At 42.8% G+C, this 72,089-nt stretch overlaps 1 protein-coding gene across 1 annotated transcript; it reads left to right on the top strand.

Annotated features, from left to right (window-relative positions):
- The first annotated feature begins 32,802 nt into the window (after positions 1–32,802).
- LOC115097985 (keratin, type I cytoskeletal 18-like) lies at positions 32,803–63,427 on the top strand. Its single transcript, XM_029614214.1, has 9 exons — positions 32,803–32,867; positions 34,471–34,832; positions 37,139–37,221; positions 40,826–40,982; positions 41,902–42,066; positions 47,048–47,173; positions 49,343–49,560; positions 52,768–52,796; positions 61,136–63,427. Exons 2-9 carry the CDS (start codon positions 34,479–34,481, stop codon positions 61,243–61,245), a joined length of 1,242 nt encoding a protein of 413 aa, XP_029470074.1. The 5' UTR covers positions 32,803–32,867; positions 34,471–34,478; the 3' UTR covers positions 61,246–63,427.
- The last annotated feature ends 8,662 nt before the right edge of the window (positions 63,428–72,089 follow it).

The following is a 72,089-nucleotide window of genomic DNA, read 5'->3' as shown; positions in this document are numbered from 1 at the left end:
CCAAACCGGCGCGTCGCCGAAGCCGCGCACGCCCGAATTCGACTGAAGTTGACAGCTAAAGTCAGCAATTTCCCAGGATAAAGAAATTTGCATCATAGAGAAAATATTTTTGATTTTCCTATTCTAGCATGCCTGCGAAGAGGAAAGGGAAGATACGAGTGTTCCCTCCGGACCCTACATTTCCTACCTCAATGCAGCAGGAAATTCAAAAATTTTTGATTCAGTTGGGTAATAAGGGAACCGAGGATTCCGTTGGAGTTTCCTTGATGGGGGATACAAGAAACTCCCTGGAAGAGGCGTCCCTCAGCCCGGATAATAGACCTCCTCCGGTCCAACGCGCCATCGAGGAACAGCTAACCCAGCCTCTTGTCTTGGGTATAGATAAAGAGGAAGGGTTGGAGGGAGCTTCATCCTCGAATTTTGAAGAACTGGAGCGAATAACAACAAGGCCTGAAAAGGTAACTCTCGAGGCAATCTGGGATGCAGTGAAAGGGTTGAGCACTGCAGTTATAAGGTTGGAAAAAAAGGTGGACTTAATGTCTTCTGATTTTCAGAGGAATGTACAATCTAATTTGGTTAAATATGATGAGATTTCTTTGAAAGTAAAGGAAAATGAGAAGAATATTCAATCTATGCAAAAAATTAACCTTATGGTCGTTAAAGACCAATTATCTGCATCTCATCGTATAGAGTTACTGGAAAATAGAGCACGTCATTTAAATATTAGAGTTATAAATTTTCCACAATTAATAGGTGAGTCCCCAATTACATCCTTTAAAAGATATCTTAAAGAAGTATTGGCTTTTACAGAGGAAGAAATTCCATCTATAAATATGTGTCACTTTTTTTTTTAAAAATCTCCAATACCAGATAATCTTACAAATCTTTTGGAATACTCATCTCAAGAAGTGATTTACAGGAATACTCTGATTGTTTCCTTTATTATATCTAAGGATATAAGTAATATCATGAAGAAATATTTTCAGAAATTTCCCACCTCATTTCATGGTCAATTAGTTAAAATATACCCAGATTTGGCTCCCACTACAAGGATAAAGCGCAGAGAGTTTCTTTTGATTAAACCAAAGATAATGGCATTAGGTTATACTTTTTTTCTGTGCTATCCTTGCAGATGCGAGATCAAAAAAGGTGAATATGAATATGTTTTTTACCAAATCGAACAGTTACAACAATTTATAGATGCTCAACAACCCACAGCATCAACACCAGTGCCTAACATAATACCATCTGAAGAGATTTTACAGAGTATTGAGCATATATCGTAAGCTGATTGCAATAAATAAACCCAGCTTAGTCTATGTATTGCTAACTATAATATGTTTTCTTAATATATATCTCCCTTGGATATTTAATAATTTCTTTAAGGCCTCTAATGTTTTCCTAAGTTGATTATTGCAAATTTCAAATAATAAGAATTGTTTTAGGTATAAAGTAATTTGTTTTTGGAAAATTTCCTGTAAGAATTGATCTAAGATTGAATTTATATTATGGAAGGATTTCTGTATTGTTTCCGTATAATTTGTAAGATGAAAAATGAGAAGCTAATGCCTGTTTATCTCACGGATGAGTCTGAAAAAGCTCAGCAAAAGAAGTGTTATAAATACCAGTTCAAAGACTTTTTTGCTACTGATGTTTATGGCTGTGGCCTAACTGACTTACATGTCACCCAAGTGCTATACATCTCTGCTCTACAGGAGTGTCATAATTTGAAATTATCATGCAGAAAAATAAATAAATATGCATCTTCTTTACAGGACGCAACAACTGCCCATGAATATGGTGCAAACCTGAGGCAACATCTACATAGTATCTTTGCCCAAGGCTGGACTAGGAGGCCGCCTAGGGCACCGGAAGTGGGTGGGATGGCAAAGTTGGAGATCTGGGCAGCAGTTTTGAAAAGGAGCGAAGGAGGGAGAAGAGGTGGCGGAGGTACAGAGATGGGAATGTTTGTAGTGTACGTTTGGTGGCGCATGGACTGCTGCAGGAGGAGACAGAGGAGATTGAGAGAGAGCGAGAGAATATGATGAGGTCATGTGATGACTGCCCGGGGCGGCTGCACAACCTTGCGCCGGCATTGTCTTTGCCATTGCTCAAAAGAACCTGGAACAGACTTTCAGAGGTAGGAAAACCTACTAGCATCTCATGACTACCTCTAAAGATTATGAAATTGGTGATAAAGTCTTTTATTACAATTTTGGCAAGGATAAGCTAAAGGAAAGTACATTTTTAACTAGTTGGAAAGGTCCATCCACAATTGTTGACAAAGTTTCACCTGTTGCATAATCTTATCCAAATTAAGAAAGGCACTGAAGATGAAAATCTCTTTAAATGTGTCCGCATTAATCTGCTTCAACCTTGCCATCCTAATAGGTTTCCTAGCCAAGAATGTTAGCTAGCAACTTCACCTCAAAGTTTAATAATGAGAAAGCTCCATAGGAGCTATAAACCACTAGATCCTTGCCAGGTTTAGGAATCACTGTGAGATATGTCATATTCAGTGAGCAAGGGAAGTGTCCCTTCTGTATACGTTCTGTATACATTGCTCCCAGAAGCAACAGGTCCAGAGGGGACATTAGCTTGAAGAATTCAGCCGAAAAACTATCCAGCCCAGAGGCTTTATGTAGCTTGGCTTGTTTGAATTTCCTGAGCCGGAATTGGCACGTCAAGTTTGTCTATTTGGGCCTCAGTCTACCCTGGCAAATTCATTACAGAAAGAAGAGGCTGTGTACAATGATTGGTAATATTCTCAAAAGATATTACAAATGTCCTTTTTTGAGTTACATAACTTCCCCTGACTAGTTCTCAGTGTGGGAATAAATTAACGCTAGCAGCCGTGACTGTAGCGTCGTCCCGTCTGCCTCCCTACCCTCGCCCCACCCCCTTAACGTCTCACACCTCAGGTAGACTGGTATATATACGTGGGTACATTCTTCATTATAATAACAATAACATACACCAACACTATTAGATAAGAAAGGCCACAGCTTTATTAACCATAACACAAACTGGTATACGAGCCGTTAGGGTTGTTCCCAAAGTCCAATACTGCACCATCCTTCTGCTGCCCGCTGTAACCACCGAGCAAGGCAGCCTTGACCCCGGGCCCCCCATCTTGTCCCCAAGCAAGGGAGCCACCATCCTTCAGTGTACCGCTCACCCCTGCCTTGCGCCGCCCAAGGCGCCAGCCGACCGCTGTCCCGACCTTGATACTCACCAGCACCACATCCAACTACCCGTACCAGCCTGGGTCACCGGCCCCCCTTTGCCATGACATTAACATTATTATTGCACATTTTGCCATCATATACTACCTAAAATGTTCCTCTATCTATCCATTTGCATATTACAACATTAAACAAGTTCGCTATCTAAACATTAGGTCTATCTCCTATGCGGGCCGTAGAACACATATTAATCAAATGGTCCTATAGTAACAGAACTACCTGAGCTAAGCTCGCTAACATTAATTGACCTGACTTCCTGTCTAACCACTTTAGCGGGGTGGGTGGGTGGGTTGCCGGTGAGAAGAAAAGAGGCCGCGTGTGCCTCGGTTGTGGCCCTTTAAAGGGTCCACGACGTCATAGGCCTGCTGTGGATACCTGCTTGTGAAACAAATCCCACTTAGCGCAAGACAAGGAATCGGCAATACCGTTATACACCCCTGGAACGTGCCTTGCCCTCACTGACGTGTTAATGCGCAAAGCTGCTAGTACCACCTCCCGTAGTAGATCTATCACTTTGGGACATTTGGCCGATTGCTTGCTCACGAGCTGTACCACTGTCTGTGGCACCAAAAAATATATGCTTTGTCCTTCAATCTGTCACTCCATAATATGAGGACCACCCAAATGAGGAAGAGTTCCAGAAATGTAATGTTCTTCATCAATCCAGTGTCGGCCCACTCCAGAGGCTAAGGCCCGGAACACCGTGCCCCTTGGCAAAATAGCTCAAAACCCCAACCCCCTGAAGCACCCGAGTATATGTTCAAATCTCTGCTGGAGAGCAGGAGTCCCTGCATACAGCCACACAATTTAATTCATTCAAAAATTATCTCCATATGGCGATATCTGCACACATTGCCTTCGATACTCTCAAGAAGTGGTGCAGATTACTGATACCTGCTATGTTGGCAGCCAGCCTCCTTAGAAAAACTCGCCCCATTGGAATTACTCGACATGCAAAGTTCAGAGTTCCCAATATGGCTTGGACCGATCGCAGCGTGAGCTTCTTTGCTTTCGATGCCTGTAGCAACATTGTGCGCAGTTTCTTCACTTTATCATCTGGGAGCCTAGACACCTTGTTGATCAAATCCAGCTCAATGCCCAGAAAATAAATAACAGTTGCAGGACCTTCGGTTTTGTTGTGGGCCAGGGGAACTCCGAAGTCCTCGGCAACAGATTGGAATTCTTGCAATATTTATTTATTTTATTTAGATTCTTTTATATACCGAAGTATAGCGGGGAGCCTTCACTCCGGTTTACATCTGAACAACTTCATACATAAAAACATTTTGTTTTTTGTAACATATTAAACATTAGTATCATAAATAACATCTCGGATAAAGCAGAGTAAAATATAATAATAAACATAATTAAAATTGCGTGTGCAAGCATCCGATTCCTTAGGCCCAACGAATAAAAACTCCTGACTGCTGCGAAGTCACCCAATGAAGGAAGGAGCTGAATAGCTCGAAGTAGGTGCTTGACACTGAGCATCCCATTGGCATACATTTATCAAAGTTTCTGAAGAAGAAGCCCAACTATGGGAAGCTCTTTGGATGAACTGGCAGCAGTCTGAATGCTAACTCTTTATCAGACTTTGCCATTAATGCGCCCATGCCACACCTTCTGAATAACTCAATTGCTGGGTCAAAGGAAGTATTTTGGACTGAGCACTCTTCTGGGGGTAGTTGATCATGGACAGACAAGCCTGGGTGGTAGGAGAGATTCTGCATAAGGCGGAACTTTCCTTTCTCCTTCTTGGGAATCACTGCCAGAGGAGATAGGTACTTTTTCTCAAAAGGCCATTGTGAAAATGGACCTGCCATTCATCCAAGTGCTAACTCCGTGTCTAATTTCTCTTGTATGATGGAAGCATGTCGCGCAGCTGATGGAGTATTGGGGGTAGTTGTTCCTCTGAGCTGACCCTGGAATGGAATAGGGAATCTGTAGTGGAAACCTTGTAAAATCCATTGAGCCTCTCTATGCTTGGGGTATCGATTAAGCCACGGGATCATAGCCAATAAGATGATGGGCGATGGAGCTTTGCCAAATTGCTGGAACTTATCTCCCTTTTCCATTACTCCCTTCAGCTGGTTTCTTGGGGCATTTTGATACTGGGGGAGGAGCGGTGCAGGATGAACAAACATGCTTGAACTTGCAATCCTGAAAAGTGCATGTTGTCTTGTTGTAACGCCAGCACATGTTGTCTTGAGCCTATGTTGCCCCTGGACGATATGCATGTCTTCGCCAGCTCCCAGCATCTGGCTTGTTTCCTCCTCCCAGTTTCCGGCTTGCTTCCTCCAACACCGGCAGGCCAACAGCCGTGGAGGTCTGCCTCTCTCTTCTTCTTGCTCCAACGTGAAGACGATTCACGGCGGATTGTGGGCCCAATGCCAGAGGACCATGGTAGGCCATTGGTTTCGGGTGCGGGGGGGGGGGAGTTCAGTTACATGGAAGAGAGGCAGCAGAGGTGCAACCAATGAGAACCATCATATCTCTGTATAAACCTTTGTGATACACAATACCCTTCACCACCCCTTCCCCATACATTCCCCCCCACATATTGTATCAACTATTCTTTAAACCTACCCTCCCGAAATACACTTCCCCCTTCCCAAAACCTTTTGAGATTACACTACCCGTCCCCTCCAATGCATGCTCCAAAAAACAAGAGTCCATGTATCACATGTGTGGTCCCCACCTCCCAGGCTTCACAGGTGTTACATGCATTGCAAACAAAATAAATACAACTTGCATAGGCGACAGTTTAAAATCATGGATGGTCCACATTGCACTACTCCAAAGAGTAGCAACCTTAATCCCATTATTTCAATCACACAAGTGCAAGCTAACTTTGAGTTAATGCAGGAATGTTTGCATAACTTTTATAACAAGAGTGCTTTGCTCTATTAAATCAAAAGCTTAGAATAAAACTATATCTACCATAAACCCTTTATATACTATTGCTTCTTCAATAAAAACATATATGCCTCAATAATGTGTAAACTTCTGATTCCTTAAACAAATGAATTTTGATTGCAGGTTATCTGTTAATATCAGATAATCTATCACTGTAGCCATTCCACTACACTTCCAGTCCTCTCCTGTTGAAAAGAATGCAGGGGATGTGGAAGCTAAAGTCCAGATAGCTCGCAATGTTTTCTGGAATCCTCCCTTGGGGCTGCTGGGAGATGTATGTGAATGAAGTGAGAAATTCAAAAAATAAATAAATTCCTCATTGAACATTCCTGCAAATGAGTCTGAAATACACTCCATTCAAGTTTCAAGGACATTTTGTGTTTGGAATGCAATAAATGCAGAAAATGCATTATTTACATTTTCGGCAATAAATGCAGAAAATGTAAATAAAGATTATACTGTAACATCAGTTGCAGAAAGAATTTATTCTAAGCTTTAGATTCTATTTTCCCTGTGCGGTGACTGAACAGCAGTATGGACATGAGCACATGGAATAGACGTACACAGGTAGCCTGAAGGTTTTATGTTGAAAAAAATGACTTTTGTCACCAGAGATTGCTTTATAAGAGATCTTGTGATTACAGCTATTAAACTTTTATAAAAGAGGTTTTGTGAATTCCATTAATGAGTTTATTTGAAATCTGTAAGATTGTTGAATTAGCTTGTGACCTTTTTTTTTAACAAGGAGAGTAATTTTATAACTGCACACACAGAGCTAAAATCTGTAGGCCTGATTTTAAAAAGCATTTACTCGAGTAAAAACCAGGTTTACTGGAGTAAATTCACTTTACTTGAGTAAGTGGGTTTTTGAAAATTGCTACAATATATGCCATTGACTTGTCTATAGGATTTACTCACATAAGTGCACTTTACTTGAGTAAATGGCTTTTCAAAATTGCTACAATAGTAGCTACATTTACGCATGTAACTCCTTTGAAAATTTACCCCCTGTGGGGTAGATTTTAAAAAGCATTTACTCGAGCAAAACTGGTTTTTGCTCGAGTAAATACACTTTACTCAAGTAAGTGGGCTTTTCAAAATTGCTACAATATATGCCATTGAATTGTCCATAGGATTTACTCAAGTAAGTGCACTTTACTCGAGTAAATAGCTTTTGAAAATTGCTACGATAGTATGTCACATTTACATGCGTAACTCCTTTGAAAATGACCCCCTTTGTGTAGAAGTACTTGCAGACATTAAGGGGGTCATTTTCAGACTTCCATGCTTATATTTAGAGGAGCATATGTAAACGCGCATACTTCTGAAAATTGAAAGTACATGTATAAATTATTTTTCCACTCCAACCCTGCCTCCCCGACACCTTTTTTTTTTTTTTGCATGTGTAAATATGGGCCAGATTTTCAAAGGGGTACGCGCATAAGATACGGGCGTACCCCCCAAAAACCTGGCCCAAACTCCCCCTGCGTGCGCCGAGCCTATGTTGAGTAGGCTCGGCGGCGCGCGCAAGCCCCAGGACGCGCGTAAGTCCCGGGGCTTTCCTGGGGGGGCGTGTCGGGGCCGACGCGTCATCAGGGGCGTTCTGGGGGCGTGGCCGCGGCCTCCGGACCAGCCCCCAGACTGGACCATGACGCGCCGGCAGCTGGCCCAACGCGCGCAAGTTACGCCTGCTTCGAGCAGGCGTAACTTGTACAACAAAGGTGGGGGGGTTAGATAGGGCCGGGGGGGGTGGGTTAGGTAGGGGAAGGGAGGGGAAGGTGCAGAGGGGTGGAAGGAAAGTTCCCTCCGAGGCCATTCCGATTTCGGAGCGGCCTCGGAGGGAACGGAGGCAGGCTACGCGGCTCGGCACGCGCATGCTGCCGATTTTGGGCAGCCTTGCACGCGCCGACCCCGGATTTTAATGGATACGTGCGGCTACGCGCGTATCTATTGAAATCCCACGTACTCTTGTTTGTGCCTGGTGCGCGAACAAAAGTACGTGTGTGTGCAAATTTATAAAATCTACCCCTATGTGCGCAAGTGAGTTCCATAACTAATTTTATGTGCACAGTCCCTTCAGGCAATTTTAAAAGCTCATTCACATGGGTAAAACCTTTCGAAAATCAGGCCCATGGAGTCAGTTTCTGACAAAAGCTGCTGTAGGTTCACACAGCATTCTTCATGGATTGCTTGATTTGCACAGATCGACTATGGATCTTTGCAAGTTTGCCAAGGCACACAGCAAAAACTCCCCATCTGAATAAGTAAATGAGAGATTTTTTTTTTGTGTGCAGATCTTAGTGCATTGGCGGTTTTTTGCAGAATCATACTTGACTGAAATCTGACTGATTGGATTCTGCTTTAAACAAATTCATATGCCCTTGCTTGTGATAAAATTACATTTCATTATTAACTCCACTGGAGGTGGAGCATGTATTAAACATGCATCTCTAATACTGAGCTCCTATTTTCCTTACTTCCATTAAACAAGACACCAAAAAAAGACTTTATTAAGTAATTACGTGGACAGCTAACAAACAAAATTATTTTCATTACTATTTTTTCTGATTTTTAGTTCATTCCTAAAGAGAGGTTTAGAGTTCGAAATTTCTGTAAGGTCATCCTTCTCTATCCTCTCTCATTACAATAATGCAAATAACAGCAAGATGAGGCTGTACTGTTCATCATCCAAATCATATGTGATACCACCCTGATACATATAAAATATGAATGGGGCACACAGAAGTGAAGATGAACCTGGGGGGACTGGATTATTAAAACAAGAAACGGTGACCATAGTAAAACAGGCACAACATTTATTTATTTTTTATATATTAATATAAGACATAGAGGGCCTAATTCATAGGAAAAGACCTTAATGAATCAGGACAAGATGCTTTTTTGGTCAAAACTGAATTAAGACAGTGGAATGAGACCATATGAGAGAAGATGAAACACAAAAATATGCAGGTTGGTAGTGAGAGGAAAGGAAAGCAAGATAGCAACATTACTTTGTATGTATCAAGCCATAAACAGAAAATCTGCTTCTGCTCTAATGAAAGGAACCAGAATATAATTCAATTAAATATCTTGAAGGGTGAATAATTGATGTGCTTGTGACTGCATTTGTTCACTTTCACTGGTACTTAGCTAAATGCAAGCAGTTCCAGTGTATTTTCCCATCCTCAAGGCCTTGAGATTCGTTCTTATATTTGTTTAATCAGATTACTTTTGGAATTGTCCATGGACTGAAAATCCAAGGGGCTATGAGGATATGTGTCACAAAATTCTTTTTCCTGGCAAACATAACTTCGCCCACTATTTTTAAATAATAAAGGAAGACAAATGATAGTCTACTGTCCATAAGATCAATGTAATAAAGTGTGCTTGGCAGTGCACACAGATTCACCTGCAGTTATGTACTCAGTTTTGGTGCGCACATTTTACTACCAACGCAGCAAGGAGTTTTGTGCACAAAAAATGTGCACATAGAACTGTACATATTTCTTAGTGCCCTCACATGGAAATCCCACACTATTTAGGAATTTGCAGCCCCAAAAATTTTGGTTCAATTTGTTTTTCATTTCAAAGGGTTTTATTTTTTTCATTTTTATTCAGTTCATTTAATGTTTGGTATTTTTTTTCCAGTTCAGTTCATTTTCCAAACTGAAAAAAACCAAAACAAAAAAAAAAGAATAAAAACTAAAATCAGGTGTCCAGTGGACTTAGCTGAGATGTCTGGGGTCAAAAAACTGCCCTGGTCAAGTGCTGAAACATGAGGCTAGTACCAAGGTCTAGAACCAATCTGGGCCTAGGCTTGGGTCGGGCTAGTGCCAAGATCTAGGCCTAGCACCAAGGCTAGTTCCCAAAGCCTCCCATTACTCCTCCTGGTCTCAACATTTGAAAAATGACACATCTGTCTGGAGGATGGCACCAAATTGACCTCACTTGAGAGCCTTCCATCAGGGCAACTAGCGCCATTTTGATGTATAGTCATACATTTCTATGGCCATATAGCAAAATGCACCATCTGCACTGATGGAAGGTACAAAAGTGAGGTAATTTCAACACTGTCCTCCAGGCGGATGGCATCACTTTTCAAGTGCTAGTGCAGGAGGAGCAACAAGAGGTCCTAATGCAGGCCTGGTCCCCAGCCTGGGGCTAGGCCTCACTGTAGAAAGGCCCAGCTAGAGCCACTAGAGGCCTTTTTTTTAATGCTATGAATATGAAAATACCCAAATATTTTGGGGTATTCTTGTAGGAGGCTATTTTTAGTTCATTCCATTTAGAACAAACTGCAAATGGCCTCATTTGTTGCATTTTATGGCATTTGTTAAGAACAATTGCACATCCCTTGAAGGCATTAGCTATTATCCCCCAATGCAGAGAGGTGCGCTTTCTTTCCTTGTGTTTTCTTAGTACTGAAAGTTCCAATGCTGGGCCCTATAGTTGGGATTTTATGAAAAAATAACCAGGTGACCCCCAGTTACCTAATTAGCATTTAATACTTGATGAGAACACTTTCTCAATTATTAATCATGAATGTATATATAGATTTGTATATTATCATAAAAAAACATAGGAGATGTATTTATTAAACATTTATTCCAAAAAATATATATTATGCAAATTCTCAAAATCAGAAATGTATACAAAACAGACTGATACATCCAATATCATGTGCCTCAAAACATATATCAAAAAGCATTAAACATTAAAAAAAATCCCTCTCAATCACGCACACATCGTATACTTACATACTATCCACACGTTTCACATACATTCATAACAATTTATAAAATCAGAAAATATGACTGAAGAAAAATTGCCCCTTTTAATAATATTTTTAACAATTTCAAATTTTACTAATGGTCATGCAACATGATTACATTCAATTATACAAATCAGATTTCTTCCAGAGTCTTCCAGTTTACTGACAAAGATTCCTTTCAATATGTCTTTCCAACGTGAAAAATATAGGGGGAATGTATGGGGATACATAAGGCACATGATATTGGATGTATCAGTCTGTTTTGTATACATTTCTGATTTTCAGAATTTGCATAATATATATTTTTTGGAATAAATGTTTGATAAAAACATCTCCTATGGTTATTTATGATAATGTACAAATCTATATATAAATTCATGATTAATAATTGAGAAAGTACTCGGGATTTTATGCACAAACATGCTTGTGCAAAAAAAAAAACATTTTTGTGCACAGAAATTAAGTGAATTTTAAAAGCCCAGGGGTAGATTTTAAAAGCCCCGCACGCATAAATCCTGACAGATTTACGCACGCAGGGCACTCGCGAGCCGGCCCGCCTATTTTGCATAGGCCGCCGGCACGCGCAAAGCCCCGAGACGCGCATAAGTCCCGGGGCGGGTCCGTGGGCGTGGCGACAGTTCGGGGGCGGGCCAGGAGGGCAGTCCCCAGTCCCCCGGCACTGTGGCCTGTGCCAGGGGATGCCGAGGTGGCGTGTGCAAGTTACGCCTGCCTCAAGCAGGCGTAACTTGCACAACAAAGGTAGGGGGGGGATTTAGGTAGGGCTGGGAGGTGGGTTAGATAGGGGAAGGGAGGGGAAGGTGGAAGGTGGAAGGACGCGGAAGGAAAGTTCCCTCCGAGGCCGCTCAGAGCAGCCTCAGAGGGAACAGAGGCAGGCTGCGTGGCTCGGTGTGTGCAGGCTGCCGATTTTGCGCAGCCTTGCACGCACCGACCGCGGATTTTATAAGATACACACGGCTACGCGCGTATCTTATAAAATCCGGCGTACTTTTGTTTGCACCGGTTGCACGAACAAAAGTACGCGCGCACATACTATTTTAAGATCTACCTCTCATTGCGCAACAAAATTGGGAGATATGAGCACAAGTTGGGCCAGTGTGCACTGAGCAGTTTTTATAAACCGCCCGTGTATGTGCGTATCTCCCGCTGTGCGGACAAAAAAAAAGTTTAGAAAAAGGGATAGGGCACGGAAGTGGTCTGGGTGAGTCAAGGGCATTTCAGGATTCACATTTGAAATTTGCACGTACATACGTACTACACTGGTACATGTCCCATAACTTTACTTCTGCTATGGATGATGTGTAAGTGTTAAAACAAAAAAATCTAAGCAAGTCAGCAGGGTTTAAAGGTTGGGACTAAAAGGGGGAAGGAAAGCTATTAAACTAGAGGGTTTGGAAGTCCTATCCCTTAACCGGATGAACTGGGAAAAGCAGCAATGGTATCAGTGCAGGTCCCATGTAAAATGTCCCCTCTTACACAGCACTCATGCGCACTTCCATTTAAAATTGAGCGCACATATATGCGCTTCCAGGCTATTTTATAATATGCATGTATGTTATAAAATGACCGCGTCCCTGGGCGTGGGCCAATGAACGTGAGCACATGTACACCCGCGTGCCTGTTTAAAGTCACCGTCTATATTTTCTGTGCAGAAAACGTGCTTTGAGGATAACTTTCAAACAACTGCAGTGGCATCATATATGCCTGCATATGGCTGTGTGTAGATTTACTATAATATTTTATAACCCGTGCATTTCACATATGCATGTATTATAAAATACACATATCTCTACCATGCAGCATATGCGCATATGTATGCTTACACGTGAATACAAGCCATGCATCAAAAGGGAGTATTTTAGTGCACTGAATGTGCATAATTTTCCTACCTATTTTTTAAAAATATGTATGTATATTTTATGCATAAAAATAAAGGAAGTCTTACTCGTATAAGTCCCGATTTACGCACACAATGATCACTTTTAATAGCACTTAAGCAAGATAATTAGCAGGAGTAAAATTATGCAAGTAAGTTGGCAAATCTACGTGCACAAGTATCTTTTAAAATAGCAACATATGTATGTAAATGTTGGCCCCACCCTTAAAATGCCCCTAGACTGCCCCTATTTTACATGCATATATGTGCTTTCAAAAGTCAAAATATGCACGAATGTTTGATGTATATAAAAATACCATGAATGCAAGTAGATGGTTCTTACGTGCATATATGCTAATTTTTATGCTTGTAACTCTTTGAAAATATACTCCTTGGTATGCATAAAGCATATTTTCCTGAATATAAGTCCTGGCATGCAAATATTGTGCAACGTTTAAGTTTAAGAGCACCAAGTTGTGCTCCTTAGGGCCTCATTTTCCAATATTGCAGCAGTAATGCATGAGGGGGTGTGTCCTATGCAAATAAGGCATTTTTTGTGCAGTGGGGAAACATCGCCGCACGCGATGTTTTTGCGGAACTGGAGTCGCAAATTGTGAAAATATTGTGCACTGTGATGATTCATTGGTTGTTTTATCATGGTGCATGATATTCCCAGCAGCCCATTTCAGTATCCTGCAAGAGGGGGGAGGGGGAGAGAGAGAGACTTCCTATAATGCCTATGCCCTAGACAAGTATTTGTATCCCTATGGGAGGGCCACCTAGTAACTCGAGGTGGGGATTAGGTATGAGCGTCGAGGGTTGGGGGCCACTTTCGCATTCCACATGAGACGTACGGAAAGAACAGTGGTCTCTAGTGAAGATTTGCTGGCCGTCGGAGTGAGGAAACTCACTCCAAGAAGAGATTTGGGCTACGTTCTCTCCACCTAGCTTGTTGTTGCCCAGGTAGAGTGTCCATCAAGCTAGGTGGAGAGAACGTTGCCCAAATCTCCTCTTGGAGTGAGCGTCCTCACTCCGACAGCCAGCAAATCTTCACTAGAGACCACTGTTCTTTCCGTACGTCTCATGTGGAATGCGAAAGTGGCCCCCAACCCCCGACGCTCATACCTAATCCCCACCTCGAGTTACTAGGTGGCCCTCCCATAGGGATACAAATACTTGTCTGGGGTATAGGCATTATAGGAAGTCAGTCTCTCTCTCTCTCTCTCTCTCTCTCTCTCTCTCTCTCTCTCTCTCTCTCTCTCTCTCTCTAAACTGGTTCCTGCTTTACACATGTGTGAATTTATCACACTTGGAAAATGAGGCCGTTATTCAGAATCTACATAGTTTATGCACACAGATCATGTTTTCTGAGTAAAATATGATTTATGCCCACAGAAAAAGCTTTCTGTGTTCAGAAAACATGATTTATGCAAAATAGGCTCGGCACGCACAGGGGGGTTTTAAAAGGGTTACACACAAAACTTATTAAAGGGCTTCTGTTCCACAAAATCAATGGCAATGTGGATAGCCGGAGAACAGTATACACAACCCTCACTCTCCAATACCAGGGCCCGTGCAAGAGCATTTGGCACCCTAGGTGAACCTTCAGTCATACATTCTCTCCCCCAACTTACCTACTGGTGGCAGCTGGCTCCAACACAGTGCTCCTTATTTGGCAGTATTAGCTCTGACACAGCACCCCTCTGGGCCTTGTGATGGCAGAAGTTTGCCTTCTCAATGGAAGCACCGGCCCTGCCCAACACACATACACTTCTATGCATGTTAACTTTACTGGTAAACAAAAATACCATCTACCAAATGTATTATTAAAGACTTACAAAACTTACAAAAAGACTTTATCTGGAAGGTTATCTTATTTGTTTATTACATGTCTAATATTTCACAGCTTCCCAAACTATTTCAGTCCAGTTGGTTATCTTGGGGAAAAAAAAAAACAGAAAAAAAGATTATCTTGAAAAACAGAAAGGTTAACTTAAAAAAAAAAACAGAAAAAAAAAGTGGCTGTAAAGTATTGGTTATGAAATTGAGATGTCACTTCGCTTTTATGGGTATGAGTGTTTGGTTTTGTTTGCCCTCAAGGGTTACAAACAGTCCATTATCAGTGTTTTTGTCTAATTGTAGACTGCTGCCTTCAGTCGAATCTCTTATTCTACCTCAGGTCCTGTGAGATGAACACTCTGATTGATAGGTCAACCAGTTGCATGTACAAATATGACTGCAGATTATTTATTCCATCTTCTTAACTATTCTTACAGGAATAGTGTGTGGCTATTACCTGTGAAGCAAATTACATATACTTGTGAATGCTATGGGTCTTCACCTCCTGCGTAATGGCTTGTTTGGATGAGGCAAGTGAATTTATCTAGACTAAGGGTCAGGAAGCACTGTATGGCAATCTGACATGCCAACATTAAAATGACTGCAAGATAAGATAGCTCCCATAAAAAGTAAATGGGAACATATTGGAAGAGATCAGCCAATTCCCATCAGATTTCTCAGAGGGTTTCTCATCCAGTAAGCCACCCCCTCAACACTTCCCAAGTCAAGCCCAGGCCGCTGGTTTAGGGGAAATGCAATACGAAGAACTAGCAGGGATAGACTCCTGATACAGAGCATGTTAGTAAGAAAGATGACTGCTCTTACAACCTTTTCCATCTCTAGGGATGAAAATTCTAAAAAAAAAGGAGGAATCAAAACATTCCAGGCTTCCCAGCAGGAGTTAAAAATAACCACTTGTAAAGCAATGTCACTCAGGGAGCCAAAGAGAAACTTCACAGCACCCCGTGGAACAAAACGTTTCATTTATTAAATTCACATTTGTAAAAACAAACAGGGATACAGATACAAAGAAACATTTCACACAGATACGAGAACAATATAAAAATAGCTCTTGCATGCACACACTTGGTGACAATCAGAACTTTCTTGCTTTTTTTCTGATCCATTAACTCCCCTACCGGGGCTGGCTCAAGGCTTTCTGCTGCCTTAGGTGAGGGATGAGATGGAGCCCCCTCCCCCGCCCCCAGGGCATGGCATGAGTCAAATCAGCGAGAAAGCAAAGGGAGTGGGGGGGACCCCTTGGAGTCTGGCTCTTTTGGTAATTGGAAATGCTGAGGAAGAGGGGGAGACAGGGATCAGGGTTTCCAGTGGCGTGGCGGATAGAGAGGCAGTGATCATATTTCTAGGAATCTGGCAGCCCAGACACACTCTCAGGAACCCTACCACCTGATCTCCTATGTTTCCCCATCTGTGCACTGGGGAGGTGGGAGATGGATAAATGGTAGGGGTATGTGTGTGGCGCCCTAGGTGATCCTTACAGCCCAATTGTCAGCCCTCAGACAGTAACAGTGTTGCCTTCCTATGAAAGGGGCAACACTGCAAATGTTACACCAGTGCCTTAAACATTAATACACCTGCGATTAGGAAACAGAGCGAGCCAAGCTGCTATAGATCCCTATACTAGCAGAATACTTCACCTCAGTCACATTAGAATGCAAACAGATCTTCACCAAATACAGAATAAAAAAAAGAGACCATGAAGCATAAATAGAAATCTGCAGACAAAAACTGAACAGGAAACCTAAACAAGAGAGAATCTCTATGTAGTGCAACAATGGAAAAACTGAACCATTACCATTCCTCACAAAACATTAAACAATAAAATCAAGAAATATAAAACAATCATAACAGTAAAACCATATTAATAAAAAGAATAAATATTTTTAAAACAATCAACAAACAGAACATCTAATAATTAAACATTTTTAAAAATTTTAAAAATGTAAAATATGTCAAAACTGCAGACCCATCAAATAACACCCAATAATTAAAACTAATAAAGATTTAAAATATTCTTCACTCTCCATACCTGGGAACTTTTGGTTTCCAGTCACTCTGAAATTATCATGGACTTGTGGGGGGTAGAGGGACCCACAAACTATTTCCTCTCTCTCATATTAACACGGACATGCTCTCTCTTGCTCTCACATATGTTCTCTCTCTCACATACACTCCTTATCTCTCATTCTTACAAGCATGCTCTCTCTCATGCTCTCCCTCTCTTCCTCTCTTATTCACATGCATGCTCTCTCTCTCACGTACTCCCTCCCTCTCATGCTCTCTCTCTCTTATGCACTCCTTCCTACTCACATACATGCTCTCCCTCATGCACTACCACCCTCTCTCTCCTACTCACACGTGTGGGCACGCTCTCACATACTTCTTCCCTCTCTCTTACACACACACACACACACATGCCACCTCATTCATACACACACTCACACCCGGGTCTCTCTCCCAACTTCCTTTCTTTCATTGCCAGCTGGATGGGCATTATTTCTTCAGCTACCAACCCTCTCTTTCTCTCCCTCCTTTTTTACTTTGGCTGTGATGACCCCACCAGGCCTCGCCATCTCTCCCACCACTGCTACTGTTTGCCCCCTTCCCTACTCACCCACACCCTTTCCCTTTCCTTCCCCTCCCACTCACAGCCTCTCACACAACCAATGTTCTTCCTCTTCCTGCTGTTGGGGGAAGGAGAAAGCCCTGCGGGTGTATGGACCTTTTTTATGTTCTCTCCCTCCACTCACCCCTCATATTCCCTCCCTCACATTCACTCCCTTCCCACCTTTCCCTCTCATTCTTTCCCCTCCCTTCATTTAGGTCTCATATTCCATCCCTTCTGCCTTCGTTTCCCTTCCTCATTCACTCCAACATTCTCTCATCCTTCTCATTTCCTCCCTTCACCTTGCTTCTTTCCTTTCTCTTTCATCCGGTCCCCTCCCTTTCTCCTTAAGTGGGACTTCTTTCACTGGATGGAGTCTGGCCTTCCTGCCAGTGGTTCATCTCTGGGGCTGGCCTGTCACTTTTCTTTAGCTGGCGGGGCCTGGCCTCTCACCCTGCCAGTGGTTCATCTCTGGGGCTGGCCTGTCACTTTTCTTTAGTTGGCGGGGCCTGGCCTCTCACCCCGCCAGAGGTTCTTCTCTGGGTTGGGTCCGAAACTTCTTTCAATGGAGGCGCCTGGTCTCCCCTTTGCCAGCTCTTCTTTGGAGTGGCCCAGATGCATTTCTTTTGCTGGTGGGGCCTGCCTCCCAGTCAGTGGCTCTTCTTTGGAGTCACCTGACTCTCTTCTTTTGCTGGCGGGGCCTGCCTCCCAGTCAGTGGCTCTTCTTTGGAGTCACCTGACTCTCTTCTTTTGCTGGCGGGGCCTGGCCTCCACATTGGCGCTGAGCGCTGCTGCTGTGGGGCGCGCTCTTTCTCCCGGTAGGAGGTGGGAACCCCACTGGCATGCCCATAAATCGCACCTCATTTCCTTCCTAAGGACTCTTGTCAGGCAGTGAAATGAAGTGGCTGCTGCAGGGGTATTTTGGGGGGAGCACGTGCTGCTGCCTCAAAATTTTGCCTCCTGAAGAGACCGCCTCAACCTGCTTCATTATAGAGCCTCCCCTGTCCCCTACCTCTCTGCCGGACAGTGGTAGAATTTCATGAAACTTTAATGCAAAGGGAAAATGAATCATGTAAATTCTAGAGATGTTATATGATCTTCAGTTCATACTTCTGTCACAGCACTATACACAAGGACTCATTCTCACCCATGCCTACCCAGCAGAATTCTGACCAAAGGATCTCATTGCATATGTATTTATTATTTATTTAGAAAATTTCTGTAACGTACAGACCCAGAAACACAGCCATCACGTGCATCATTTCATTTGGCATTCCCTGTATGCTCTCAGGAGGGGTGTAGAGTAAATATGTGTACATTAGGTTGTGTGATTGAGAAATAAACATATATGGTAGTGCTAACCATTGTTATAAATAATCAATATAGATGAGTCCTGCTTGTCAATGTAGTAGTGCAGTATGCTGTGAAATATCTGGTACAGTTTTGACAAGAATAGATAAGTTCCCAGTAAACATGGTGCATAGTATTACCAGTTTAAATTATAGTTATGGTTTCATTGTATAAACCATGTTCCATGATTGATCAATGCATATTGTGCCCTTTATTCTAAAGTGTAAAACTCACTCTGTTCCATACACACATTTATTTATGCTTCATAATGCATAGTCCTTTCTTTTTGATTATTCAAATAACCATTCCTGCTCAGGTACCATTGTGAATTGTCATAATTTCTAGAGATTTGCATTCATTTGCAAATGAAATGAAAAAATGTAACAGGACAACTTGCTTTCATTTTGTTTGCAAACAAAACAATCCTGCTGAAATTCAGTTTTTTCATTTGTTTCTTTTCAGGAAACAGTGCACGATATTTCTGAATAGCACACATTATTTCCCAAAACAAAAACAAGAAAAAAAGCAAGCCCCCCCCCCCCCCCGCCCACCACCACAACAAAACAAAATTTGGCTAGAAACACCCCTCCCTCCCTGTAATGAAGCAACATTTTTTATCCTTCACTAGTGCAGCATCTTGCTTTGCCAAGAGCAGGGAGGAGTAATGCACCTGGTAGGGGGAGTATCTCAAAGAGATCAGGCAGACTGGAACAAGTTTGGGCCTTTGGGTACTAGGACTTACTAGAGAGGAAGCAGGAGCTAGGAATGGATCAGGAACCAGGAATAAACCAGGAACCAGGCCAGATGGAACGTGGTTTCTTAGAACAAACTCTACATAGACTGTTGGACCAGCAAAACTGTGTCAGGCTAGAGCCCCTAGGTCAATTTTCAAAGGGTTTAGGCTCCTAACTTATGGAGTTAGGATCCCAACTTGACCCTTTTGAAAATTTACAATGGCTGAGTGCCTAAATTTAGGCCCCTAGTTTCATTAAGCATTTACATTTAGAGGATGGCTACAGGTGAGGGGGTAGGTGGGGGAAACAAAGGAGTTTAGTACTGATTTTCAGCACCAAGCACCTAATTTAGGATCCTAAATCTAAAAAAATGAATAACAGCCTAAATTTTAGGTGAATTTTTAGCTGATAAATTAGGTCACTAAATTCAGCTTCTAACTTAAAAGCCTAAAATTAGGAGCTCAGCTTTTTTTTAATATTGGCCTTCTTATATCGAGCTCCCAATGTGGGACACACCCAGTTTTGGTCCTCAAGGGATCCTCTGGATGTGGGGCTTCCTAACTCGGCTTTGCTTAAGAGTTCCTACAAGATGCCTGCTGAGCTCCACTGCAGGATCCCCTGATCTTAAACAGGTGGGATATGGGTTTGATCCCTACTGCCCCTGACAGCAGCATTGATGGTTTCTGGGGGGTTAGAAGGAATTTTTTTTTCTGTGAAATATTATTAATTGAAGTTTCTTTGGATCATCACAGAGAAACATTTGCTCAGAACTGGTTAATTTGAAGTAGATTGAATTTTAATGGATTTCGATCCTTTCTTCTGGCCTAACAAACAATGCTGTGTTGTTATGGTGTTTAGCCTTTCTGCTGCATGTGAGACCAAGTGCTTGCCAGCAGAAATGAATGGACAGTAACCAATGTAGTGATAATTCATACACTTTTCAGTAAATGCTTAGCCACCTTACACTCATCCTCCTATTTTAAATTCTTCTGTCAGAACCTTTTCCAGTGGTTATAATTGGCAGAGACAGGGACTCAGTTTTGCATGTCTGTTTGGTGCACACTTAACAAATCTTAAAAAGACAACGATTACTTATGGAATTTTGTTTAGTCTTCCCATCCAGTTTTGTGGATGAACTCCACACTGTTTTAAGATCATTGCTGCCCTCTAGAGGACAGCGATGCATTACCCACATGTGCAAGTGTTTTATGTTGGATTCTGTAGCTTGCTGAGAATAGCAGCAGCCTAATCCCTGAATGTCTTGTTGGGTGACTCCTGGGGACTGCCCTCTTAGAAATCCAGGTCAGCAGAAGCTGAAGAGCTTGTAGAGAGTGCTCCAGTTCATAAATCAGCTGAAGCAAAGTTTATTGAATCTTGTAGACTTTTATTATAGTTAAATCCGTAATTAAACTCAATATTTTTGTTGTATGTAGAAAGTCCTGGCTACTTAAGCTCAGTACTTTGCAGGTCAGTTTTATTTCAGCATTTCATTGATTTTCATTCAGAAAACTAAGATTAAGGAGATCTTAATAGTTTTTCAAGTTTAAACTGTTCTATAGAGGGTGCCCTGGGGATCTAGCAATTAATTTTCAATTATATCAAATGGGGAACGTTTAACTTCCACTTTTGCTACCTGTTTCTCAGATACTGAAGTAGCATTTGGACAGAAGACAAAGTCAGACTGACCGAGTACTTTTATGATATCAACTAGTGACCCACTTGAAAGGAACTCTAAAGGTGGCTATATTATATTCACTCAGACTGTCCTTGACATAGATGTGTGAAGGACACAGAGGAGTAGCTCAATGAGCTTGTCAGTTCACCCTTTCCCAGGTACAGATTTAGGGGTCATTCACTAAGCTGCATTAGACGTTTTTTGCATGGTAAATGCCTTAACACGTGGTATTTCAAATACCATACATTATTCCCTCTGCCCCCCCCCCCCCCCCGGCACTGTGAGTATGGTAATGAGCCAATTAGCATACAATTGCATGACAATCAGCTCCTTATTAAGCAAAAACATGTAAATCAAATAACACAGCTTTCCTCAAAATATACAAGCCATGTTATTTAATCCAAAGTTAACTACAATTCCAGCTAATTTTCCCGAGGAGCATCAGAACAATAAGATGTATCCCAATGCTCCTAGGGCCATCTTTTTTAAGGGGTAGATCAGCCCAAAAAGTGTCCCCCACCAGAAACAGAAAAACCCCTTGGGGTCTTGAGAGAATCCCTGGCTGACCCCCGCCACCCGCTGAGGTGGCCTTAGTGGGAAAAAAAATGATTTTAAACTAACAACCCCACAAGTAGGCCATGCCCCTTTCCTAAGTCCCTCCCCCATGTTGAAGAAAATAATTCCCAATGTCAACCCCCCCAACCCTCTCTAATGGGGCCCAGAATGCCCCGTAGGATTCCAGGCCTGGCGCTGCCAAGTTCAAAATAGCACCAGCCATTTTGCCTCTTTCACATGAGGCTGACTGTGTTCAGCCTGAAGCGAGACATCCATGGCAAACTAGAATATCCTACAAAAATTGCTCAGTTTTCAAGTGTTTACCTTCTTAGTCATATTTCTAAACATTTTGAAGCAGAAAACACTAACGTTTATGATATTCCCCTCTGGAAAAAATACCACTGCTTAGTAAATAGCTCTTTCAGATTGTTAGCCGTCTGGGGCAGGGAAATACTGAATGTTGTATCTGCATACTTAATAATATTTAGCTCATGCCAATAAAAAGGAAAGAGTTACATATAATTTTAAAAATTAAAAAATCCTGGGGAAGAAAGTGCAGTAGGTGAGTATAAATGGCTTATGATGTTAGCTCAAGCAAATTAAAAAGAATGCAGGTAGTGAACCGAATAATACTTTATGAGTAGAATTTTCTTTTCAGTTTCTGTTAGCATGAAGGGCTAGCTCACAGAAAAATCCAGGCCCTCAACCTATACTCATAACCAAATATTTGGAGATATTCACCCTCAATATTTTTTTTAAATCATGTTGTAAAAATGACAACAGAAAAGAGAGTCAGGCCAACTTGGGAAATATTTGGTTCCGACCTGTAGAAATTTATCCTGTGTGTAATTTTTTGCACACGTCCAATATTTCACAGGATAGAGGCCCAAAGCAGATTGTAACCCTGGCTCCTACAAAAAAAAAAAATCATCAAGAAGATCCTTAATAAGCAACAAAAAAAAGCCTTTTCTCCATAACTCATCACTCAAATATTTCACTGATTCAGTTCCTCTACCTGTTCTTAATGTTATATCTCTTAGTTAGAGAAGTAGGGCAGAGGAAGATCAGAATAGCCAGCGGCAAACATTATACAATATATATTTATCATCTGTACCTAATAATGGCAGAGTAATATATAGGGCTTGGATTCCTCTTGCATGATCTTTTTTTCTCTTTCCTTCTCATCATCGCAATTACCAAATGATGGCTTTAGGGGGTTAAAAGATAGCACAAGCTTGGCTTGATGGACATTTGGCCTGCTGCCTTCTTGATGGTACAGTTAAGTCAAGTAACTTGAGCAAACAGAATAGCATCTGACTGTCATTACCTCTTCATCTCTTCATTATAATTAGGAGAATATTTTTTTTTAAAAAAGATTAAAAGAACAATAAGAATTGCAACCAAAGTTTTCCCGACTTGAAGTCTTAACAAGAAGCAGCATCCAGTGGCAACAAGGGTAAGAAAAAATAGACCTCTCTTAATAAAGTATCAATACAATATTTTTGTCATGCAAGGTAAGTCTTAAGTGAAGAACATATTAGGCAGTGTAAGTTCTCCTTCCTTTGATCCTGATGAGTGGCAGAAGAATCTGGATCAGAATGTGTGGTTCAGTGCTTAAATACTTTGCATTCCTCAATTCTAGTCATGTTTTACGGAACTCCCCAGGTCAGGCTGGGCAGATGTTCCCTGTCATTTTGCATTCAGCTCAGAGCCACTGATATGATCTGACTGCCCCCATGACAAGCGTAATGTAATATAGCTTGAGACATGGAAGCAGAGTTGGCTTCCATTTGTGGTAAATGAAATGTTGGCTAGCTACCAGCATTGACTGCCTCAACATTGACTGGTTCAGTAATCATTTGCACTGTGTGTATCCAGTTCCCAATTCTAAAAGCAGGCCTGGATTTATGCACAGGCACACCAGGCCTTGCCTAAGCCTGCAAAAATCTGGGGGACAACCGCCACAGTACGCAAATGACAAGTTTTGCTCTCTCTCCAGTTTAATCCATCCTGCTACTCCCCTCGAGGGTGGGGAAGAAGAGAAAAGAGAAGCTGCTGTTGCCTTTCTTGTGCACCCCCCCCCCCCCCCACACTGTGGCCAAATAATAACCATTGTCACCCCCCCCCCCCCCTCCCGTGGCACAGCAATGATGAATTGGACCTCTCTGATGGAAGCATTGCTGGGGCCATAGAAGATCCCCCCTGCCCCTCCCCCCCCCCCCCCCCCCCATTAAGGTATAGGATGGAAGAGGCCCTGCATTCCATCCCCAAAGCTGGTGTTTAGGAAAAGCTTTTTCTTTTGCTGGACCAGTGTTTTGGAACTCGCTTCCAGTTTCATTATTGAGTCTCACCCTCAGTTCAAGAAGCAATTTAAGGCACACCTTTGTCAGGCAGGCGTATGAAGTTTAAGTTCTGCACTCGGTAAAATCTTTTTTTTATAATCTTTTGTTATACTGGACCAGTACAGTTTTGATCATTCTGATGTCTGATTTTAATTTATGGATGTCTTTTTTGTTCCCTGCCGTGAATTGTAGAATGTGTTGGTAATACATTTTTTAATAATAATAATAATAATAATAATAACATGGCCCGAGAATGGATACTGAGAAGTGAGTGCTCCCTCCTCCTCTCCATGTGGGCCCTGGGGATGAAGAGACACTGCTGCTTGGCTCCCCTGCTATTGGGGCTGGAGTAGAAAAAAATGAAATAGGAGGTTAGAGATGGAAGAGAGGGATAAAACTGAAGGGCGGGGGAGTTTGGAGAATGGAATCTGATCTGCATTGGGGGGTTAAGGGATTGGATCTAAGATGGGGGAGAATGGAATAGGAAGCAGATAAGAAGGAAGAATAATGGCATCTGAGGTGTTGGGGTGTGGGAAATAGGGATCAGACCTGAGACGAGGGGGCAGGATAGAGAATGGAATCAGAGGTAGGGAAAGGAGGCAGAGAATGAAATCCGAAGTCTTTCTAGATGATGAGGTGAGGAGCTCTGTTTCAGGGTTTGTATCTGAGGTCAGGAATAGAGGGAAGAGAATGAAACTGGAGGTGAGGGAGGGCATGAATGGAATCTGAGATCTGCCGGGAGGGGTTGTTAAGGGATTGGATCTAAGATTTGGGGGCTGGCGGGCAGGGCAGCGCAGCACCGACAGGGCTGAGAGGTGCCAAAATGCGTCACTATCTACAAGTGGAATGGTACAGAGTCTTTGTTTACCACCAGCAGAATACTCAACCCCCCCTTAATAACTTTTCATCTGAAACTTAAACATCGAGGTAGAAAAAACCTAACAGATTTGACCCCATTTATCCTTTCTGCCCACCAACCTTGAAAATCTGCAAAACTTAACCTTGCTAAGTTTAAAGTTAATATTTAATATGTTTGACATCCATCCATAGAAACAGCATCCATTTGATCCAATCAGTGTGCATCTCCCACCCCCACTACTCGTTACATTCAAGAGACCCAGCTTGTAAAGCCACAGCTGAGGGGTTACCCTTACCATATGGCATGGCTTGGGAATGGTAATCTATTTAGAATAAGGCACTGACTGCTGGCTTGTAAGAAAGGCTTCTGTGCAAACCCCTTGAAGGTTCAAATTGTACATCTTTTTGATCATCTGTTGTTCAGCCCAAAACATTTTATAATATTCAATAATGCCAATTATAAAACAGCTTTATAGGCTGATGGGCGAAAGCTACAGTTTTATTTTGTGATGTCAAGCCCATGTTGATCATGATGGTGCATGTCCGAAATCCGAATAATCCAAGGAATTTATGAAGACAATATAAATTCTTCCTCTTAGGACAGAATTAGGAGCCTGCAGATCAAGTTGTGCATGGAACACTGCTGAACTCAGCCTTTGGCCCTCAGATCTCTCTCACAATGCATCAAAACCATTGTTATAATGATGATGATAAGGTCAATGAGTGCCATACATCAGGAGTGTAGTACTCTAGCCCCAAGACCTGCAAACAGGTCTAGTTTTCTGGATAACCAAATTATGGAAATTAAGCTGGTTTTTGTACCCCGGATAACCAGAAAACAAGCCCTGTTTGAAGACTGGGATGATCAAAGTAGTAAATCCCCTGCTCCTTATGGAATATAAGGGAATAACAATAAGTGCACTCAGACAGGGCAGGGAGTTCTGTGCAGAAGGACTCTGCAGTTATCTCAGGTACTGTTTGTACTCAGCTAGATATAGATTTCCAGCCTCTGAATTACTGTATTACATTTTACAGCAGACCGCACCTCGCTAAAGACACACACATACAAAACTACAAGAAAAGAGAAACTTACGAGTGCATCAGGCAAAATAATACAGGCATTATGGAATCCAGTTATTCACTTTTTACATTATTGCATGCAATTAATTTAGAGTAAAATAAACATCTGTACTGTGTTTGTGTCTCCACAGATTGGTACGGGCTCAGACAGGTTGTGGATTGTTTTCACTGATTACGTGCAACAAACAGCAAGTTTATTTCATAATTTGTAGGGCGAGTACCTTGACTATCTTCAGCCACCAAAGTTTGAGGACCCAGTTGGTTACTGTTTCATGGCACCAGTCGACCCAGTCGACCCTGTCCTGAAGCTTTCCTGGCAGGTTCCTTTACTTTAAAAATACCCAACCTTTTCCTGTCTTAGTGGCTCACAGAATAGGAGGCTTTGTAGATGAAGAAAGAAGTGTTTCTTAGTACAGCATGATAGCTAATCAATATCAGACATTCAGAGGAGGTTGGCATGACCTGTCTTTATGGCAGTATGGTGCCTGTTTTTATCATCATCAGATAAACAATAAATGCATCAAAGACTCCAAATAGTATTAACTTGACCTATGGCTAAAATACATTTTTCCTATCGTATCGGGCCGATACAGTACAGTGTACTCCGACGGGGCACACTGTTAACCCTCTATTGGACGGGCATTTTCGACGCGCTAGCGTTACCCCTTATTCAGTAAGGGGCCGAAAACACGCGTCCAACCCCCCGAACCTAATAGCGCTCGCAACATGCAAATGCATGTTGATGGCCCTATTAGGTTTTCCCGCGCGATTCAGAAAACAAAATGTGCAGCCAAGCCACACATTTTGCTTTCAGAAATTAGTGCCTACATTTGGGTAGGCACTAATTTCTTCGGGCACTGGGAAAGTGCACAGAAAAGCAGTTTCCAAGCCTGTGGCTGTCAACGGGCTCGAGAACCGACGCCGGCAAAATTGAGCGTCGGCTGTCAAACCCGCTGACAGCCGCTGTTCCGGTCCAAAAGGAGGCGCTAGGGATGCGCTAGTGTCCCTAGCGCCTCCTTTTGCCTGCTTTTACCGCCGGGCCTAATTTGAATAGTGAATCGCACGCACAGGAAAGTGGCCTGTGCGTGCGCTGGGACAGCGGGCATTCGCGCACTCTCCCACGGACTTTACTGTCTCGGCCCGATAGTAAGTGGGTTGTTTTGGTTTTTTTTTTTAAATCAAGAGCAAAGCAGCTATCAGAATCTCACACCAGCAAATCCATTTCAGCAGAAAGCTAATTGAAGTAATTGGCTACAAGATGGTTATGAAGTTGCCTTACTGGGTCAGACCGAGGGTCCATGAAGCCCAATATCCTGTTTCCAACAGTGTGGCCAATCGAGGTTACAAGTACAAGTGGTTGGTTCAAAATCAATACAATCATGCCAACTAGCTGATTTTTTCTTTATAGTAAAACTGTAAAAAGTAGAACCCTGTGCCACTGCTCTGTGGCAGAGAAGGAGGGGCGCCAGTTCCTTGGTACTTTCTGTAATGGGCTCCCTGCTTTATCTATCTGTTTCAATAGTACCGTGTGGAACGGGCATCCTGTTGTTCACTATTCCTGCCATACCACTGATTGCTTGGGTTGGGGTTCAAAGGGAAGATTATGATTAATATGACATGATTTGATCCATTTCTAATTGGGCTGGTATAGGAAGAAACAGCATGTTGGCTCTGCAAGAATGAAATTAGTTCAAAGAGAACTAACCAAGTGGGAGGGCAGAGGCATTACTTTTGTTAGGCTACTGACTGATTGTTCAAAGATACAAACTTGTAAGCTTTGTGGACTACTAAGGTCCCTTTCTCAGGAAAGTTTATATCAGTAAACGATCCTTTGTCAAGCTATTAATGAGGGGGCAATTTTCAGAGTGTCCGCATTGGGACAAAATCCACCAATACTTTTTACCTGTGGCCTTTGCAGCAATTTTCAATGAGTACCTATACTCTGAAACTTCCCGAGGATACAAAGTACCCACAAGCTTTTTTTGCACCTCCTTTTGATGTGGGTACTTTTTCCATGGAAAATAATGCACACAGAGCTGAAAACGTAAACGATGCACTTTGTTTTCCTCCCCCTGACCTAAACATACCTCCGGCAACACATCTTCGAAATGCGGCTGAAGGGACACACATTGTATTGAGAGAAGGTAATTTGCATGGGTAAATTGTTATTTCCCTGCATAAATGGCGTTGAAAATTGTCTTCCCCAAGGTTAAAGTGACAGAGTAGCATGTACTCACATCTCATGCAAAACCACTCCAGCAGCAGAGCCTAGTTTTCATATGTATTGTTGGTTGATGCCATCTGCTGGTCACTCTTTTCATTTAGAAAGAAATAACCCTTCACATTGCTAATTAAAATCACAAAATCAGAATTTAAAGAAGCTTAAGCAAAGTGCTTTTATTTTAGAACTTTACAATTCATTGGTGGAAGGAAAGAGCTCAGAGAGGATCCTACCAGTTTCCTGCACAGAATAAGTGAGAGGCCAGCAAACGAGATTTATAGCATTGGAATGCGCCCCACTGACGCTAGTGATACTTCTTTGTGACTCAGATTTATTGAAGTATTTGCTGCCTCGAAAGGCTGAAAATTTCATTGCAGTCACTTTCATGGTACCAAAGTAGTAATTTAGTTAAAAATTAATGAACCAATTAGCAAATACTTCTTGGAGTCAAGCCAGTTCTTTAAAGAAGCTGGCATAGTCCAGTTTCACAATATTTTGCTGTCTTTGGATGCATTGCGAATAGAAGTGAGCCAGACAGATTTTCATGTGCTCAGTGACAACTGAAGTCCTGGGAACCAAAGCGGTGCCTGTAGGTTTCACAGTTCCAAAGTGGGTGAGGTTCTTCTGAGTGGCTATGGGGTAATCCAGGAGAAAGTGAAAAAAAGCACTGGGCATCAGTAGCCAATCCTGCAACAGTTAAAAATAAACTTCCTGACCACAAATAATGGTGATCACCTCAGAATTGCTAGAACCATACTTTTCATTAGTTGTGTAGCTCTATCATCATATGCACTAATATCATTTTCCTCTAATTGTCCAATCAACTTCTGGTCTGATTTTAGTGTGATCACCAAAACTAAATCTGCTGCCAAAATGTTTCAAAATTTTACCACTCTTTCAATAAAAAATAGTTTCCTTTTAAAGGTGATGACATCTATGACCTTCTTGAATTTTCGGACACTCCCTTTTTTGTTTGTATCTGGTTTAGTAAAAAGATTGTTGGCAAGATCGCTATAGAGTCCTCCTCTGAAACATCTTTGTTTCTAATGTAAATAACCAAGATTGGACCATCTTTGAATATAGTTGAAAACGTGCCCCCTTTATTAATCCTATGACCCTTCTGCGTACCTTTTCTCACTGTAGGTGATTTCTCTTCTTTCAAACCTCTTTATAGCCAACACATCTGTCAAGAGTAGAATGCTCCCTTCTTATATGAAACAGGCTTGCTCCCTTCTCATAAGAAACAGGCTGATGAGAACCAACATATTTAATATTGCTTGCAAAGATGGTTTGGTAGACGAGAATTCAGAAGCTATGATGGGAAATAATAAAGGAACTGGAATGCAATGGAAGTAAAACTTGGACTTGCTCAGCCAGCCCCTTTTGGCATGGCAGCCCTACTACAAGAATAACTTGGGAGAACTTCACTCGGTTATAAACAAAGACTGCTATAAAGGATTTTATTGAGAAAAGATACCAGGGTTACAGTTATAAAATGGGTTCCCATTTATTTTTTGCTTGTGGAAAAGAACTTAGAAAGCAAGCATTAACTACTTGACTACCCCCTGTTACAAAATATGCAGCTTTGGCTCCTGCACTTTATAACACATGGTAGACATGACTCAGACTTTAGATTGGATTCCAAATACTGATATACAAACAATAAGGAGACTGTTTTATGATACAATCACACCACAGCCTAAAATGTTTCAAACAGTACTTTCACTGAATCTCTCTCTCTCATCTCATATTCTCATCACATCAGTGATGAGGCATGCAATATCACAGATTCATGGGAATCTGACAGAAGCCACTATATGAACACTTCTGTTATGGTGGACTGACCACCACTTATGAGATGCCCCATCCTATACAGAAATCTCTGGTCCTGAGTTACTGCTGGACATCAAGTCACGTGACCTTAACCCTCTTGTGCAACACACACAAGCACAAGCAAGGTTTCCATGCTTGGATTCTCAAGACGTCAGTTCTGACTAGGTCTTCAGGACTAATTATCAACTTTTTAGGTTCTTTCTCTTTTTATGCTTAAATCTGTTTCTATTGTTTTCCACAAGAACAATTACAAACATTTGCTTGGATACAGGTGAGATCTGCTCAGTACCCAGCACTAAGGGCTAGATTTTAAAAGCCCTGCGCGCCGGCGCGCCTATTTTGCATAGGCCGCCGGCACGCGCAAAGCCCCAGGACGTGCATAAGTCCTGGGGCTTCATAAAAGGGGCGGGAGGGGTTGTGTCCGGGGGGCGTGTCGTCAGTCCGGGGCGTGTCCGGGGTCAGGGGGCGTGGCGATGGTTCGGGGGCGGGCCAGGAGGGCAGTCCCGAGTCCCCCGGCACTGCGGCCTGTGCCGGGGGATGCCGAGGCGGTGCGCACAAGTTATGCGTGCTTAAAGCAGGCGTAACTAGCACAACAAAAGGTAGGGGGGGATTTAGGTAGGGCTGGGGGGTGGGGTAGATGGGGAAGGGAGGGGAAGGTGGGGGGATGTGGAAGGAAAGTTCCCTCCAAGGCCGCTCTGATTTCGGAGCGGCCTCGGAGGGAACGGAGGCGGGCTGCGCGGCTTGGCGCGCGCAGGCTGCCGATTTTACACAGCCTTGCGTGCACCGACCCTGGATTTTATAAGATACACGTGGCTACGTGCATATCTTATAAAATCCGGCGTACTTATTTAAGATCTACTTCAGCGTGTTTAACAGAACCATACCAATAGTTTCCATCAAAAGTATCTCACTCCCCCCCACCCTTTAACCTACCCCTCCCCCAAAAAAATCACCATTCCATCCCTACTATTTCCCTCTCTATCCCAAACTCTGAGGTAACCCTGAATCATAGAGAAATTTTCCATTGCAATGTAATGAACAACATACATTCAATAAAAGTAAATAAATAAATAAACTGTTAAGCACAATCTCCACCAACAACACATTATCAAAAATAATTCAGGGGCAAGCTATGAGCTTTGTGTGGTAATGATTGTATATACATGTCCCAGACTAACAGGAAATCCTTCTTCTTCCTGGACACATCAGTCTTTTCAATATACTTTTCAAATACCCAACACATTCCTCCATAGGTTCTCTCTCTCTTCTAACCGTTTGTCTCTGAACACACTGAAGACATAGGAGATGTCCTGTTGCTGTGTGCTTTTTTAATGGAGAGATCTGGTCCAGTGGTTAGGGCTGTGAAGTATAAGTGGAGAGAATCCCCGTGCCTTATGAGCTCAAAGCCCCTTTGTATCTCTCCCCATCCCCAACTTGCTATGTGTTAACAAAGATCCCTCACTTCCATTTGCTGAGCCATCTTTGAGAACGCTGGTGGCTGTACTGCTTCTTTGAAAGCTGTCATATAAATCATAAATCAAAAGAGTCAATGGAGAGACCATTTCCACCTCAGAGGTGGCTGCATATACATTTCCAAAATATCATAATTGTAAAACATATTGGCCTCCTATTTATATGAAAAGTCAAATTATTATTATTATGTTTACTCTTATGATTTAAAATATTATGTTGGCAGATACTACCAGTACAATACCAACGTTAATAGCCTTCAGCATCTGGAATGTATTCAGCTCCTAAACCACAAATATTTCTGAGTTATTATAATACTAGGGCAGATAAACACCAAGTTCAAGAACAATGAAGGATTTATCCCTGAAAGGGGAACAAGTATAACAACTGCTCCATTCTGGCAAACCTGAGGTTAATAAAGATCACATACATCTAATCAAGCCTAGGTGGAAAGTTTCTGTTTTGATGTGTGCAATTCACCTGTCTTACTCCATGCACATCACCTGTCCTCAAAGCTTTTCAAAACATGACTGCCTCCTCTGTCTCCATCTCTAAATGGTATCTATTGAGATTCCCAGGGAGTGCCTGGTTTCTGAGTTAACTTTCTCATGACAGCCTTAAACATTGTGTCACCTTGGGCATGCCCCACTGGCTTCATTTATTTCTGCAGACACAGCACACGCGCTTACCTTTTCTTAGCACCATATTATGCTCTAATAATCTTCATTGATGAATTGCATTATATCCCCCACCCCTTTAACTAGCGCGATGTCCCAGCATCTCAGTGTGGGTTTTCCCCTCCCTCGCTTCTTTGCCTAAATTAACCAACACTGGCACAGTGTAAAAATAAAATATTTAAAATAAGCCAGTTCTACTTCTTGTTTACCTGAACCTTGCTCTGTCTTCCTCCATCAATGAAAGTTATATCACATCTTTAAACTTGGGGTACACCGCCTTCCTGAAAGAATTTGTAACTAAATAACCTTATCAATTTTTCTAAAACAATTGGGAGTCAGGAGAAAATAGCTGACACCAGATCTGAACAGACTGTGTTCTCACTCTGTGGGAGTCGTCATTTCCATTTATCCAAGGATTTTCACAGTGGCGCAGACAGGGATAAAGTCGTAGACTTATCAGGACTTATGATTAATTATCTTTCCATTCTTTTTTTTTCTTCTCATACAGCCAACTAGTAAAGTAACTAGTATTTGTCTCCAACAGAACTGAAACCGCATCTTGTGCCCCAATAAAGTTTCAAAATATCTTTGATGAATTACTTAAACCAGTCTGACTGGTGTGATTGTCAAGCCCCTCCCTGCACACGTAACCTAGGCTTATCCAGGTCTTCTTGTACAGCTGCAGAGGACTCGGGTTTCCAGACTAGTCCCTGCATTCCAGCAACACTTCGAAGTGCCAGCAACACCTGCCCCCGTCTCCTCCTCTCTTCCTGCTCAGATAGTAAGTATTTCTACTCTTTCTATGCTGGTGGAACTTTTCGGGTTTCAGCCTGGTACTGTAAAGCATTTCACCTGAGAAGGCATGTGTAAAGTGCAATTTGTCTATTCAAGACATTATACAGGCATTAATATATCTTTAAGAAGGTCCCATTTAGTAACATTTTTATGCACTTATATCTTTCCACTAAAGGATCTTCACAGCAGAGCTTTGATCCTATCACTACTCCATCTGCAGTATTTTATCCCTCTGCAACCCCCAGGTTAGTCTGTTAACCAACCATAAGGTGCAATTAGAACCTACCCTTCAGACTTCATGTAACTGTCTTACCAAATTAGTTCTGAAGCAGATTTCAAACCATTTTCAAACTACAATTAGAATTATCTTCATTCACTGGAGAATACATTTACATTGATTTGTAATTGATTTGCACTGTAGATCTGATTCAGGTTGCTCTCAAATAGGACCGTGAAGTTACTGAACCATAGAAGAACATGTCTTGAAGTCAGAACACTAAAAGATGTAGATTCTTACATGCAGACTATATGCAGCCATCGGGCACTCTCAGGAGGTGACACTGATTTATAGGAGACAGCTATAGAGTGCTCAGAGTCTGCATGTAGCCTGTGGACACTCTCAGGAGGCGACCCTGAGTTACAAGATTCAGCCACAGAGTTCCCAGAGCTGAGTATCATCACTTTCAGGAGATGATACTGACTAACAGGAGCCAGCTGTGGGGTGCTCAGAGTCAGTGTGTAGCCTGGAATCACTTTCAGGAGATGATGCTGACTTACCCCAAGTAAGCAGCCCTGATCTCTAACTATACCACTGACTGTGTTGTACTCCTATTATATTTTTCACTTAAGGAGGTAGGGTAAAGTCTGCATGAACTTTTAACACAGATACTTAACATCTGATTTTCAAAGAAAATGTATGCGCATAAGTTTATTTTGAGAATTCAGATGTAAGTGCTGTGGTACACACACAAACTCACCCATAGAAAGCTCTCCCTGCTCTATTGTTGACATAACTTGTAAAATTGAAAAGTATGTGCGCAAATTCCTTCTCCGCCTCAACTCTACCCCTCAGAATGCCTCTCGCCAATTCCTGAAGCCAAGTTACATGTGTACTTTTGCACACACTGAGTCCAGGTCAAATTTAAAACAGCCATTTATGCACATAAAACCAGGATTTAAGTGCATAAATGTCTTTGAAAATCAGGCCCATAAAGAATTCCTGGATAAAAAGTTCACAGGTTAGGTACTGGAGAAAACTAGGGTTGAAACAGATATCCCCACCCCTTCCCCCATCCCCACCTCTTGTGTCAGAAAGTTTATGACCCAGAAACATCTTAATACTATTTTGATCTCATTGCTTATTTTTTGCCTGTGAAATATAAAATAAATCCCCTTTTGTCCTCGAAGAAAAACCTGAGTGCCCCCTCCTTCTGCCAGCAGGGTTCACGATCTACCATCAGCCTTCTACATAATACCTCAGCATTGCATAAGAAGTGACCCAGACCCAGGGCTCTCATATAACAAAGATCAGTGCTGTTATAAATTCAAGGGTCCAAACCTGAGGAATAAATCTCATTTTACTCCAGCAGATAATCACATGGCATTGCTTACATTTCCCCGAAGTCTTTCCTGCAGCCACCAATTTCCATGTTTTACTAGAACCTCATGGCTCCAGTCTTCTCCAGCATCTGCCATGAAACTTCATGGAGTCTCCCCTGATAAAGAAGATTTTGGTTTCTCTGTTCTCACTCCTGGGATTTTTGTGCATAATAAAAAGGAGACTATGCAGGATCTGAACAATCGTTTGGCCAGCTATCTGGAAAAGGTTCACACTCTGGAAAAAGCCAGTGAACAGTTGGAGATCCAGATTAAAGAGAAGCTTTCCAAGGTATCCTATGTCGGTAAAGACTATAGTCCTTTGTTTGCTGAAATTAAAGCTCTTAGGAACAAGGTAAGAAAATAAATACTCTTCCAAAGCTAACTTTAATCTCTAAGGAAACGTCTGGTTCTCTAACCCTCATCTCAATGTGTTCTGGTCATAAGGGAGTGTTGCGTCAGAGGTGGACCCTTGGGTCGAGGTGGTGTTGTCGCAACCCGTAGGCAAAGACCTACTGGTCTCCACTATCGACAGGTGGAGTGGGCTGATAGGCAGAGGCCGCTGGAGCTTCACCTATACCAGCCCTCGTTCCCCAAGGGTTGAGCCTTTGGGTGCCGGGGCCGGCAGGACTTAGGTGGGCCTCAAGTAAGAGAAGGTGGTTCAGCCCAGAGACAGCAGGCAAGGAATGGAATAGTCCTACTCTGGACTGGGTAAGGTTTTGGAAAACCTGGCGCCAAAGGAACAAGGCAGACTGAGGGCGCTCGAGCAAAGGTAGGCCAAAGCCTAATAAGTCCACGTCCAGGGAGTAGGCAGAAGAGGTGTCCAATGGCAGGCTTGGGTCAGGGCCGGCGGCAATTCAGGGGCTGTGGCAAGTGATGCAGAGGTCTGATCGCGGAGACAACCAATATCGTACTCATTCAAAGCTGAGGTCTGGTCACGGAGAAGTCAATAGCGTAGTCGATCAAAGCTGAGGTCTGATCACAGAGAAGGAAATAGCATAGTTGGACAAAGCGAGGGTCAGGGTCTGAAGATAGGCAGTACGTGGTCAGGCGAAGTGGAGGTCTAGGTCTGGAGATAGGCAGTACTGGTCAGGCGAAGCGGAGGTCTGGGTTTGGAGATAGGCTGTAGCGTAGTCAGGCGAAGCGAAATCAAAGTCTGTGTAATCAATCCGAAGCATAGACAGGGTAGGAGCGAGGAAACAAGAACCAGGGACAATGAGGATCAGGAACGTAGAGTAGAGATGAATCTCAGTAGCAACAAGTACTCGAACAATGAGGAGACCTGTTGTAAAGGAAATGCTATGGAGCTGGGCCTGAGCTTAAATGGTATAAAGAAGTTGATGTTATCATCCGGGGCTGAGGCCAGGTTCCCGCCGCGGGCCCTTCATAAGGATCAGCGATGCGCGTGCGCCTAGGGAGGGATGCAGCACGAGTTGTGGCGTCTCTCCGCAGGCCACGCGGAGAGACCCGATGAGCAGTGGCATCAGGACCAGGAACGCCGGGAACTGTGGCATGGTCGGAGTCACCAGGGGAGGCCCGAGGATGGAACTGGCGGCCCGCTGCCGCTAGTGAGGAGGAACCAGAGGCTGGAGTCCTTGTGGAAAGGTGAGAGGGCTGTGCTGCGGGTCTGCCGCAGACGGCACACATAACAGGCAGAAGTCCAGGATGTCCTGGCTTAAAATTATATCCTTTCATGATGTGGAACCAGATGGGTAACCACCTGCTCATAAGAGTGAATCCATAATTGCCAATGGCTAAGACAATGTTTGAACCTTATTTCTACAGCAAATTTCCATCTCTTATTACCATTAACACCGATTTCAAGAAAGGCTTAGTTTCAAGGTCACAAACTTAATAATATGGAAATATTGCAGATCACAAATGGTTTTGTGAAAGGACTGGTAGTAGGATAAATCCAGTCTTCTTTCAATTTGTGTTGTATATAAAAATTGTAAAGTGGATGAGTGTGGCCCTTAGAGTCATACAATGATGGAATTTGAATCTGTAGAGTCTTGTGTTTTCATAGTGCAGCTTTCAGTCAGTAGTCTAATACTTTGAACACAAAAACAACAGGCTACAGATCTTCATACACTACACACATCTAAAACTGTAAAGAGCAAATATATATAGCATTTAACGTATCAAAGGCAATGCAAGGTAAGCATTATAATAAAAAGCCTATAATGCCGTTAAAATTATGATGGGACATTAGATGATGCTTTATAAATTGAAAGCTCTAAAAATGTGCTTGAATGAGAGGTGTTAATTACTGCCAGAGAGAAAGAGAATAGGTGTGGGTTTGACTATAACAACCATCTTTGTGCAATTATTAGATCTCTTAGGATCAAGAGACATTTAAGCTTTTGAATATATAACATAATGCAGCTATCACAATTTTACAGAAATGAATGGTATTGATAGTCTGTGGGATACAAAGGTGTACAAGAAATCATTCAGAAGGAAATGAGCCCATACCTTATGAGTAAAGGCATTCAAACATCCAATTTACCCAAGTCAGAGGTTAATGGAAAATATAAAAAAGAAATCAATGAGGAATTTCAGAAATTGATCTTTTTATTGAATTTTGTTCTTTGCTTTGACCTTGTTTTCATTCCTGGGATAATATACTAGTTCTTTTACTTTTCTGTTTGCCTTATTTAGATTGATGAGATGGTCAAAGACAATATCCAACTACACTTGCAAATTGACAACACCAAATTAGCTAAAAATGATTACAGACAGAGGTTAGTAACCATGGTACTGTATGAAAGATATAGTAGTAAGGGCATCATTTTACTCCAGTCAGTCCTTGGAAAAAAAGAGTAAATGTGTGGGAATCAAGGAAACTTTAAAGTAGTGAGAAGAAGACTTTTTTACTACTCATACTGGCAGAGTTGTATCAGTTGACAACCCAATGCCCTGGAAAATCATATAAGTTTAACTTCAGGCACACATTGACAAGGATGGGAGTTATTGTTCCTCAGTATGACTGAGGTGTAAAAAACATCATAAGAATATAATAAATCCAATGCAAGGTCAGACCAAAGGTCCTTTAAGTCCAGCATCTAGTCTCCAACAGTGGCCAATCAATATCTCCAGGAATTACCCAGCAGATCCCAAAGAGTAGATCCATTTCTTGTTGCCCATTTCTAGAGATAAGTGATGGCTTTCCCTAAGTCTATCTCGCTAATAATTTTTTATGGGCTTTTCTTTCAGGAACTTGACTAAACCCTTTTAAAACTCTGCTAGATGCTTTAACCATATCCCCCAGCAATAAATTCCACAGCTTAATTGTGCACTGAGTGAAAAAATGCTTCCTCTAGTTTGTCTTATATCTGCTACTGTTAGTTTCATGGAGTATCCCCTAGTTCTTGCAGTATCTGAAAGAGTAAATAACCATTCCCTATTTATCTGTTATTTATCTATAAATCTCTATCATATCCCCTCTCAGTCATCTCTTCTCAAAGCTGAAGAGCCCTAACCTGTATAGCCTTTCTTCATAAGGGAGCCATTCCATCATCTCCTTTATCAATTTTTGTTTCCCTGTGGTAACTTGAGCAGTAGCAGCTTGGAAATAGCCAGAGGAAAAAGGAGGCAGACTCTGGCTATTCCTTAAACGCAGTTTATTTACAGTGAAAACAAGCACAGTGCAAAACAAAACAGACAAATTAGGAAGCTCACCTTGAAGTTCAGGTATCTCACAAATACTTGGTATCATGCATAGCAGGTCTTAGCATATTCCTGATTCCTGCCTGCTCCCTGGGGCCTCTCTAACCTTTTCAGGCCCTGAGTTCTTAAATTCTAGGTTCAGGGTAGAGATAAACTGGGCCAACCCCAGTCTCTCAATCAGTTCATCCACTCATGTCATTGAATAGGTGTTGAGTTTTGAGACCTTGTTGACCTTTTTAAAGTGAACCTTATGCTTCCATCTGGCTTTGGCAACAATACTATGGGTGAGGACTAATCACTATTATCCTGAGCTGGAGCATCTCCTTCACTTCAATGACACAGCACCTGGCCTCGAGAATCTGATAGGTTCGTTACCGTACCACAACTCCAGGAGATGTGATGATGTCATGTTACACTAGGTGGGTTCAACCGGGCAAGTTCAAGAAGATGTTTTTGTTTTCTCTACCAGCTGCTTTAAATAAGCTGTCTGTGTAGTAGACAGAGATTCTCTGAAAGGAACATGAACTCGGTCCACTTCAGGTATGACCTTTGGACCAAACTCTCCATCTTACATCACTCCGCACTGTTGTGCAACCCACTTCTTCAGGAGGTTTATGTATTAGATTTGAGTTTTCTTTCATTTATCTAGCTGAGCTATTTTGTAATACACGGGCTCTGTTTTCTCCAAAACTTCAGAGTCCTTGCCAATGGGCTAACAGCTTGCTTTCTGAAGATGGAAGGAAGACAAGGACGCAGTCACCAGGCTGAAATACTTGTTGAACTGTGGGACATTGTAAGCTTGGGTTTGGGAAATCTGTGCCTTTGCCAGACATAGGCAGACTGCCTCCCCAGCCTTTATTAGGCAATCTTGCACTTAAAGCATGTAGTCAACGAGATTATGCCCAGGGTTAGCTTCATCCTCCCAAGTTTTACGAGCTATGTCCAGGATTCCTCTTAGTCTTCATCCATATAGTAACTCAAAAAAGGGAAAATCCCATAGAGCTCTGTGGTACTTTGTGAATTGCGAACAGCACGTAGGTTAGTAATGCATCCCAGTTTTTGCTATCTTCATCCACAAATATCCTCAATATTTGTTTGAGCATCTAACTGAAGCACTTGACCAGGCCATCAGGTCTGTGGGTGATATGCCGAAGTATGCAGAGTTTCTACTTTCAACAAGGTGCAGAGTTGTTTCATTACCTTGGAGATGAAAAGGGTGCCCTGATCGCACCACCGTGGTGCTATTGCTGCCGATTTTCGCAAACCAATAGCGCCACCAACTATGTGCCTCTCCAGGGATAGGAAAGTGGGGGGAAAAACCCCCCAAAAAAAGCCCTGCTGTCCTGTCCAGCCCTTACTCACTTCTTGACCCCTGACTATACAGGCAGGTATAGCCCCCTTGGCCTGTTGTGCAAAAGCTCAGTGAGGCCCTAGAAAAAAAGGGAAAAAAAGCTCTGCATGGGGGTTTTTTTCTACTGCAGCTGTGGGTTCTTGGCTGTGCTTCCCGCTTAGGCAAGATATCCCGTTTCTGTCACCATATGTAGTAACTCGAATAGTAGCAGCTTGGAAACAGCCACAGAAAAAAGTAGGCAAACTCTGGCTGTTCCTTAAGTGCAGTTTATTTACAATGAAAACAAACACAGTGCAAAACAAATCAGACAAATTAGGCAGCTCACCTTGAAGTTCAGGTAACTGACAAATACTCGGTGTCACGCATAAAAGGTCTTAGCATATTCCTGGTTCCTGCCTGGGGTCTCTAATCTTTCTAGGCCCTGAGTTCTTAAACTCTGAAGTGGGGCTCCTTCCTTCACCCAGGATTCCCTGTGTCTGAATTTTAAGGACTAGGTGATACATCTGTGCCCAGTCCTTTAAGCTAGTCTGAGGGAGTTTTCTATAGACTCCCTCATATGCCCTTGTCTGTACCTTTTCTAGTTCCACTATATTTTTTTGAGATGGCAACCAGAACTGAATGCAATACTCAAGGTGCACAGAGGCATTACAATATTCTTAATTTTGTTCTCTTTTCCTTTCCGAATAATTCCTAATATTTTATTTGCTTTCTTAACTGCCACTGCACAATGAAAAGAGGTCTTCAACATATTGTCCATAATGACTTCAAGATTCTTTTCCTAGGCGGTGGCTCCTAATATAGAACCCAACATTGAATATCTGTAGTTAGCATTATTTTTTTCTTATCTGCATTACTTTACACTTGTCCACATTAAATTTCGTCTGCCATTTAGATGTCCAGTTGTTGAATCTAGCAAAGCCCTTCTGTAGTTCTGCTTTGAATATTTTTGTCAGCTGCAAATTTGCTCATGTCTTTCATTACATGCTTTCCAGATCACTAATGAATAAGTTCAACAAAACTGATCCCAATATAGATCTCTATGGCACTCAGCTATTTACTTTTTTCCACTGAAAAAAATGACTATCTAGTCCTATTCTTTGTTTCCTATCTTTTAACCAGTTACATATACACATCAAGAGCTTACCTCCTATTCCATGTTGTTTTAGTTTCCTGAGGAGGGACTTTATCAAACACCTTCTGAAAATCCAAATACCCTGCGTGACAGGCTCACCTTTGTCCATGTGCTTATTCATAAAACTACACAGTATAAAGCACTGAATCTACTAGAGCATTGTTGCAAATGACTACAAGTATGCACTTAAATCTAGATGGGAATTTGCAGTTGCTGAGTCTGAATCCTACAAAAGAGATCTTCTGATTTTGAAGAAAGTCAAGGAGGAACATGAGGCCATGCTTGGTATTCTGGAAATCCAGCTGGAGAGTTTGAAGGAGGAGCTGCAGTCCCTGAAAGTGACTCACAAAGAGGTAACATCAGAAGTGTCTTCTCATCTTGACAGCTTTATTTACAAAATAATTCCCGATGGGCAGGTCATTTGCAGCAGCCAACCCCATTCTGGAGGGCATTATTGCTATTATAAGGTAACAATATTTTTGTGGAGTTTTAAAAGCCATTAAAAGAAAAAGAAAGAAAAGGAACCATTGGCATAAACATCATGAAATGTTAAGACAGCAGCACAAGGTATTTCTGGGAAATTAATACCCTGTGCTCCAGCCAATCAGATTGCTCAAAATCTATTGCAACTTTCTTCTTAGCTTATGTCTGCATTTAATTTTCCTTAAAATCAGCTGCAGATCTTTCATAAAATAAGCATTCTGCTTATGAGGAATGTGGAAAACCTGGTTTACAACTGCTTGCAATGTTTTTCCTTTCTTAGGTGCTGCTTTCTGTGAAATTTGGTGACTGTGTTAGCATTTCATTAGTAGCATGATTATTGCATTAACATTGATTCACAACCTACATAATGAACCATTAAGATTTCAGAGTAATGCTTGGGAACACTGGCCTAGAGGTTAAAACAAGGAGTTACGAACCAGGGAAACCAGCATTTAAATCCTGCTTTTCCCACTGATAGACCTTGTAACCTTATGAAGTCACTTAATCTCCCATTGCCTATGGTACCCACTTAGATTGTAAGCTCTTTCTGTCAGGGACTTATTGTAGCTGAATATTTACCACCACTGTACAGTGCTGTGTATGAGCACTAGTCCTATAGAAATGATAAGTATTGTAGGAACATGAATGCAAAATGCACTCTCACTATTAGTGTGTGCTCTTCCCTGGAAATACCTTGTCTCTGCAAACCCTCCCAGACTAGACTGAATCATAGGTATGCACTTGAAGTATGATTAACATTGTTCCATCCATCATTCATGTTTTTCCCAGGAGCTGGCTGCAATGAGAGCATCTTTCGGTGCTCCTCGAGTGGATGTTGAAGTTGATGCTGCTCGGGGCCCAGATCTGGCTCTTATCTTGGCCAAAGTCCGCTCACAGTATGAAGCTATTGTCCAGAAGAATAAAGAAGAGGCAGAAGATTGGTTAAAATCCAAGGTCAGACACAGATCTTTATAGACATATCCTTAATATAGTATCTGTGACCAGATCTGCTCAGAATGCCATCCTGGTATTTTTTTGTAGGTGGATACAGAAAATGTGCGTTTGCCATCTTCCAAATTGAAGACTTCCTTTGTGGTTGAGCCCATGATTTGGCAATGACACTGCACAGTAAAAAAAAACAAAAAAACAAGAATAAATAACAAGAATTATAGTAGAATAAGTTTCCTACCTATTAGGGCTGGTGGAATTCACAAGTATGAAGTGATGAGTTTGGGAGTCAAGGAGTCAAGGAGTAAAAGAGGCATTTTGCAGAGTCCATCAATGCTAAAAAGTGCCAGTAGAGCCTGAATCACCTAGGACGTCATCTTGAATATATTGTGCATAGATTAATATAAATGTGCACATACAGATCCATCCTGTTTTAAAAATCTCTTTCAGTGAGTTGATACTATGATTGCATGCAATTCATATGATGCCTGCAGTGGGTTCTGATATTTATTCAATCTAGGTAAGGAACAACCAAATAAAATTACAACACACTCAAATAAAAATAATATATTGTTAAAACAAATCAGAATAAAATATATTGTACATAGACAAAACATAAGAACATGCCATACTGGGTCAGACCAAGGGTCCATCAAGCCCAGCATCCTGTCTCCAACAGTGGCCAATCCAAGCCATAAGAACCTGGCAAGTACCCAAAAACTAAGTCTATTCCATGTTACCGTTGCTAGTAATAGCGGTGGTTATTATCTAAGTCAACTTAATTAATAGCAGGTAATTAATTTCTCCTCCAAGAACTTATCCAATCCTTTTTTAAACACAGCTATACTAACTGCACTAACCACATCATCTGGCAACAAATTCCAGAGTTTAATTGTGCGTTGAGTGAAAAAGAACTTTCTCCAATTAGTTTTAAATGTGCCACATGCTAACTTCATGGAGTTCCCCCTAGTCTTTCTATTATCCGAAAGAGTAAATAACCGATTCACATCTACCCGTTCTAGACCTCTCATGATTTTAAACACCTCTATCATATCCCCCCTCAGCCATCTCTTCTCCAGGCTGAAAAGTCCTAACCTCTTTAGTCTTTCCTCATAGGGGAGCTGTTCCATTCCCTTTATCATTTTGGTCGCCCTTCTCTGTACCTTCTCCATCATAATTATATCTTTTTTGAAATGCGGTGACCAGAATTGTACACAGTATTCAAGGTGTGGTCTCACCATGGAGCGATACAGAGGCATTATGACATTTTCCGTTTTATTCACCATTCCCTATATATTCCACCATTCCCCATATAACATAACAACCCCTCATCAATCCCTCATCAAGCAGTAATCCTCACTCAAACCCCCTCAAACAAACTTAATCAACTTCTGAAAACTCAGACCCTAAGCAGACTTAACTAATTCTGTTGAAAGCCTCATGAAACAGATACATCTTTACCACTTTTCTGAAAGACAGATGATCAGTAGAAGAGTGCACCTACAAAGGTAATTTGTGAAACAGCACAGGTACAAAACATTTACCTGGTAGCAACTCATCTTATGCTTTTTACAGAGAGTTTCTCAGGCTTATGATCATAATATGCGACTTGGATGATACCAGTGCAAACGATTCCCAAACATCTGGGTACACCATCTTAAATGCTAGACACAAAATTTTAAACTTGACTCTATATTCCACTGGTAAGAAATGTAATTTATCTAATATTGGTGCTATTCTTTACCGTGACCTACAGCCCACCACAAGGCATGCAGCTGAATTTTGTACAAGCTGCATAATGCGCACATATTTCATTGGGAGGTCACTAGAGCATTACAGTCATCAATTCTAGGTAAACTCAAAGCATGAGTAACCTTAATAAAATCCCCTTCATCTAACAGAGGGTGCAAATGACATATTTGGTGAAGATAAAAATAACAGGAATGGACAACAGAGGAAATTTGGGCCTTCATGGTCCACTCTATGTCCACTAAAAGTTCCAAACTCCATATCTGATATTTATATTGTAACACAATTCCATTAAGCATATTAAAAACCCAAGTTCAGAGTCCCCTGGCCTACCTACCCTGTAGCTCTGGTTTAGTACAGTTCAATTTTAATATATTACCTCCCAACCAAATAGTCGACATGTAACTGGACAGATTATCCAACGCCTCAGCTTGCCTCTCCCCTAATAACTCAAACAGCCGACTGCTATTGGTATAGAACATACTGTATAACTTAATACCAAACTTGTGAATCACTTTCTCCATAGGACAAACATTAAACAGTGCCGATGAGAGAACAGAGCCTTGAGGCGTGCCCCATTCTACATCCCAAGACTCAGAGCTGAATGATATGCATATCAGACAAGCAGTTGCTCAGTTTCAGTAGGTGCATAATTGAAGAAGCAATGTTAGAATTGACATTAGCAAAAGATATGCATGGCTCTTTCACTGGTATATGCCAACTTATTAAATACAAAGTTTCTTTTTTTTATCACTCTGTATTCTTGAATTGTGGCACTGGAATCAGCTGAAATTTCCTTAACTGTAAGGAACAGTCTTATCGTAAAATAAAAAAAAAGATAAGGTAGTAGATGTGCCTCATTAAGGATCAGGGCAAATACAACCATGGATTACAGATTTCACTTTCCTTCTATATGTACATGAATCTTATACTGCTTAATAATAATTTTATTATTATAGGGCCTATGCACTAAAGCTTAGCATGTATTCAAGATCCCAGCAGGCATGCTAAACTAGTTCACTATTTAGCTTGCATTCATTAAGGCCTAAAATTTAACATCTGTCCTGGACCAGATATTTTTAAGAGTGAACAGTTATTAGATGCTCAGTTACCACCAAACATTGTGGTTGAAAGATAGAGGAGATTACAAGAGATGACATTGTAAAAATGTACCCAAAGTTTGTTAAGCCATTACTCATCTTTCTGCTCTTCTCTTTGGAAAAGAAAAGGACACCAGCACAGACTGCAGACTGCCTACACAAAATCACATTTATTGACACAACAAATGTCTTTTCATGGAGAAAGTTAATACATGACAAGTGGTTTACAAATATTCAGGCCGATTCAGTGCGGTGTACTCAGGCCGAGCGCACCGTTAGCCCCTGTTTGGACGCGCGTTTTTGATGCGCTATTATTATCCCTTATACAGTAAGGGGTAATAGCACGTGGAAAACGCGTGTCCAACCCTGCCCCCCCCCCCCCCGAAACTAATAGCGCCCTCAACATACAAATGCATGTTGATGAACCTATTAGTTACTCCCGCTCGATACAGAAAGTAAAATGTGCAGCCAAGCCAAAAGCAGGAGTTAATTTCGGCCGGCACCAGGAAAGTGTACAGAAAAGCAGAAAAAACTGCTTTTCTGTACACCCTCTGACTTACTATCATAGCGATATTAAGTCGGAGGCCCCAAAAATAAAAAAAAGATTAAAAATTTAAAAAAAAAACAAATCTGCCCGTGGCCCGCGGATCGGAAAACGGATGCTCAATTTTGCCGGCGTCCGTTTTCTGAACCCGTGGCTGACAGCCGCCGCTTCTGTCAATAAGGAGGCGCTAGGGATGCGCTAGTGTCTCTAGCGCCTCCTTATTTGCGCGGGCCCTCATTTGCATAGTGAATCACGCGCCCAGGAGAATGGCCTGGGAGCACGTCGGGAGAGCAGGCGCTCGCCTTGGCCCTTCGGCTCTCCTGCACATTTTACTGAATCGGCTTGAATGTTAAACACTTTACAATGTATAAGGCACAATGCTTTTACTGTCTCTACTAAAGGGCCATGCTACAAGTTCCTATACATTGGCATGATTATGGTGGCCATTGCCAACCTTGATATGGTTTGTCCATACAAAGAACTTTGCGGTTGATCCAAAGCAGCAGTCTGGGTGATGAGATCTTCTTTGAAGTCAACAATTTTTTTATTTGCAGCTGATCTCATTTCAAATAGCTGTAAGGCCCTCCAGGACTGAGTCATCATGTTATTGTAGCTCCATCCTATTGGGAGGCCTCCCCTTTCCTACCCAGTCTTCTGTTGACCGGGGTATCCCGCACCTGTTGTTCAATTCCATAGGATGACCATCCATATATCTTCAGATTGCCTACACAAGGTACCACTAGGGCTAAGGCCCCAACACCATAGTGTGATTGTAGAAGATGACTGGTCACATACCGGTGCCCTCAGGAGTCAGAGCTGGAAAATTTCACTCCTGGCATCAATGGGAAATGCCAGGGATGGCCAAGATATCTGTTGATGCCAGTTCTTCTACTTCTTGCTGGATAACATATGTGGGTATGTGTTAATCATCCTGAGTGGGTGTGGCACAGCTTCCAGGGCCATTGCTTCCTTGTTCTAATTCCTCTATACTTTCCTCCTCCTGCTCTACGTCCTCTACCTCAACAGACATCTAAAGCCCATGCCTTTATTCTAGTTTTTCCTCTTCTCTTCTTTAATCTCTTCTTTTGGGGTCTAGATGCTCTTTTGCTGCTGCCCTTTTTTTATTGGGTATATTTACTCTCCTACGTTATATCACCAGAACCTCAACGTGAATTACATATTTAACACTGTCAAGCAGCCCAATGTCATACAGTTTGCAGTAAGTAGTCTAAGCCATGAAGAAATGAAGACTGTGCATGCTCAGTTTAACCCATATGTGCTTTTTTGTGTATTCTCTCCATGCTAGGTAGAGCTCATTTGGAAGCAGCATGTTGACTTTTTGAGTTAGCATGCATGCTAATAGCACATGCTCAAAATGAAAACTACTATTTAGTGGGCATACTAAAAAATGTTATTGCATTGCACATTAAGTGACATTTTAATATGCATGCTAACATTTTTAGTGTGAGTAATAGTAGTGCACAGGCCTCTTGTGTATCCTTTCCCAGAAATAATCAGTTTTAGAATATGACGCCACTTCGTAGAGGAAAAACTATGATTTACTCCCGATTCTTTTACATTCATTTTCACCTAGGCTGGCACACTCCCTGTTCAGTCGTGGAAAGAGAATGAAGCCTTGCAGGACGCTAAAACAGAGCTGAGAGACAAGCAGAGGAATGTGAACACCCTCCAGATAATGCTTGAGTCTTTGAAGAAACAGGTACGTTTCTGCAGTCTGATTTGCTTACCTTTTCAGGTGTGCATGCCATTGATTATGACACAGGATAAATCAAATGATTACAATATTTCTTTAATCTCCAGAACCATGCTTGTTGTTATATGTGAAGGAAAGCACAACATCTTAACCTATACATGCAATTTACAGAAAATATTTTATGGGACCAATTTGGAACAGCCGGCGTTGTTTCTGATACACACAAAGACACTTTTAACCTGCGAGCACTGCAGCCAGTTTTCAAAGGGAAATCACCTGCATTGTTCCCCTTTATATAAAGTAGTGGCCGAAAAGGCCACATGCTAAAAGCACCTGCCATTTGTGTAAACAGCTGAGCATGCCTTTTAACTTGGCTAACAATAAGCGTGCTGTGGAAGCCCCAAAGTGTTGCTGTGAGCCGGACAGAAAAGGGCAATTTTCAACAAGGCTAATTTACCCATATAAATGGCTTTGAAAAATTGCCCTAGGTGACTTCAGCTGCATAATGGTTTGAGCCATTCCAGTTATTCCTATGAATTTAATTAGGTAAACCAACCAAAAGCCAAACCACTTGCATATCAAATGTTATTAACAAATTCACCAAAAATCAACCGACTAATCAGGACCACACATGGATTTGGAAAGATCTCAGACTTTACACCCCAACAGCAGACATTGCTGTGGGGAAACACTGTCATCATAGTCTCTCCAATTTTAAAATATTGCAGATAAAATCCCAGTCTTGTTCCAAATGATAAACATTTAGCGCTTAAATAAAGTCATCATCTTATTCAAACTGATCTCAATTGATTAGTTTGACATAATGTGAATGTAATGTTAATGTAATGTTTTGGTTTAGTTTCGAGTTGACTGCTCAGATTTGTCAATATTGTTTTGAATAAGATAAATACTATGACTTTATTTAAGCAGAAAAGATGGCTGCAGGGGGAGGGGATCTGATAGAGGTCTATAAAATCATGAGAAGACTAGAATGGGTAAATGTGAATTGGTTGTTTACTGTTTCAGATAATAGAAGGACTAAGGGACACTCCATGAAGTTAGCAAGTATTTATTTATTTAGTAGCCATGTATTTATTTATTTATTTAGTTAGTGGCACATTTATTTTTTTATTTAGTAGCGCATTTATTTTTTTTATGTATTTATTTAGTGGCGCATTTATCTATTTGTTTATTTTTTTATTTATTTAGTAGTACATTTTTAAAAAATCGGAGAAAAGTCTTTTTCACTTATCACACAATTAAGCTCTGGAATTCATTGCTGGAGGATGTGGTTAGGGAAGTTAGTGTAGCTGGGTTTAAAAAGGGTTGGATAAGTTCCTGAGGAGAAGTCCGTAAACTACTATTAATCATGTTGGCAGAGGGAATAGTCATTGCTTATTATGGCCATTAAAGCATGGGATCTATTTAATGCTTGGGTACTTGTAACCTGGATTGGCCACTCTTGGAAACAGGATTCTGGGCTTGATGGACCTTCGGTCCAACCTAGTATGGCAACTTCTTAAAGATGAAAAGCAAAAGAATGCCTTTCATGACAATTTTTTAGCACAGTAGTTCCTCCTTGTTCCTTTTTCCAGCTCACTCAAAATTGGAGCTGATATTCTGGCACCATGAGCCCTTATTGAAAACTCCCGGGGACTTTTTCCTATATTTTAATAGATTCTCCCACTGTTTCCTAGTTTGGTCAATGCAGCAATGGTCCTGAGGTTGGAAGCCATGCACCAGGGCTCCCTCCAGAATCCTCTATCTTGGGCTTTAAATTCAGCTACCAGGTGTCACCATTTAGCCATGACCATGAATCCCTCCTCCGAGGCTGTGAAGGCTGTATCTGCAGCTTCTCTAGCCAACCAAGGGAGCAAAAAACCCAACTTACTTTATTTGATATACCATCTTTCCATAAATTCAAAGTGGTTTCCAAGAAGAATATAATGATAAAATGGGGGCATGGCAGTGTCAGCATTGCTGCTGAGCCACTGGGCCAGCCCTCAAATCATCACTTAATGGAAAATGAGAACTACCTGCTTTCCAGCCTTCACCTAGGAACTCTTCAGTAAGTGGAGGAAAAGGGAAAAGAGTAAATATGTGGCAAACTAAGCTTACCTTTTAGCCTGATCTGCAATGCCAGCCAACCTGTTGTATTTTTCTGCACTTTCCCAGGTGAATGCCCTGGATGGAAATCTGCAGGAAACTGAGTTCTGTTACAGCTCTAAGCTGGAAGAGCTGCAGAGGATGATTGCTAGACTGGAAGAGGAGCTCACTGAGGTTAAACGCAACATGCAGACTCAGAAACATGAATATGAAGCCCTACTCCACATCAAAGAGACACTGGAGGCTGAGATTGAGGTCTACCGGCGTCTGCTTGAAGGAGACATTCAGTAAGTGTTACCATGAAAAGATGCAGCTGATGTATAGAGAGAGGTTGGTACATTTCTCCATAGCACCTGCAAGTACTCTAGATGAACCAGAAAGACCGGCCTGTGCCGTAGATGCCAGAATCCTCTGATGGGCCTCAGAGCTTTCAGGAACAGGCAATACTGTTGCAACGAGTCTCTATGCACTTGGGAAAATCATTTAGTTATCAGTACATTTACAACTTCTAGCAATAAAAAATAACTTCCTAACTAGAAGTTCCACACAGAATTAATGGAGTCTAGTTTCTGGAACACATGCACACATCTGCTCATCCACATGGAATCCCCCCAAAACACCTGCCCCTGTCAGGATTCCCTTCTATCCCTTGATATGTCCAGAAAATTTGGTTTGGATAGGATACCAAACATAGAATGTAATAGGGGGACACAAACACACAGGCAGAGTTGCACACACACACACAGCGATCTCTTAAATCTTCTTCCCTTTGGAAAGCAGGGTAAAAATGTGATTCTTTTGTTGTCTATGTGACTTGGCTTTGCCAGTCACTAACATTTGCTCCCAATTACTTTTTCCAGCAATGGGCAGTAGGTGGGGGTTTTGACACTTTTTGAATCCTCCCCTTGCCATAACACCTCCTTTTTGGGGAAAGGCTTGTGCGGATATTAAAATCCCCCTATGCATGCTCTGTCTTTAGTGGATTAGGCAATTGAGAAGAGGGAAGGAGTCTGGAGAAGCTAAAGATCATCCCTGGATCTTATAAGCAAGAGGTTGGAGACAGAGGAAGGAGTTTGGAGCTAGTTGTTGGATCTTTTTTCCTTATCCCTGGAGATTAGGATCTACAGCTGGAACTTTGGGATTTTTGGAGTGGCGTTGATTTTGGAGATTTTTGAGAATGATTCAGTCAGAAGGGAAGGGCGTTCCCCCCCTCCCCCCAATCCTGAAAGGCTGTTTCAAAGATTTTTTTGCCAGGGCAACCAGATAAAGCAAGGGTGAGAAGCAGTTAGGACTCTTGGCAAGAGACAACAAGAGACTCAGAAGACTTGAGAGTTGAGTTTTTGACCATTTGGACATTCTTAATGGTTTTTGAGCTTGGGGTCTTTTATCATCTTGGACTAGTGATTGCTGCAACTACACTCCAGTTATCCTACCCTCCAAGAGGAGGACATTTTTGTCATAGATGGTGGTGCAGGAGAAGGAGATTGGTGCAAAGGCCTAGAATGGAAAAGGAAACTATGGTTTTCATTACTCTAAACTTTTTTATTCTGTTCTTGATTTTCTCTCAATTTTGGCCTGGATACTCATCTTTAAGTTAAAATAAATGGTTTATTTTGAACACCACCGGGACTCAATTTGATTATTTTCCAGTGCCCCTGTTAAATGGATGGACATTGGGGTGATTGTTACCTAACCCTCTTACTAAGTTTTTTCTCCTTGCTCCTATTTTGGGTCTTGTTGCACCTTTGGAATCTCATCCAACTGAGTGCAAGCCATTCTATTTGATAGCGACTGAGCATGCCAGGGGCCCAGGAAGATAGCTTCCTCCCATCTGGACTGGAACTCGGATCTGTAGCACCCCTGGTTGATGCTTACAGCCCAAACGGGGGACCGGCTCCATCTACATGAGGCAGCTCCGGGATATAGTAACATAGTGAATGACAGCAGAAAAAGACATAAATAGCCCATCCAGTCTACCCAGCAATGTATTTTTTAGGGTTTTAATTGCTACTCTGTGCAGATTACCCCCATGCCTTCTGTTTAGGTTTGTAACCATGCATGTTACTCCAGTACTTTATTACCATCCTAGGGAACCTTTGTGTTTATCCCATGACCTGCAGCTCATATCTACTCAGCTTACTGGTTAAAACATTCAGTTTAAACTAAGTTAGAGCTTCAGATAGTTCATAAATACTACCTCCCTGATGTCCTCTGATGTCAGTTTCTGAGCTTTGCATTTCATTGCAAGGACCTTTGTTTTGGCATTGAGGTGGACACTTCACATTTGAACTAGCAGACTTTCATCTCTGAATATAGGTTTCTGTTCCTCCACTCCTTACCGCCTCCTTCATGCTGTAGTGCAAGCATCTGATCATTTTGAAAAAATGCACAACTACACCAGCAGTCCCCCAGGAATCCTGGGCAATGAAACAAGCTGTTACCTAACCCAGAATTTCCCAACCCTCTCCTGGATGCACACCTAACTGGTCTGTCAGAATGCCCACAATGAATATGCATGAGATAAATTTGCATACATTGCAGACCCACTTTATGCAAATACATCGCATGCATATTCATTGTGGCCATCCTGAAAACCAGAGCAGGTACAGTAGGTGTACCTCCAGGACTGGCTGGGAAACACTGGGCTAGCCAACACTACACGTTAAGTTTCTTCAGCGTTCCTTCAGATGTGTTACACTCTCTTACCATGAAGAATATACTATAACAATTGCTGCTGTTTTCATTCTATTTATTTATTTATTTATTTAGCATTTTTCTATACCGACTTTCCAATAACAAAATTATTGATCAATTCGGTTTACATTTTAAACAATAACAACAATGACAAGTAAATGTCTTACAATGAACAGGTCGAATTAACTTGGATTAAGATATATGGGGGTAATAACATAATTAACATGAGCGGTGCCTAATATAGGCTAGAGGCTGGGTTTTAATGATAGACTGCCAAAGATAATAGACTGCCAAAGATCATGTGATTTCTAGAGAAGATCTATATAGTTCTCTAGCGTGTTACCACTGAGGGGATATTGGCAGGGATATTTCGCAGGTTGATGTTATGGGAAAGCTTGGTTGAATAACCAAGTCTTGAGCCTTTTTTTAAATGTAGTGGAGCATTGCAGTGATCTGAGCTCTGATGGGAGAGAGTTCCAGAGTTTAGGCCCAGCTGTGGAGAAAGCTCTTTTACTTAATGCTGACTTCATCGGTGGAATTTGAAGGTTGTTTTTGTAGGCTTGTCTCACTGGTCTGGAAGATGTGTGGAGTTGGAGAGGGAATGTGAGCTCGAGTGGTGCCAGGTTGTGTATTGCCTTGTGGGTTACTGAGAGCACTTTGAATAGTATTCTGAATTTGACGGGAAGCCAGTGTAGGCTTTTTAAGATGGGTGAGATGTGGTCTCTTTTGTTGGACTTGGTTAGGATCCTCGCTGCAGCGTTCTGCAGCATCTGTAGCGGTTTTATGGCGTTGGCAGGGAGGAAAAAAACAGTGGGACCCCAGCCTGTGGGTGAGTGATCCCTTTCTCTTAATATTTTATTAGTAACTGGATGATGATGCAGGGCGGAAGAAATATTCTTACTTTTGGCTAAAGAAATTATGTCCGGGTTTCCACTGTCAAAGAGGTGATACTTCTTAGGACTAAATTGTCAAAGCTTTTTCCCATAGGCAGAGAGTGTGAGAAAGTGATGAAAAACTCAGGCCCTTTGGTTTTAAGATAGCAACGGCGCCTCAACTTTCCTTTCCCTAAGCTGCTCCCCCTGACCTGTCTCAGAGAGAGCAACGGAGGATGGGCAGGGAAGAGGAGTCTCCTCCCATTATAACCCAAGACACCCTGAGCTGGGTGACCCTTGACTCCCTGAAACAGTTCAGCTAGCTCAGTGTCAGTCAGAGACTGCAAAAGACTCCCAGCTAGAACTCGGGCTGAGCTCCAGAGCATCTGGTACAACCCTAGAAAAAAAAAATCACTCTGCAATTCATAGCACTTGACACAGTCTCTCTGAAATGCTGCATTACATCAGCGGCCCCCATAAACAAACTTCACATGCCACGTCTTTTTGATATGGTATTTAGCTGAGGCATTCGGCATATACTGAGGATCATACAGGCTGGTGTGGAATACCTGCAGAGACTGATTTGCAGTTACCAAGTCAGTGAGATAAAACAAGAAAGCATCAACCAAAAAGAAAAACTGAAGGCAAAATAGACTCTTGTTTTTAACATGTCTAGTGAGACCTTGTGATCCTCCATGATTTAAAATGTGATTTCAATATATTTTCAAATATAACCAAAAAAATGGTAAAACTTTCATTCTATATTATTTCCTCAACTCCTTCCTCACTCAAAGAGGAGGGAATGGAAGCAGGGCAAAACTAAAACATGTGTGAGCTGTTTTTCTATCATCATTTTTTAGATATTTAGAGTAAGTGGAATTGTGCAGTAGAAGTATTTCCAGCTGTTGCACAAGTTTACATTTTAGCTTTTGTCAAGTTTAATCAAGGATATGGAAAATCCATGTTAATTCTGTAAGCTGAGTCTACGGGGACAGGAGGTAAGGGGTGTTTGCGCGCGTGTGTGATTGTTACGTACGTATATATTTCTGTGAGTGTTTATATGAGAGTTTGACTGTATGTTTGGGTCTTCAGATATTTCTTTGGTTGTCTGTATCTATATACATATTTCTGTAGGTGTATATGTAAGATGTATAATATGTGAGTGAGAGTCATTATAGATGTGTTTGGATGTGTGTATGTACATGTGTATGTTTAAGTATATGTATAACGTGTGTGTGTGTGTATGTGTGTGTGAGGCATGCGGGCAATCATATATATATATATATATCTATATATATATACATCATGTGTTTATATGTATGTGCGGGTGTGTGATATACATTTGTGTGTGTGATATGTATGTGTGGGGCACCTTTTATGTGTTTGAGTGTCTGTGTGTGTAAAGCCTGTGCTGATGTCCTCCCATAGGATTCCAAGAGCTATCCTCCATTCCAAGGGCATAGGCTGTTATAACTTCCTAAACTGTCTTTAAACCCCTCTATATTCAGGATTCTCTGTCGGGAGGTAAGAATAATTCAAAGACACTGAGTATTGTTTAAGGCTCAGTAATAATCACATTGAACATTAAATATGGTTCCAACATAACTTTACTGATATTTGATTTTAAATAAAAGCGAATAACAATATGCAAGTTCCTGTTAAATACACTCTGTTTACGTTCTCAGTTTCCAATACATCTGTGACTTTTTAATGATGGTTTACTATGACCTTTTGCTTCCACATCCCTTCCCAATTGCAGGGGAGTTTTGGAGCTCCCTCCTGAATTGGTGGAATAGGATTTTTCACTAAATTTAGATGGCATAGAATATAGTCATACCTTGATTCAGATTACAATTTCTCATGCAATCTCCTCCAGCATATCCTGATATTTCAGTGATTTACACTGGATAGGTAGCACAGTTCTCCTCTCCTCAGGTTCTTTCCTTCTCTCAGGAATGAATGTGAATCCAGAGGTGGCTTTCATGACACCATTCACCAGGGGCACCATTGCCCTAAAGTATGGGAAACATCCTCCTATACCTTGCCCCCTGCAATGAGAAGTAGTGCGGCCCAAAGGGCTGTTAGAGGTATCAGACTCCTCCCCAGCCCTGGTAGTGAGGAGCATAGGGCCTCAAGAAGCATCAGGTTGATTTTCCTTCCCTGCCCCGCTGGGCTGTGAAAAGTATCAGCTTCCTCCTCTCTCTCATCGTCCCAGCAGTGAGAAGCAGCACGGGCCGCAGGGCTGCGAGATGCATTGGCCTTCTTTTTCCCCCTTCGCCCCATCACTCTGGTACTGAGAAGCAGTGCGGCCCATTTAACTGTAAGAAACATTGGCCTCCTCCTCCTCCTTCCGCACCTTGCTTCGGCAGTGAGAAGCAGTGCAGCCAGCAGGAGAAAAAGAAGCATCGGCCTCCTCCAAACGCACCCCCCCCCCCCCCCGGCAGAGAAAAGAAGCGTAGCCTATGGGGTGCAAGAAGCATTGGCTCCCTCTGCATACTCCATTCCCCCCAAGTGAGAAACAGGAGCAGCATTGCACAAATGAAGGCTAGAAAAAACTGAAGAGTCTGATGGTCCCTGGGGGCTGAAAGAAGAGGCTGCTGTTGCTCCTCTTTGTGCTTTCAGAGGGGGAAAACAATCATGTATGTGTTTGTGTCTGAGCATGTGAGAGAGCATGTGAATGATTGAGCATGTGAGAGAGCACATATGAGCATATGGTTGAGCATGTGAGAGTGTATGAGCAATGGCGTGTGTTTGAGTATGTGAGAGAGAGATAGCAATTGAGTGTGAGTGTGATTAAGCATGTGAGAGAGTTAGTATAGCTGTGTTTAAAAAAGGAATGGATGATTTCTTGGAGGAGAGGTCCATTGCCTGCTATTAATTAAGTTGACTTAGAAAATAGCCACTGATATTACTAGCAACGGTAACATGGAATAGACTTAGTTTTTGGGTACTTGCCAGGTTCTTATGGCCTGGAATGGCCACTGTTGGAAACAGGATGCTGGGCTTGATGGACCCTTGGTCTGACCCAGTATGGCATGTTCTTATGTTCTTACCCAAGGCAAGTCTTGCCTCACAAATCTGCTTCACTTTTTTGAAGGAGTTAATAAACATGTAGATAAAGGTGAACCGGTAGATGTAGTGTATTTGGATTTTCAGAAGGCATTTGACAAAGTTCCTCATGAGAGGCTTCTAGAAAAAGTAAAAAATCATGGGATAGGTGGCGATGTCCTTTCGTGATTACAAACTGGCTAAAAGACAGGAAACAGAGTGGGATTAAATGGACAATTTTCTCAGTGGAAGGGAGTGGACAGTGGAGTGCCTCAGAGATCTGTATTGGGACTCATGCTTTTCAATATATTTATAAATGATCTGGAAAAGAATACGAGTGAGGTAATCAAATTTGCAGATGATACAAAATTATTCAGAGTTGTTAAATCACAAGCAGATTGTGATAAATTACAGGAAGACCTTGTGAGACTGGAAAATTGAGCATCCAAATGACAAATGAAATTTAATTTGGATAAGTGCAAGGTGATGCATATAGTGAAAAATAACCCATGCTATAGTTACACAATGTTAGCTTCCATATTAGGAGCTACCACCCAAGAAAGAGATCTAGGCATCATAATGGATAACACATTGAAATCATTGGTTCAGTGTGCTGGGGCAGTCAAAAAAGCAAACAGAATGTTGGGAATTATTAGAAAGGGAATGGTGAATAAAATGGAAAATGTCATAATGCCTCTATATCGCTCCATGGTGAGATCGCACCTTGAATACTGTGTACAATTCTGTGGCCGCATCTCAAAAACTATATAGTTGCGATGGAGAAGGTACAGGGAAGGACGACCAAAATGATAAAGGGGATGGAACAGCTCCCCTATGAGGAAAGACTAAAGAGGTTAGGACTGTTCAGCTTGGAGAAGAGATGGCTGAGGGGGGATATGATAGAGGTGTTTAAAATCATGAGAGGTCTAGAACGGGTAAATGTGAATTGGTTATTTACTCTTTCGGATAATAGAAGGACTAGGGGGCACTCCATGAAGTTAGCATGTGGCACATTTAAAACTAATCGGAGAAAGTTCTTTTTCACTCATCACACAATTAAACTCTGGAATTTGTTACCAGGGAATGTGGTCAGTGCAGTTAGTGTAGCTGGGTTTAAAAAAGAATTGGATAAGTTCTTGGAGGAGAAGTCCATTACCTGCTATTAATTAAGTTGACTTAGAAAATAGCCACCACTATTACTAATAACAGTAATATGGAATAGACTTAGTTTTTGGGTACTTGCCAGGTTCTTATGGCCTGGATTGGCCACTGTTGGAGACAGGATGCTGGGCTTGATGGACCCTTGGTCTGACCCAGTGTGGCATGTTCTTAGGTTCTTATGAGGGTGCATGCATGTGTGAGAGTGAGGGTGTGTGCATGAGATATGTGTTTGAGAAAGAAAGAGAGAGAGAAGGAGCCTGTGTGAGTGAATGAGGGTGTGAGAGGGAGAGGGTATGAGAGGGAGAGAGCATATGTGTGTATGTATGGTAGAGCATACATGTGTGAGACAGCCTGTGTGAGTATGTGTACGTGTGTATGTTTGTGAGAAACAGCATGTGTGTGTATGAGAGAAAGAGGAGAAATTTGTGCACAACAATCCCCCCCCCCCTCCCCACCTAATATACTATTCCACGACAATTTCAGGGCATCTGGAAATTGAAAAATTCCCAGGTTCGGAAAGCAGATGATATTTTTTATCCTTGTTAGTTTTAATCACTGGTTGTTTGATGAGTCTCATGTTCTTCAATATTTTTTTTGGAGTTTGGAACATGCTTTTGAATTTTCATGAGATTATAATTATTTGGTGTTATTCTGTTTGTCAACTTTTTTGAAATATTCTTTTTTAATAGTTTTACTATTATTGATTTTTTTATATTGCTTGATTTTGTTGTTTGATATTTTATGAAGAATGGCAGTGTTTCTATTTTTCCATTATTGCACTCCATACAGAATCAAGTGTTGTGGTTTCCAGTTCAGTTTTTGTCTGCACATTTTTATTTTTACGTTATGGTCCCTGTAATTAGTAGAGGTGAACAGGGGTAAAAGATTTGTTTCATTTTTTGTTTCATTTTCAGGAGATTTTTCTCCCAAAATTTTGTTTCATTTAATATTTAATGTATTTATTTTGTTTAAAAAAAATGAATCAAACATAAAAAAAAAACCCCCAAAAAAAGGAAACAGGGCCTCCCAAGGCTTTCAGACCCCACCACCCATCCCTCCCACCCAGAAAAATGCAGGGGCCAGGATCCCACTGGCTCCCACATACCCAATCTGGTGAGGATCCATTGGCGATGCCTAGGCCCAGGCCACAGCCTCAGCCTTGTGTAGGCCAAGGCTGTGGTAGGTTGCTGCAACCTCAGTCTAGGCTCTATGCTAAAGCTAAGCTGGATACCAGCTGGATACCAGGGCCTCAGAACCCAGTCTGGAGGCCAGGTCCCAAGGCCTGGGCCTCACCCAGGCCCAATGCGGGGACACAGTCTGTAGGGATGGTCTCAAAGCCTGGGCCTCTGACAAGGCCCGGCCTTATGCCAGTGCCCAGTATGGAGGCAAGATCCTGACACCTGGGCCATGGTCCAGGCCCATTCCCAATGCCGGGGCCTTGGCAGAGGGTCAGGCCCAGGCCCTGAGACCTAAGCACTGACCAGTAGGTCCTCTTCTTTGTCTTCTTTCTCCAGCAAATGACAGCATCTGCTAGGAATGCACCAGAATAAATTAACTCCGGCATATCCTCCTCAGCGGAAGGCACCATTTTGCTGTACAGCAATGCTGTACACTGCTGGACAGCAAAATGGAACTCTTCGCTAGGGAGGATCCGCCAGAGTTAATTTACACTGGCGTGTCCCCAGTGGATGCCATCATTTGCGAAGAAAGAAGACAAGAAGAGGACCTACTGGCCTGCGCTTTGGCCTCAGGGCCTTGGTCTGACCCTGAGCTGAGGCCAAACTGTCAGGTCCCAGCCTCCGGGCCAGGTCCCAGTGTTGGGCTTGGACCTGGGCCAAGGCCCAAGCATCAGAACCTGGCCTACAGACCAGGACGTAGCATCAGGCCTGGGCCCAGGCTCAAGCCTAGGATGAGTCCCAGGCTTCAGGTCCCAGCCTTCGGATTGGTCCCCAATATCAGGCCTGGGCATGGGGCGAGGCACAGGCATCAGGACCCGGCCTATAGACCAGGACCTGGCATCAGGCCTGGGCCCAGGCTCCAGCCTAGGCTGAGACCCAGGCTTCTGGACCTGGCCTCCCAGCTGGGCCCTGATGTCAGGCCTGGGCATGGGGCGAGGCCAAGGTATCAGACCCGGCATCAGGCCTGGGCATGAGGCAAGGTCTGTGCCTCGGGACCCATCCTGGCTACAACTTTGGATACCCGATGGCTCAGTTAAGTCATTTTTCTGGAGAGCCTAGGTCTTTTCTTGAGTCTTGGCTGAGCCCCCAGCATTGACCCGAACCTAGGCTGAGACCCCAGTGTTGCGCTCAAGCTTAGTCCATGGCCCCTACTTTGGGCCTTGGCCTTTGCCCTAGGCAAGGTCCTGGCTTTGGTTCTAAGCCTAGGCACCAGTGTCACACTCTGGCATAGGCCGTGGCCCCTGCTTTGGGCCTCGAGCCTAGGTGTAGGCCTGACCAGGAGTTTTAATAAGATTCTTTTAATTCAGGGGGGCCCCTCAATTGTTATTGGGCCCCCTGAATTAAATATTTTGGCCCTTATTTGTTGCATTTTACAAATTCAGTTAAAATGAATGCATATCCCTAGTATTTAGTGAGGGTCTGTCTGTGTTCCACATGTGTGACTGAGGTGAAATATTTTGCTAGTGTATAGTTTCTATGTAGGGATCTATAGCGGCCTGGCTTGTTCTGTTTTCCTAATAGGAAGTGTATTGGTGTTTTAGGGCCTGGTGTAATATTTACAGCATTGCATTTTCATAGGATTGTTATGGATTGAATGCTGTAAGTTAGTGCTATTATATTGTGTTTATTATATTGTAATTGTAATTCAGTTTACTCATGGCTTTCTGAGTGCCAGTCCCAAACCCAACACACATTACAATAGGCCTAATAAGATATGGGTTCCAGTTGTCTTATTTGCTTTTTAGCATGATTTTCTGGTTGACAGAATGTTAAGAATTATTAGGAAGGGAATGGTTAAAAAAATGGAAAATGTCATAATGAATCTGTATCGCTCCATGGTGAGACCTCACCTTGAATACTGTGTACAATTCTGGTCACCGCATCTCAAAAAAGATATAGTTGTGATGGAGAAGGTACAGAGAAGGGCAACCAAAATGATAAAGGGGATGGAACAGCTCACCTATGAGGAAAGGCTGAAGAGGTTAGGACTGTTCAGCTTGGACTGTCTAGCTGGGGGGGATATGATAGAGGTCTTTAAGATCATGAGAGGTCTTGAACGAGTAGATGTGAATTGGTTATTTTCACTTTCGGATAATAGAAGGACCAGGGGACATTCCATGAAGTTAGCAAGTAGCACATTTAAGACTAATTGGAGAAAATTCTTTTTCACTCAATGCACTGCTATTAATTGCATCAGTTGCATGGGATCTTCTTGGTGTTTGGGTACTTGCCAGGTTCTTGTGGCCTGGTTTGGTCTCTGTTTGAAACATCTCTGTTTGAAACAGGATGCTGGGCTTGATGGACCCTTGGTCTGACCCAGCATGGCAATTTCTTATGTTCTTATATAATATGTATTTTGTATATTATATTTACATGCACTGCTATAAGTGATATTTTTACCTCAGAAAACTATACTTTGAATGTCCTTTTTCATGTAACATCTATTATTGTAAATGCATAATTTTTAATTCTATGTGGAAGGTGGGCCAGGAGGAAGAGGTTGAGGTTGGGGGCTGGGGGTGGGGGTACAAGGCTGAAGGTTTGTCTAAGGCACCTAATACCCTTGCACCGGCCCTGCACCTATTACATGTTACAATAGGCCACATGGGTTCCATGTGTCTTTTGTCTCTAGGGGAGAGGGGGTTGAGGGAGTGAGTCTGCTGGAGACCGGGTAGGGAGGGGGGTGGGTAGGTAGCAAGTGTGGGAGGGGAGAGGAGACTGCCGGAGTGAGATTACTGGTGACTTGGCGGGGGGGGGGGGGGGAGGGGGCAGGATGGGAGCAGAGAGGGGGGTTGAGGGATTGAGACTGAATCCCCTGCTGTAAATGTTACCGCACGCTACTTGTGTGTAGGTGTCTGGCAGTTTCTGTGTCCCTTCCTCACTGCAATTTTCCTATTATTAATCCGCAGTACCTGACATCAAAACTAGAAAAATTGTGAAGACCGTCACACAGACCTTGGTTAACGGAGAACTTATAGATATGAGCAGCGACATTAAGGAGATTGAAGACGACAAGTAAATACTGGAGGGCTAACGAATAAGAAGCCCAATAGCGGTTGGGATACTTCGGTCCTCTGACAGACTTTGCAAAGACTGTATCAGCTGTATTTTCTCAAAGATTTTTTTAATCTCTTGAAAAAAGATGTTAAAGATTATCACTAAAAGAAACCTACACAGAGCGGAAAATCCAAGGTAGCTGTGACTAAAGGGATCCTGGCAACATTGCCTCTATATGGATTTGTTCCAGTTGAGCTGGAAGTCCAAAAAAGGAGGCGGACCAAAATAAAAACTGAATGTACACCAGGGCTTCCCAATCCTGTCCTGGCAACCCCACAGCAAATTGGATTTTCAGAATATCCACAATGAATATACATGAGGTAACTTTGTACATACTGGGTTTCCAATATATGCAAATTTACCTCATCTATATTCATTGCAGATATCCCGAAAACCCCACTGGCTGTGAGATCCCCTGGACAGGCTATTGTAGACAATAGGGTTGGGACAGTGGTATGGGAGTCAAATTAACATCTAGGATAATGTTTGGGGTGAGAAGGTGTTATTTACAATATTCATTGTTATTCCCCATACATAGGATATTTGTGGCTAAATTGGAGAGAGAAGACAACCAGTTACCTATGCTTAGGGCTGTAAATAGCACAGCAGCACCAGGTAGTAACTCATAAAAGTAGGCTCCAGTTTACAGTCAGAGAACACAAAATTCTGGGTTAAAGTCACAGGGCTTCCCAAACCTATCCACTGCCAGTCAGGTTTTCAGGATATCCAAAACAAATAAGCCTGAGATAAATTTGCACACACTGGGTCTCCAATGTATGCAAATATATCTCTTATGTATCTTTGTTGTGGCTTTCGGGTCACCAGGACAAGTTTGGGAAACTCTAGGTTAAAACAACCTTTTTAAAAATTTTTTACTCTTGACATATTGTTATTATGGTGATTGTTTTTCTTGGTGCTCTTTATCCACTTAAAAAAATTAACATAGTAATTACATAATGAAAAATTGCACAGGAGAGAAAATCAAGAATTCTACTGTATGAGAACACAGAGGAAGGGGAAAGGCAGACTTGCAATTACTAACGACTTTGAGTAATTAGCATAACGTCTTTCGGTAATTAGCTGAAAGTTTTCAGTCTATGTAGCAGAATGTGTGGCTAAATAGTGCTATTCATTTCTGCCTCATCCAGCCTGCCTTGCGTTGTCCATCCTGCCCTGACTTGTCCAGCCTACCCCGCCTCATCCATCCTGCCTCACCTCCTTCCAGTTTGCCGTCGCTTCGCCCTGTCTTTGCCTTATCTCTGCCTTGCCTTGTCCCAGTTCCCTCCTGCTTTTCTTCGGACTGACCTCTTGTGCTCTGACCTACATCTGGACCTTGACGCTGCATGATCTCTGCTTGCCTTGACGATCGCCTGGACCCTGACGCTATCTGACATCCGCCTGCCCAAATCCATGCCTGGATTTTGTCATTGCTATCTGCCACCTTCCCTGACTTGGCTTGCCTCCTTACTTTGCCTGTCCACTCTCCAGAATTCTCACCTGCCAGCCCCTGAAACCAAGGGCTTAACCTGTGGGGAATGGGACTGGTATAGGTAAAGCTTGTCCTTGTCCCTAGGTGAGCGGATTCACCAGCTGTCAGCAGGGCCTAGCAGGTTCACATTCAAGGCCGCGTCAATCGTGACACGTGACAGTAATACAGTCAGCGGCAGGTTTATTTTTCTTTAAAAAGTTGTAATTTTGATTTTAAAGACTGGTACTCAGTCCAGTCTCTTCACATTCTACTTCTGTCTCTGAGTCCTGGGTAATTCATTTACCATTGACAAACCTGTCTCTGGTATAGAAAAGTACCTATGGTGACAGCAGCTCATTTTCAGATGTGGCAAAAGTAGCTGAAGAAGTCATTGCAAGCTGTTGCCTTGTTTGTTAAGCAACGAGTAAACTATTGTGGATATTTCATGTTTTTATTTTATTTACAAATGTACTACCCGCCAATTCACACACATGTTCTTGGAGGAATACAGAGCAACCAATTCAAAAACGTGGTGTATACAATCCCAAACAGGTTACAGACATATAACAAATACCCACAGCAACAATATACTATACAAATAGCAAAACATAACAGTTCAAACTTAGGCCTGGATTTTCTAAGTTCGCAGAACTTGGAAAATCCGGCGGTAAGGGGGGGCGGGGAGGCAAATTGGGGGGGTGGGCCTGCGAAAGCCGGCAGCGATCGCACTACCGCGGTGTGATCGCTGCCGGCTTTTGACAACCAATAGCGCCACCGTGAAAGGTGGTGCTATTGGCCGCGTTACTGATGGCGATAAGGCTCCTTACCTTTTCGCCGTCAGCGATGTCTTTGCGGCGTCCGCCCCAGTGCCGCCCCGACTCCTCCCCTTCCGGAGCGGACGCCGCCCAAAACCCGCCGCGATACCTTTGGGAAATGACCCCCTTAGTAAATAAAATTACAACAATAATTTTGCAATACTTCAGATGGATGATGGAGCTGGATCCTGCTACCTAGGTCTCAGCAGTCTAAAGAGAGAGCAGTCAGTGGAATTTGTAGGATCACAAGGATGAAGTAGCAGAGCCATGTGCTCTTGAAGGTTGTTCTGAGTAACAGCTATTCCCAGCCACTTTCAGAGGGCAGAAAGAAGAGGAGGCAGAGAAATCTACAAAGAGGAAGTTCCAAATATTAAAAAAAAGAGCTCAGTAAAGAATAAGGGCTTAAAGGAAAGTATAAGTTGTGGAAAAACATAGACAAAATTATAAGACTGAACATTTTTGTCATGAAGGAGATTGAAGAACTGAAAGAAAAAAAACCCCAATATAAGATTAGTGTCATATAGCATGTAAATTACTACTGACTTCAGACAGATGACATACCCAACCATTTCAAGAGTCTTCAAAAAATTTACTCTGGGGTTTTGTTTTAATTTCAGACCCTCAGGATGATAATAAAAAGCATTTTCTTGACCTCTCTATGGATATGTTATTCTCATCTCCTTTCAATACAGCTGTTTGTTGTCCACTAGGTGGCTCTTGAAACTGATTCTTTTCATAGCATTCAATTACTGCAGTTTAATGTTTAAATTTTTTTTATTATTAAAATAAAGGAAAAACATGATAAATAAGCATTTGGCATAGATTTGTTTCTTTTGTACACCAAACATGCACGAATCAAGCATGTTTACACTTTTCACCCCATTTTGCAAAAACAAATCCAGAACGTACAAGACTTCAAAAATGAACCCCAACTGCCCTAACCCCAACCCAACCAACTTCCCCAGCTTAAATGTCACATGAAAAGAGCATAGTATTTTGGTATCCTGAGGAAAAACATATATAATACTGTCCTGACCAGAATAGTTCGAGGTAACAGATAAAAATGTATTATAATAGTCTTAGCATTACAACATTTTGTATGAAACAAACCTTCATTATGGGTAATTAACTACATCACACCTAGCTCTAGGAGAAAATATCTGTGTACTCTCTCCAGATTGCTAGAAATGCTCTCTTACATTTAAGTGACTGAGTGGTCTCCAAGTTTTCCATCTGCATCAATGTATGAAACACATTCCTCCATAACCAATCAGAAGAAAGCTCTTGTTCCCCCTAAACAAGCTCGCCTTATAAGGGTTTTCCCCTTAATCCCCATTGGAGTCATAAAAAAAAAAACCCTTCCGGAGAAAATGTGATTCTTTGCCCCACCGTATATTCTAGATATCTTTCAATCTTGTCCCAGAACTCCTGAATTAAAGCACATGACCAAAATAAGTGTCCCAAAGTACCTCTGTTTCTTTATATTTTTGGCACACATCTGTTTCTGCAATGCTGGCTCTAAATGCTTGGCCTGGTGCCATATAAGCTCTCCTTAAAAATGTATATTGGGTTTCTCTCAGGATGACACTACTAACTGCCTCTGGAATGTTTTTAAAACTTTTAGATTATTTGTGACTCCGTAAGTTTATCTAGTAGTTCCCTTTCCCAATTATTTATTAAATTACTGCATGTGTTTCTTCGATTCAACTCTGCAAGAGAATTGTACATCCCACAGATGGATACACTTCAGTATGAAAGAATCCCTCTACTTTCCATCTGAAGCTTTGTGTTAAGTTGTGCTTAGCTAATGTTACAGCATAATGCCTCAGCTGTGAATAGGCAAACCAGCTCTTTTGATCTAGGTTATATTTTTCTTTTAAATCCCAAAATTGAAAAATCTCTCCTTCTTCATTAAACACTTGTTGAATGTGTTGAGGACCAGATGTCAAAGATTTTAGAATGTGTACCTAAAGTAAAGTCAGCATTGCCTTGCATTAATAGAAATAAAAAGCAATGTTTCCTATGTAGCCTAGTGGCTAGAGCAGCTGGCTTTAAAGCAGGGAGACTAGTGTTCAAATCCAATGCCGTTCCTTGTGAGCTTGGGTATGTTGTGAATACTTAGAGGACCCTAGAGAAGGACTGTCGCTAGTTAACAAGAAACTGGAGGGGAGTAGAGTAGATATAACTCCATTTACAGTAGAGAATGTATGGGAAGAGCTGGGGAAACTGAAAGTGGACAAAGCCATGGGGCCTGATGAGGTTCATCCCAGGATACTGAGGGAGCTCAGAGATGTGCTGGTGGGTTCGCTGTGTGACCTGTTCAATAGATCCCTAGAAATGGGAGTGGTGCCAAGTGATTGGAGAAGAGTGGTTGTGGTCCTGCTTCACAAGTGTGGGAGCAGAGAGGAGGCTGGTAACTACAGACTGGTTGGCCTCACCTTGGTGGTAGGAAAAGTAATGGAGTTGCTGCTGAAAGAAAGAATAGAAAACTATATACAGTCGGGAGAATTGCTGGACCAGAGGCAGCATGAATTCACCAGAAGAAGATCCTGTCAGACAAATCTGATTGACTTTTTTGACTGGGTGACTAGGGAATTGGATCGAGGAAGAGCACTTGATGTCATCTACTTGGATTTCAGCAAAGCTTTTGATATGATCCCGCACAGGAGGCTGGTGAATAAAATGAGAAGCTTAGGAGTGAGTGCCGAGCTGGTGGCCTGGATTACAAACTGGTTGATGGACAGAAGACAATGTGTGATGATAAATGGAACTTACTCTGAAGAGAGAGCGGTGTTAAGCGGAGTGCCGTAAAGATCGGTGTTGGGTCCAGTCCTGTTCAATATCTTTGTGAGCGACATTGCGGACGAGAAAGAAGGTAAGGTTTGTCTTTTTGCAGATGACACTAAGATCTGCAACCGAGTAGTCATGCCGGAAGGAGTGGAGAGAATGAGACGGGATTTAAGGAAGCTGGAAGAGTGGTCGAAGATATGGTAGCTGAGATTCAATGCCAAGAAGTGCAGAGTCATGCATATGGGGTGTGGAAATCCGAAACAACTATATTCGATGGGGGGTGAAGGGCTGATTTGCATGGAGCAGGAGAGAGACCTTGGGGTGATAGTGTCTAACGATCTGAAGGCGAAACAATGTGGCAAGGCGATAGCTAAAGCCAGAAGAATTCTGGGCTGCATAGAGAGAGGAATATCGAGTAAGAAAAGGGAAGTGATTATCCCCTTGTACAGGTCCTTGGTGAGACCTCACCTGGAGTACTGTGCTCCGTTCTGGAGATCGTATCTCCGAAGGGACAGAGACAGGATGGAGGTGGTCCAGAGAAGGGCGACCCCAAAGGTGGATTGTCTTCATCGAATGACTTATGAGGAGAGACTGAAGAATCTAAATAGGTACACCCTGGAGGAAAGGAGGAGCAGAGGTGATATGATACAGACTTTCAGATATTTGAAAGGTTTTAATGATCCAAAGACAACGACAAACCTTTTCCGTTGGAAAAAAATCAGCAGAACCAGGAGTCACGATTTGAAGCTCCAGGGAGGAAGACTCAGAACCAATGTCTCAGAACATATAGCCATTTAGATAAGAGAATCATTTTGAATTAACTGAAATCCATTTAAATTTCCCAGGGGCCCCTATAAATTGTCCTCCTTCCCAGTACAAACCAAGCACTCCCTTCCACCCTTCCACCCTCCCAGCACTTCCTTCCCTCCTCAGCCCATACCCAGCATACTCTGATCCCCCTCCCCAGCACTTTCTGATACTCCTCCGAGCTACACCTGAGAACTCTCTTCCCCCTTTCCCAAACCTACCCCCAGCACTCTCTAACCCCCCACCCACCTCACCAGTCCAGCCCCAGCACTCTCTTCCCCTCTGACTGGTGCACCTTAGCACATTCTCCCCCTTCAACCTGACCCCAGGACACTCTGAGCCCTCCCTTCTTAGCCCAATACCAGCACACTGACTCCTCTCATTGGCCTGATCCCATCACTCCCTTCCCCCCTCACAGGCCCAGCTCCAGCAAATTCTGGCCCCTCCCCTCACCCAACCTGACCACAGCACACTGATCCATCTCCCCAGCTGAACCCCAGCACACTCTGACCCTTGTTCACCTGCCTGACCCCAACACTTCCTTCCCCCCTCAGCGGCCCAGCCCTTGCATATTCTGACACTCCCCACCTTGACCCCTGCACACTCTGACTTCCCTCACCAGTCCAGCCCCAGCAAACCCCTCCTCTTTTCCAGCCTGAGCCCAGCATTCTGCCAATCTCCTCACCAATCTGAACCCCATACTCCCTATCCTTCTCCCCAGCTTGATCCCAGAACAGTCAAAACCTCCTCCTATTAGGTAAAATAAAAGACAGCTAAAAAAATCAAACAAACAAAAAAAAAAAAACCTTCCCACCAAACTCACTTAACCAAAAGTCTCACCGGCCCCAGCAAGACCCTCCTCCCCAACCTTTCCCCACTCCAACAACCGATAGACAGCATGGGGCACGTGCTATTATATACATTACTATTTAACAATCTAGCTAATGTTTTTTTATATTGTGTTGAATTATAATGTGAATTTTGCATGTTTTGATGTTGTGTGAATGTTGCTTTTGTAAACCGTTGTGATCTTCTTTTGGAATGACGGTATATAAATGTTGCGGTCATACCTATTCTTACCCTCGCTCCACCCTCTCTACCTTTGTGGCGACTCCCTTCGGCTCAGACGGACAGATGCAGCCGCGGCTTCTCCCCGCCTCTTGGTCCCGGTATCCCCAGGCTGGCTTGACGCTATGGATCCGCCATGTTCCTGATGATGTAAGGGCGTGTGCGCGCGCTCCAGACTTTGTACCAGCAAGGGCACGAACCTCGGGAGCGTCCCCCCGTAGTGACATCATCCGTTTTCAATTTAAAAGGTCTTTGCTAACTACAAGCGAGTTAGCAAGGAACTCCATCGGGACTTGCTTCGGCAGTCCACGCTACTTGCAACAACGATCCGAGTCAGCAAGGGGAAGTCTTTCTCCACTGCTCGGCCTTTTCAAACTTACCAGGAGTACCCGCTCCTCAGGGGCTCCGTGCTCTCTATTCTTGATTTCAGATTGTTGGACGGGATCCGGTACTCGCTCCTCAAGGGTCTACGTTCCCAAAGACTCAGAAGACTCCTATTGCCTGGAGGCGATCGCAGACGTGAACACAGTGAGTCCATTACAGACAGGAACCGGTACTCGCTCCACAAGGGCTCTTGTTCCTAATCGCTAAGGCTTCAGACGTTATCACAGGTACGGAGATCGTGAGTTACCATTGCAGATTGCAGATAGGAGCCGGTACTCGCCCCACGAGGGCCTATGTTCCTAATACCTTTCTCAGACTCTCTTCTTCCTCAGAAGATATCGCATACCTATTAGGGATGTGAATCGTTTTTCGACGATTAAAATTATCGTCCGATAATTTTAATATCGTCTTAAACCGTTATGGAACACAATACAATAGAGATTCTAACGATTTATCGTTATAAATCGTTAGAATCGTGAGCCGGCACACTAAAACCCCCTAAAACCCACCCCCGACCCTTTAAATTAAATCCCCCACCCTCCCGAACCCCCCCCAAATGACTTAAATAACCTGGGTGTCCAGCGGCGGTCCGGAACGGCAGCGGTCCGGAACGGGCTCCTGCTATTGAATCTTGTTGTCTTCAGCCGGCGCCATTTTCCAAAATGGCGCCGAAAAATGGCGGCGGCCATAGACCAACACGATTCCACGGCAGGAGGTCCTTCCGGACCCCCAAGCTGGCCAAAAGTTCCTGGAGGTCCAGCGGGGGTCAGGGAGCGATTTCCCGCCGCGAATCGTTTTCCGTACGGAAAATGGCGCCGGCAGGAGATCGACTGCAGGAGGTCATTCAGCGAGGGTTCCGGCGCCTCGCTGAACGACCTCCTGCAGTCGATCTCCTGCCGGCGCCATTTTCCGTACGGAAAACGATTCGCGGCGGGAAATCGCTCCCTGACCCCCGCTGGACCTCCAGGAACTTTTGGCCAGCTTGGGGGGGGCCTCCTGACCCCCACAAGACTTGCCAAAAGTCCAGCGGGGGTCCGGAAGGACCTCCTGCCGTGGAATCGTGTTGGTCTATGGCCGCCGCCATTTTTCGGCGCCATTTTGGAAAATGGCGCCGGCTGAAGACAACAAGATTCAATAGCAGGAGCCCGTTCCGGACCGCTGCCGTTCCGGACCGCCGCTGGACACCCAGGTTATTTAAGTCATTTGGGGGGGGGGTTCGGGAGGGTGGGAGATTTAATTTAAAGGGTCGGGGTGGGTTTTAGGGGGTTTTAATGTGCCGGCTCACGATTTTACGATTTTTCACGATATTTTACCCCCCCAAACGGCAACAATACGATTCCCTCCCCCTCCCAGCCGAAATCGATCGTTAAGACGATCGAGGACACGATTCACATCTCTAATACCTATATCTTATGGATTACAGATTAACAGAGAGGAACTGGTACTCGCTCCACAAGGGCCTACGTTCCTAAATTTCTTCTATCTTCTCTTCTTTCCAGAAGCCATCCCATACACAGTTATTGTGAGTTCTATTTCAGACTGCCTATAGGAACCAGTACTCGCCTGCGGCTCCTGTTCCTGAATATTGAAGACTCTCTGTTGCATAAAGAAGACAATACAGAGATCTACAATTGTGAGTATATCATCTACCACTGGTTATGCCCAGCATACCCTGTCTACTCACTACCTATAGTCTCTCCTTACAGCTCAGCAGCTCAGAAATCATAGTTCCAGTATCAGAGGGACTTCAGCCCTGCCGGGCATATCAACTCACTACTGCCACCTCTGGTGGTTCTACTTCCAGTCTAATAAAGAACTATCTTGCAGGTCGATCCAGTAAAGTGTGCTCCGTCGGAGCGCACTGTCACCCTGCTCTGGACGCGTGTTTTCCCTTACCCCTTATTCAGTAAGGGGAGGAAAACACGCGGCCCACCCGCGGCACCTAATAGCGCCCTCAACATGCAAATGCATGTTGATGGTCCTATTAGGTATTCCCGAGCGATCCAGTAAGTAAAATGTGCAGCCAAGCCACACATTTTACTCTAAGAAATTAGCGCCGCCCAAAGGTCGGCGCTAATTTCTTCCGGCGCCAGGAAAGTGCACAGAAAAGCAGTAAAAACTGCTTTTCTGTGCACCCTCCGACTTAATATCATAGCGATATTAATGTCGGAGGTCCCCAAAAGTAAAAAAAAGTAAAAAAAAAAAAAAAAAAAATTTTGAATTCGGCTCGCGGCTGTCGGGCCGAAAACCGGACGCTCAATTTTGCCGGCGTCCGGTTTCCGAGCCCGTGGCTGTCAGCGGGCTCGAGAACCGACGCCGGCAAAATTGAGCGTCGGCTGTCAAACCCGCTGACAGCCGCCGCTCCAGGCCAAAAGGAGGCGCTAGGGACGCGCTAGTGTCCCTAGCGCCTCCTTTTCCTCGTTTGCACCGCGTCGCCTCATTTAAATACTGGATCGCGCGCACCGGCGAGGGGCCGGTGCGCGCGCCGGGAGAGCGGGCGTTCGTCCGCTCTCCCACGGACTTTACTGGATTGGGCTGTTGGTTTGTCTCAATACTCCATCCTAGCCAATGGTCCCTCTCAAGATCTCCACTTGAGGGTGCTGTCATCTGCCATTGGCCCAGGGATTCACTATTTCTATTAAGTGTTACTCCTTACACTAATAGAGCGGTATTATCATCTGTCACTCTGTGGGAGCCAACCCACATCAGACCATCTCTCTCTGCGGAAGATGATCCATATCACATAGCTATTTCCCCGTGGGGATCATACAGGTTGCTGGCTCATCTTTCTACAGGAACAAAGCATAACAGTTGCTACTCCTTCCCTCTGGAGGAGCAGAGCATTAACAGATCGCTACTCCTTAACAAGATCCGTAACAGAGTGCTAACTCCGCCCCCTGGCGGGGTGATCGCTAACAGATTACTAACTCCTCCTTCAACGGGAGTATCCAGCAGCCATATTCATAACAGATTGCTAACTCCTCCCCTCTGGAGGAGCAGATCTATAACAGATTGCTAACTCCTCCCCTCTGGGGGAGCAGGTCTATAACAATAAAATTCCTAAATAAATAAATACTGTGTATCATTATGGATAGACTCCCTCTCCAAGCCAGTGACAGTTGAAGAAGATTCCACTGCTGCAGTTTATTTTTCATAGAAGCACTAGGCAGAGGAATATTCATACTATGTAACTGACTTAAATCTGCCAGAAGAATACTTTTTAATCCTGTACAATATAGGAGTAATGGATTTCAATATTTCTTGTAATCCTGCACTTGTTTGTTTGATGATCTCTCTTCTCCCCTTCCAGGGAATAAGTATATTGAACTGTGGTTGAAGAAAGGTTTTTCACTTGACAAGAAAACTATTCTTCACTTTTGGAGAGCTTCTCACTCCCCACCACCACGATTTATACATTGGAGAAACACGCTTCATACTCTTGCAGTGATGGAGAAGCTGAGGGTAAAACTAATT

Source organism: Rhinatrema bivittatum, chromosome 8 (genome assembly GCF_901001135.1).
Source record: "Rhinatrema bivittatum chromosome 8, aRhiBiv1.1, whole genome shotgun sequence".
NCBI classification, from domain to species: Eukaryota; Metazoa; Chordata; class Amphibia; order Gymnophiona; family Rhinatrematidae; genus Rhinatrema; species Rhinatrema bivittatum.
Note: the sequence above shows the minus strand (reverse complement) of the source record. Positions and strands in the feature narration are given on the sequence as shown.

Excerpts from the sequence above, each read along its gene's own strand:
- LOC115097985 (XM_029614214.1), top strand. The coding sequence starts at position 34,479 with ATGGCATTGCTTACATTTCCCCGAAGTCTTTCCTGCAGCCACCAATTT. Across the intron at positions 37,222-40,825 it reads AAAAATGATTACAGACAGAG|ATGGGAATTTGCAGTTGCTG; the intron begins GTTAGTAACCAT and ends ACTTAAATCTAG. Across the intron at positions 49,561-52,767 it reads CTGCTTGAAGGAGACATTCA|GAAAAAAACAGTGGGACCCC; the intron begins GTAAGTGTTACC and ends GTTGGCAGGGAG.